A 72,089-nucleotide genomic window follows, 5' to 3' on the forward strand; every position below is an offset into this window, starting at 1 on the left:
GAGGGCGGCGCCCCCTGCTGGCCGCGTGAGGGCGGCGCCCCCTGCTGGCCGCGTGAGGGCGGCGCCCCCTGTTGGCCGCGTGACGGCGGCGCCCCCTGCGGCGCCCCCTGCTGGTCGAACGCCCAAGGCTCCTGCTGAGGCGCCCCCTACTGGCCAAGTGACTGTGGCGCCCGCCGAGGCGGCCCCTACTGGCCAAGTGACTGAGGCACCCAAGGTGCCTGCAGAGGCGCTCCCTCCTGTTCTGCCTGTCCTGCCGGCGCCTGTTCTGCCTGTCTCGCCTGTCCTGCCGGCACCTGTTCTGCCTGTCTCGCCTGTCCTGCCGGCGCCTGTTCTGCCTGTCTCGCCTATTCTGCCGGCACCTGAACTGCCCGAGGTGGCCAGGGTTATGCCCCCTGCTGGCCGCGTGATGGTGGCGCCCGCAGAGGCTCCCCCTGCTGGCTGCACACCCGAGGTGCCCCCAGAGGCGCCCACCGCTGGCCACACGCCCAAGGTGCCTGCCGAGGCGCCCCCTGCTGGCCAAGGGATGGCGGCGCCCGCCGAGGCGCCCCCTGCTGGCCACACGCCCACGGCCCCGCCTGAGGCCGCCTCTCCAGTCCAGCCCGGCTCTCCCGTCACGTCTGCGGCTCTGGCTGCGCTGCCTGTTGCCTCATTGGAGGCCCTGACTCCTTTGCCCTTACCCCGGCAAGGCCGACACCCTCCGGGACCCCGCCTCTCAGTATCTCGTAGGGGCCGGGGACATAGGCGTCGGGCCTGGGTCCCGCCCGCCCTGCCCCCGGGCTCGCCCGTTCGACCCCTGGCAGTGGCTCGGTGGCTGCCTGCGGGTCCTGCGCCTCGGGGTCGGCGGTCGCCGCCAGTTCCCCCCCTGGTTCCTCGGTGCCGGTCCTCGGCCCTGCCTCCGGCTCCGTGTCGGCCGCCTCCGGGCCCCCCTGCTCCGGCTTGGCGTCGGACGGCGCCTTCGCCGGCTCCGGCTGCGCCTCCGCCTGCCGCGGCTTCCCCCTCCTGCCTGCCTGCACCGGTGTTCCCTCCTGCTCCCTCCATGTCCCCTCCGTCACTCCCTCGTCCCGTTCCCTTGGTCCCTGGGTGCTCCCCTTCGGCTCCCTCCTTCCTCTCGCCTGCGGCCCCTCCGGCCGCTGCCCGTCGCCCGCCTGGGTCCCTTGGGCTCCCCTGCTTCCTCCTCCCTTTCCCTCCGTCCCGCCTGTTTCTGCTCCTCGTCCCTCTGTGCCTCCTCCGTTCCCTTCTGGTCCCTTTGTCCGTCCTGTCTTTGCTCCTTGTCCCTCAGTGTCTCCTGTGTTCACTCCTTGCCCTGTTGTTCCTCCGTTGTCTGTTCCTTCTGTGTCTCCTTTCTCGGTCTGTCTGTCTGCCTTCCCGGTTCTTTGTCGTGTCCTGTCTTTCGTTTCGTCCTTGTTCTTGTTCTGTGTTTCGGTCTTGTTCCCTGTTCTTCGTTGATGGTTTTTGGTTTTGTCTTTCAGGTCCTGTTCCCCGGTCTCGTCTCGTCCGTCGCCTCCTCTCGGGCGTGCCCGGAGTGCGCGCCTTTGGGGGGGGGTTCTGTCACACCCTGCTCCGTCCGCTCCTGATGTGTGCCACGCCCCCTCATTATCCACGTGTGCTTTCCCGATCGTGCCCAGCTGTTCCTTGTTAGTTTGGCTTGTCTGCTGTATTTAGTCCGCGTCCGAGTATGTTACCCCAGATCCGTCATTAATGTTTGTTGATGTTTACTGTCGTGTTTCCCCGGTCCTGCTTCCAGCATAAAACCTTGTTTGTCTGCATTCTCGGCTTTGCTCGCTTGCTTCCCGGCTCGCTCGCTCGCTCGATCACAACACTTACATTATGTACGGCTGACGTTACGCGAATGAATACAAGACAGACATTCAGCTCATTAGACGTTTCCTTGTAATTTATGCACTAAAATAAATCAGTAATAATATGAATTAAAAAAAAAAAACTTATGAAAGAAAATAATGGTTGTATTTTTTAATCCAAGGAATCTTTAGCCTGCTAGCGACTGTTAGCACGTTAGAAAATTAATGTGCATCAAATCCTAGCAAATCAGCTAACTGTTAAAACAGCTTAATGAGTAAAGGAAAGATAAATAATGATATATAATTAATGATTTGGGTACTTACATTCGTGACGAAGCACAAAAAACTCACTCCAGTCAACCGCGAAATTAACCGCCTAAAAATGAAAATGGCGCCTGCTTCCACTGTAAAATCTTGCAAATCCGGTTAGGGATGTGCATGCGTAGTAGAAAAACAATCATTTTTAATCAACTTGATTATTTAAAACCAACATAAATTTTTTGTGTTTAAACCAACTTCCACAGAATTATGTTCAACTGTCATAAAGTATTTATGTACAACACACCAACTTATGTTTTTTAATTAATCTCAATTAAATTTATATGGTTAATTTGAACAGACCTCAAATAAATTTTTTTGAATGTAGTTAAGAATTAAGGTTAGGAATGTCATTATACCCTGCTGCAGGGGCGCCGTAAGGGGGAGGAAAGCTAGGACGATTCCAAGGGCCCCTGAGTGACAGGGGCCCTAAAAAATTAGGAAAATAATTGGATTGGTTTGGACTGGGGGGCCTAATATGATATGCTTTCATGGGGCCCAAAATCTCTAACAACGCCCCTGCCCTGCTGGGCCAAAAGTTGCACACCTTAATATTTTGTTTCACCACCTTTAGCTTTGATGATGGTGCACATCAGAGCATGTGAGCGGAGTGGAGCGGAGCGTGAGCGAGGAGCGGAACGGGCGAAATTTGGTCAGAGCACGGAGCGGTTTTTTAATTAAGGCTGGAGCGGTAGCTCTGTCTCGCTCCAATTTCGCTCCGATACCGCTCACACTACGACTCTGAGGCATGCCAAAATCTACCCAGAAGTCATCTGTACAATTATCAAGATTTAGAAATCTAAAAAGACCTTTCTCGGAAACACGAGTGTGCTACGCGAACACGCAGAGGCCATAGCAAAACGTGAGCAAATTTTATATGGTTGTAGCATATCAAGTCTATAAAGTAAATGAAAGTATAAAAGCCTATAATTTGATAATCAAATAAATTAGTTTGTCATTCAAATTAGGTCTAATAGGATTTTTTTAATTCACGTAACGCTGTCAGTGAAATGTTATTTTATAGAGAGAGACGCAGCAGCAGCATCAACAGAAAATAACAGGAATTTAAAACGTGGATGCGCTTAGCCTGTATATTCTTTAGGCTATTAAGCCCACTGATTCCTTTATTTTTAAGCCTATTTTGTGTGGAATGCCATTGCCAAACCTGTCCGTTGTTGCCTATATGTTGTTTAAAAATAAATATTTTCTGTTCTGAGTGCCGTTGCTCACATTTCTTTATGATATAAGGCATCGGTTTAAGGTGACATTTGTTAGGCATGCAGATTATTTGTCCCTCTTTTAATTGGAGCAAGCGTGGAGTGATTTGACTGGAGCGGGAGGAAATTGGAGCGGTGTTGAGCGGAGCGAATTAGAGCGGAGGAGCGGGCGGAGCCAACAGCCTCGTGAGCGAGAAGCGGAAATTCTCACCGCTCCACTCTGCTCACATGCTCTGGTGCACATTCATTATGGGACTGTCCTTGTGCAACATCTTCATCCAGATTTGCATTAATTTCTTTCTGGGATCTTTTATTGATGAGACAGGTCTACAAAATTTTCTTTTATTCAAATGCCAAGGTTTGAATTTAGAGTATTTTGAGGGTGCTGAATTCAAAAATCACATTACTTTTGCTGAATTGGTTCTAGTTTTTGAGATGATGAACATGATGAAAATAATGCATTCCCCCAATGCAAACTTGTGTGTCTTTTGACTCTTTAACAGTGTCTTAGGTAATGAAATGAATGATGAAGCATTGAAGGAGAGTCTGAAAATAAAATTAGATTAAAGTTCACATGTGCACGTTTGCATGTTCATTTATTGCTGTTGTTACTGTGGTGGTGAATATTTACCCAGATCAAATCTGCCAAGTCCTTCCAAAGGAAGGGCATCATGGGAACACCTGTCTGGTATTTAGCCAGAAATTGTTGAAATGCTTGTGATAGGGCCATGAAAAAATGTAATTTGGCCGGAAGAAGGGGATCCATTCGGGCTTCACAAATGCAGTCAAAAGAAAATATCCCTGGGTTTTTCACCTATTTTGACTTCACCAGGTCCACATATTTCACAATAGAGGGCCAGACTTCCAATGCTCAATCGACAGCTGGCAAATTTTCAAGCCACTGATGGCCACAGAAAGGTAGAGGGAATCTTGAGGATGATGTTGCAGCTGTGAAGTCCTCACTTCTGGCTAGTGCAGAGAGGAAAAGAAAAAAAAGTGTTTTGAGCACTTTCTCCACCATTCACACTTCAAAACCAGTCTTGAATGAGTTGTGAAGGGTATGTAGGCCACAGCGTCTTACAATTACTAACTGTGCCCCAGCAAATTGCTCACCACAGTGTGAATGTCATCATTGGATGTATAGCAGTGATGTCGGCTAACCCTTTGCAAAGCCCATAGCACTACTGCTTTCAGTGTGTCGGTTGACGAGAATGTACTGAAGGCATTGCTTGTCGTGGGATCCGGAGACACTACCAAAGCGGATGTAGGCCTATCTGTAGAGGTTGTACTTGCAGGACTGGCAAACAACTGGATGGAGACAGTTGTTGTCCGACTTATAACAAAACGCTTGTGCTTCTCTCCCCTGATATGTGAGTCGATGGCTTTAGAGCCCATTGTTGCCAGTTTGTTGACTTTTTTACAAAGGTTGCATCAAACTTTGTAGACATTAGTCGTCATAGTAGTACTTTTTTTTTGAAGCATTGACATTAATAATTAATAACTAATTAATATGGTATTATTTAATCAAATCATGCATAACTTTTCCTGTCAATGTTAGATATTTTTAATTTCATTTTTGTAAAATGTTAGTGTTACGTGCGTGCAGGAAGGTGAGCGGGGAAACAGGCAAATAGAGCCGGTAATACGGACATACGGGGTTTATTCAATGGACAACAAGCACACCAGGCAAAACGAGCACCAGAAATCACAAAACGTCAATGACAGATCTGGGAAGACTAACTCAGACGCGGACTAAATACACAGGACAAGCCAAGAGAAACAGGAAACAGGTGATGACAATCACATGAGGTAATGAGGTGGGCGTGGCACACACGAGGATCGGACGAGCTGGGCGTAACAGAACCCCCCCCCCCCCCAAAGGCGCGCACACCGGGCTCGCCCCCAGGGGAGGCGATGGACGAGACGAGGGAACAGGACCTGAAAGACAAAACCAAAACATCAGCGGGGCACCGGAAACAGAACAGACACGCAGAACAAACACAAGGGCAGAAGCCAGGACAAGACCCGACACAGAACGGGAAACGCGGACAAACAGATCAGGAAAGGAGACACAGGAGAAGGTGAGAAAGGCGGAACAAAAGGACCAGGAGTGAACGAAGGACCCAGAGGAGGAGAAGGAGCAGAAACAGGAGGGACGAAGGGACGAGGTGCAGACAAGGGAGACCAGACAGGAACGGATGGGGGACGAAGGGGAGCCCGAGGGAGCAGGCAAGAGGGAGGCAGGAGCAGCAGAGGACCACGCAGGGGCCAAGGAGACGGGTCGAGGGAGTGACGGAGGGGACACAGAGGGAGCCAGAGGGACCACCGGCACAGGCCGGCAGGAGGGGGAAGCCGCGGCAGGCGACGGTGCAGCCGGAGCCGGGGAAGGCGCCATCCGACACCCAGCTGAAGCAGGGGGGCCTGGAGGCAGCCGACATGGAGCCAGAGGCGGGACCGAGGACCGGCACTGAGGCACCGGGGGGGGGGACCAGGAGGCGACCACCGACCCAGAGCCGGAGGAACCGCAGGCGACCCCGGAGCCCCAGCCAAGGCGTGCGAGGGCGAGCCAGGGGGCAGGGTGGGCGGGACCACAGTCCTGTGCCGGTGTCCCCTCCCCTTTATGGAGACTGACAGGTGGGGTTTCGGCCAGAAGTGACCGTGCCGGCGCAAAAGACAAGGAGTCATTAGGGAGGTCCCCGAGGGGTCCCATTCGTGCTCCTCCTCTATGGAGGCAGGAGCGGGAGTGAGGCTGTCCGGGACCTCCTCAGGGACTAGGACCAGAGCTGGGGGGACTGGAGTCAGGGCAGGAGTCAGAGCCGCGGGCGTGGCAGCAGGCGGTGCAGCCGGAGTCGCGGGTGTGCCGGGCTGGACAGGCAGATGGGCTGGACAGGCGAGACCTCAGACGGGACCTCTGGCGCAGGCGGGTCCGGCACAGGCGGGTCCAGCGATGCTGCGGGCAGAGCCGCGGCAGCAGGCAGGGCTGCGGGCAGAGCCGCGGCAACAGCTGCAGCAGCAGCAGACGGCGGACGGTCGGGCACTTCACCCAGCGCGTCCAGGTCAGGCGTTTCCCAGCGAGGCTGGGTCCCTTTAAGGGATCGCGGGACCCGCGGGATAGCGTCCAAGACAGACCCGATCCCCACATGTTCCAGGCGGCCACCCTGGAACATTGAGGCTGGTGGCGATGGTAGCTGCACCGCTGTGATGATCCCTGGGGGCTGCTGAATCAGGAGGGGTTCCTCCTGACACTCCGTGGGGAGAGAGGCTGTGGAGAGATAACAAGCCCCCAAGAAGATTGTCGGGGCGGCTTCCTCTCCTTTTCCCCTACGCCTCTTTTTTTTTCACCGGCCGGGACAGGTAGGTGGAGGCAGGGTTGCCTCTGTGCTGGCGAGCGGCTGGAGCCGCTTCCCTGTCACGTCGCCGACGAGCCGCTGAAGATTGAAGCGCACTTCTGCCAGTGCGTGCGCTTCGTTGAGCGGGGTAACCTCTTGAAGGAGAGTCCAGCTCTGGTTGGCCAGATCAGCTAAGCAGGGATCTGTTTGGACCTCCCGCCAGTACACCAGCTCATGCAGCAGGATGAGCCATGGGTCTTCTTCCTGCTGCGGTGTGTCGTTTGAGAGATCTGTCAGTCTGTTACGGGCATGCAGGAAGGCGAGCGGGGAAACAGGCGAATAAAGCCGGTAATACGGACATACGGGGTTTATTCACTGGACAACAGGCACACCAGGCAAAACGAGCACTAGACATCACAAAACGTCAATGACAGATCTGGGAAGACTAACTCAGACGCGGACTAAATACACAGGACAAGCTAAGAGAAACAGGAAACAGGTGATGACAATCGGGAATTCACACAAGGTAATGAGGTGGGCGTGGCACACACGAGGATCGGACAAGCTGGGCGTAACAGTTAGACTGTTTACTTACTAGTTGTAACTAAAATAAAAATATTCTTGCAATTCTGACTGCTTTTCAAACATGTTGCATTAATTATTAAATATCTCAGAAACTAGAGCCAATCTGGCAAAACCGAAATCATATTCTTAATCAGCACCATAAACTTAATATAAAACCGTTCAGACATCGTTGGCACCAAAATCACTGTATACCAGAGTGATAGGCAAGTTGAACCACTCCATAAAGTCTTCTTCAACACATCACAAAGGCTTTCAATGGGGTTAAAGTCAAGACTCTGGTGGCCAATTCTTGTGTGAAAATTATTCTTCATGCCCCCTGAACCACTCTTTCAATTCAAGCCCAGTGAATCTTGGAATTCTCATCCTGGAATATGCCCATTCCATTACGAAAGAAAAAATCCATTATATTATATTCATATAGCAACATTTGCTATAATGTTTCACAACATTACATTGTGTTAACGTGCTTTACATTATTCCCGCCCAAAGCCCCCTTGAGCCAGTCAGAGGTGGCAGTGACAAGGAAAATCTGCCTAGAAGGAAGAAACCTTGGGAGGAACCAGACTCAAAGGGGCGAGCCCATCCTCCAGAGGCTGCTAGAGGAAGTCAAAGACAAATGTGCAAGATGGTACAGTTCCAATTCACACTGTCCCAATTTTATGATTTGAGTCTCAAAGTGGGGGGCAGGCAGATTCTGGTGCTGATTCTGATGGCAGGATGAGCAGTGCACAGTAGTAGGGCATATAGAAGAGATGACACAGGCAGGAGGGCGAGCAGGCTGAAAAGATGCCACAGGTAGTGGAGACATCGCAGGCAGCAGGGTAGGGGTTTGATAATTTGGGGTTTCCAGGCAGCACACCCCAGTAGGAGATTCTGGTCATGTCCATTCGCACAGGGAAAGCCTCCCGTAGTTGGTCCTCCCTTAGTTGTCCCCATGATAGTAATCTGGGTGCTGTGCGGTGATATTGTCTGCCTCATGCCAGATGATGGATATTTTGGAAAAGTCCAATCCCAAATGCAGTCCCAGGAGCCAGCGGAGTTCATGTGTTCATGTTCTGGTGGGTCAAAATTCCCAAGAACTCTCCCAGTTCTTCTGCAAAGCTCAGTGTTTGTCAGGGGTCAGTGAAGCTCCATGCTACATCAGTGAGGTCACCAGCAGTCCAGGGTCGGTGGACTAACATACGGTCAATATTGGGTCCTGCCACTTCAACCATGGGCAACTGGAGGACATTGTGCAGTCGACCGCTGTCATCTAGGCGTAAGGGGCTTCCCATGCTTTGTGGTCAGGCAATTCTGTAACAAGTGTAACCCCAACCAGGGGGAAGAAGGGGGGGCACTAGAAATGCCTTACCAGAGGTCTAAACATTTACCAAACAAACAATGAAATGAAGGAGACTGTATACAAAACATAACTCACTTTAACAAAATAAACCAAAACAGAAGTTGAAGCCCACATTGAACACACATGTACAAATCAAAAACACAATTAAACCAAAATCAAACCCCAAATCAACCAAAAAAGGGAAAGAAACAACACGCCCACCTTCATACACGCAACAATACACAGTTCAAGCAAGGGCAAGAAGACTGGTGACCAGTGTTGGGAAGATTACTTTGGAAATGTGATTCGTTACAATTACAAGTCACGCTATTTAAAATGTAATAGTAGTGTAACTATTTCAATTACTATATGAAAGTAATGTAAAAAAATAGTATGTGGTACCTTGGGAGGAGCCTAAAACTATCTATGATGTCATAAGCGGGAGGGGGGCGTATCCCTTGTGCTGATTGGTCTAGGGTTATGTCCATATATGCTTATGCCACGTGTTGCCGATAGGGGGCTTATAGTTTGGGGAGATAATGGTTGCCGTTAAACTTTAATAGAATAAAAATACATTGCATGTATTTATTAATGTGTTATTTTTAATTACGTTTTAAGGAATAATAAAACATATAGCAGGATGAACGTAAGCTAGCGCATACACGGTGTAGACAACCGCGCCCTGGCACTGTATTTTAAAAGAAAAAGCACATAAGCTCATTATATTTAACTGAAATGTTTAAAGAATTTAAAGAATACTCCGTATTTTAAGCACAAAACGGCACAAGTCCCAAACATTTAAACAAGTAGAGGCATGCCCGAGCGAAACACTGTCAAAAAGAGCAAATGCAAAACAAGCACAAATATTTTAGCCCAAGTTTTTAAAAACGAGAAAAAGCCTTAATTAGTTTAACAGTTTTATTTCAATGTAAAATAGACAAAGTATTTCACCAAACACGAAGAGCTAGCAATAGCCGTTCTAGGTCCCCACGACGCCGCACAAACAGCGGGGTCAAGGCAGCCATTATCCCACAATGGAGTGAACCCAACATGCCGCCAGCCTGTTCAAAAATTGCACATCAAGGCCCAATCCCAAACTATACCCTCGACACTCCGCCTTCATTTCGAGTCACACTCCCGCCGAGTCACCCTCACAACACGCCCTATACACTTAAACTGAAGGAAATTGTCACAAGAAAGATTTGAGACAGACTTGCCCTCGCAGCGCCTTTTTACAGTCTTCTTTACCGGAAAGAGGAAATGCATTACGTAGTGATTTGACGAAATGGATCCATCAAGAAGCTGTATTGTATTTTCTTTAATGACATATCATTTTTTATTTTAAAAAAGCACAGTTTATCTAATGCGAGAAGACGACGGCTACGTCGTCTTATTGCACTGGGCAATTTTAAGTATGTACATGTGTCATATTGACGATTGTACAATTTCTAACATAGCTAACTTAGTTTACACGCATAAAACATTACGCATTACTTCTGTACCAAATACCGGCTCCAGATATGTAGAGGAAAAAACAGGCAAATATGAAACATAAATTGTTATTGCTGGTGTGATGTTGATCGAGTTTGCGTACGAATGTTTCTTCGCGTGGTTGCTAGTTTGAAAAGTACACAAAATCTCTCGTAATCGGATCACGATAAAATCTATCTGTACTGACCAGCTATAAATAACTGCTTTCATAATTTTTTTTCTGCAGCGATGAATTATAACATGTAACATAGACTTTCTATGTGTATTTCACTGTGCTGTTAGAATCCAATTATTAAATTATCGCGCTGTTCTGTTTCCTGTGCGCTAGGAATTATGGGATATGGAAGTGGTAGTGAAATCGCGCGAGCCACCATCGTTGCCGACTCGCTAAAGGAGGGCATAATCGACCACTCCCCCTTAGCCCTTGCTGCTTTGAGACACACTTCAACATGGCGACGGGTCTCGGGAACGCGCAAACGAAGGCGGAGTGGTGAGGCGGAGTGTGTAGGGACCGGTTTGGGATTGGGCCCAAATGACAGACTGAAGTGGCCAGCACTTGGCGCATGCGCACTCACGCAGACACACATTTCAAAATGGCGGCACCAACCTTACCTGTAAATAAATCCCTTAACCATTACGTTTTTTTAAGTAATGAAGCACTTTTCTGCCAATGTGAATAATAAAGTAAATCACCCTAAGCATTTCGACAACAAGTTTTAGGGCTGAACTCATGTGTTTTAACAAAATGTGGCGTCGATGATCTAAGCGCTGTCTGGCCTATTTGCATATGTCACAGCAAGCACGAGACATTGTGTAAAAACTTTTGCTTCAAGATTCGATATGTAAGTTAACAAAGTTTTGCAGATTTCATAAAACAAGACACCGCAAGAGAATTGCGTTTGATCCAGCGATAGGCCCCTCTGCCTAACCCAACATGGGCGCCTCGCAAGCGAGACAGCGGAAGCAGTGCATTATGGGTAACCGATCCCCTGCATCTCGAATCTATCAGGAAAAAATTAGATAAGTTTTTGAACAAACTGCTGGCATTTTTTCTAACGGTGATGACATGGGCACAGCGTGAGCTGACAAGACAGGGTAAGCATTGGACTCGGGGGTAACATTCTCACAACATGATTATGGCAGAGTGTACAGGCCTCGTCCCACTGTCTCGGTCAGTCGGTCGGTGCGTGGGGGGTCGCCCGAACAAACCATATTGTATTTAATTGCTGTAGAAGCTAGTGAACGGCATATATCAACATACATCAAAAGCATTTTAAAAACTTTGGTAGAATTCTTATTTTAAAATAAGTATAAAATGTGTTATAAAGCATTTGACCAATGATAATTAATAAAGAATTGAAGCATATTAACCCACACGCGCGCGGACTATAGCAACAGAAGTGTGTATTTCTTTTAGCCCAGGTCAACAACCAGGTCAAGAATTTAGGATATTGTTTTTTATTATTTAAAAGAAGGTGGACATTATTATTTAATTACATTTAATAGGAACTAGTAAGCTGCATTTAGAATTAATCGCTAGGCAGATGTACATACCATACTGATAGCCTGTCCTACGACCATCAAGGTAAAACCATATGGCACCAAAGAATAAAATACATTACAGGTGTTTATTAACGAATCAGTTTAAATGCGTTTTAAGGGTAATAGCATTTATCAGTGTGCTTGTAACGGTGCATCGATCTTTTCTAGCGAAAGACGAAAGAGGGTCTGGCGGTTTTAAATAGTAAAAAATACTTGTTTGTTAACGTGTCATTTTAAGCAAATGTGCTATTTTATGTCAGTAAAAACACAGCCAACATGTTTAGACATGTCAGGCGATGAATGGCCGCAAGCCCTCTATTATGTCATGAGCGATGTTTTCGGGGGGGCCGCGTGATGAAGCAACATGGCCACCGTAGCCGTACGGTACAGTACATGCCAGGAAAACGGGGGACATTACAGATGTTTATTAATGTACTGGTTTAAGTGCGTTTCAAGGATAATAAAACTTTTAGCAGCGTAATTTTAACCATGCTCTGGGGTTGTCAATCTTTTCTAGCTAGAGATGAAAGAGGGTATTGCATTTTTAAATGGTAAAAACAATAGCTGTGTTTTGTTATTTTAAGCAAATGCGCTATTTTACATCAGTAAAAGCATAGCCAGTATGTTTTTAGGGTGAAATTATACGGTCTAGCATTGTTTGATAACTGGTTAACAGATAGGAAGCAGCGAGTAGCTACACTCACCTAAAGGATTATTAGGAACACCATACTAATACGGTGTTTGACCCCCTTTCGCCTTCAGAACTGCCTTAATTCTACGTGGCATTGATTCAACAAGGTGCTGAAAGCATTCTTTAGAAATGTTGGCCCATATTGATAGGATAGCATCTTGCAGTTGATGGAGATTTGTGGGATGCACATCCAGGGCACGAAGCTCCCGTTCCACCACATCCCAAAGATGCTCTATTGGGTTGAGATCTGGTGACTGTGGGGGCCATTTTAATACAGTGAACTCATTGTCATGTTCAAGAAACCAATTTGAAATGATTCGAGCTTTGTGACATGGTGCATTATCCTGCTGGAAGTAGCCATCAGAGGATGGGTACATGGTGGTCATAAAGGGATGGACATGGTCAGAAACAATGCTCAGGTAGGCTGTGGCATTTAAACGATGCCCAATTGGCACTAAGGGGCATAAAGTGTGCCAAAAAAACATCCCCCACACCATTACACCACCACCAGCCTGCACAGTGGTAACAAGGCATGATGGATCCATGTTCTCATTCTGTTTACGCCAAATTCTGACTCTACCATTTGAATGTCTCAACAGAAATCGAGATCAGACCAGGCAACATTTTTCCAGTCTTCAACTGTCCAATTTTGGTGAGCTCGTGCAAATTGTAGCCTCTTTTTTCTATTTGTAGTGGAGATGAGTGGTACCCGGTGGGGTCTTCTGCTGTTGTAGCCCATCCGCCTCAAGGTTGTGCGTGTTGTGGCTTCACAAATGCTTTGCTGCATACCTCGGTTGTAACGAGTGGTTATTTCAGTCAAAGTTGCTCTTCTATCAGCTTGAATCAGTCGGCCCATTCTCCTCTGACCTCTAGCATCAACAAGGCATTTTCGCCCACAGGACTGCCGCATACTGGATGTTTTTCCCTTTGCACACCATTCTTTGTAAACCTTAGAAATGGTTGTGCGTGAAAATCCCAGTAACTGAGCAGATTGTGAAATACTCAGACCGGCCCGTCTGGCACCAGCAACCATGCCACGCTCAAAATTGCTTAAATCACCTTTCTTTCCCATTCTGACATTCAGTTTGCAGTTCAGGAGATTGTCTTGACCAGGACCACACCCCTAAATGCATTGAAGCAACTGCCATGTGATTGGTTGATTAGATAATTGCATTAATGAGAAATTGAACAGGTGTTCCTAATAATCCTTTAGGTGAGTGTATAAGAGGCACAATGTCACAGTGGGCCTGCGTCCATAGTGGGGTGGTCCTAAAATTATGTTCCTAATTTACATAAATGATATAGACACCAATATATACAGTAAACTGGTGAAATTTGCAGATGACACCAAGGTGGGTGGTGTAGCAGATACTGAACTAGCGGCTCAGCAGCTACAGTGGGATCTTGATTTAATTAGGTGACTGGGCCAATACCTGGCAGATGAAATTTAAAATAGACAAATGTAAGGTACTCCATGTAGGGAGCAGAAATATAAAGTATAGATATTTTATGGGACCTACTGAAATAAAGGTAGCTGATTATGAGAAAGACCTTGGTGTGTATGTTGATGCTTCCATGTCTCATTCTCGCCAGTGCGGGGAAGCAATAAAAAAGGCCAATAGGATGTTGGGGTATATCTCCAGGTGTGTGGAGTTTAAGTCAAGGGAGGTAATGCTAAGATTATACAATTCCTTGGTGAGACCTCACCTAGAATATTGTGTGCAGGTTTGGTCACCATATCTTAAAAAGGACATTGCGGCCTTAGAAAAGGTGCAGCGTAGGGCCACAAGAATGATTCCTGGTCTTAGAGGAATGTCATACGAGGAAAGGTTAGTTGAGCTAAATCTGTTCAGCCTCAAGCATAGGAGACTGAGGGGGGACATGATCCAGGTATATAAGATTCTAACAGGTTTGGATGCTGTTCAACCGAATAGTTACTTCAGCATTAGTTCAAATACATGAATTCGTGGCCATAGGTTGAAATTAGTGGGAGAACATTTCAAACTGGATTTAAGGAAGCACTTCTTTACACAGCGTGTAGTCAGAGAATGGAATAGTCTTCCTGATAACGTAGTGCAAGCTGAATCCTTGGGTTCCTTTAAATCAGAGCTAGATAAGATTTTAACAACTCTGAGCTATTAGTTAAGTTCTCCCCAAGCAAGCCCAATGGACCGAATGGCCTCCTCTCGTTTGTATAGTTCTTATGTTCTTATGTTTCACTTGTTTTGATAGGCCAGACAGCTAATGGTCACAGTGGGGGGAAGGGGGTTCAGCTACTGAAGACATTAACTGTTTTTGTTAATGTTTAAAGGTATAAAAAAACTTTAGCTGTATTTGTTAAATTGGTATAAAAATCAGTATGGTATCAAGCTATCAGTATGGTATGTAACTACAGAAGTAAGGCAAACACCCCACAAGTGCCACAAGCCACGGGTACACACACAAGCGCGCACTCAAGGGTAGGCCAGCGAAACAGTTGTAATTTTCTCTAGCTGACAGTAGGCGCGCCCTAACAAAATGGGTATTACAGGGCCCCTAACAGCCACAACTTCACGCGCCTTATAAAAAAACACCAGACATATATAGTTCACGCTTTTCTTAAAATTGCATAAGGATTGTTTTGTCATAGTGAAATTTTTAATTAGGATGAGTGTGATATAAATCAATTAGGCAACAAGAACGGTAGGAACTAGTGAGCGGTATATATCAACATACATCGAAACATTTTAAAAACTTTGGTAGAATAATGCCTTAGTTATAATTTAAGGGATAAAAACATTAGTTGTGCTTGTCAATGTGCTATTTTAAATAATGCATTATTTTCTAATGGTAAAAACACTGTCATCATGTTTTTGGGTGAAATTATATGGGCTAGTTTTGTTTTACAACACATTACAGGATACTGATTCACACTATAGCCGTTACAAGGCACCCAGGCATGCAGAAGTGTGAAGTTTTAGCACGAGCCAAGGATGGGTTGAGGGGGAAGTATGGGGAACGGTCAAGAATTTAGGATATATTTTTGTTATTTTACCCTTTTTTTGTTAATGTGTTATTTTAAAATAAGTATAAACATGCTATGTGTGACGCCCGGCTCGTCCGATCCTCGTGTGTGCCACGCCGCCCTCGTTACCTCGTGTTAATTCCCGATTGTATTCACCTGTTGCCTGTTCTGTTCAGCGTATCCTGTGTATATTAGTCCACATCTTCCGTTGTTGCCCAGTTCTGTCATTGTAGTGTTGGTGATTGTTCATGGCTGTCTGCCCTTGTGTGCCGAATAAACCCAGATTACCTGTATCACCGGCTCTGCTCGCCTGCTTCCCCGCTCGATCTTAGAGCGCTGACAAGCAAGACAAGAAGCGGCCCAGTCACTTATGTCCTTTTTCAGCCCACGCCAAACAAACTTAGCTGAAAGCAGCTTTTGTGATGCCTTGTGGCCGGGATGGGAAAGGCTATGGACAGCATCGAACACCCGACGCCGCCAGCCATGCAGCACAATGGGCCGTGCAGTTCCTGTTGAGACATCACAAAGTAGTGACGCATCACCGAAGGGCACATTCTGGAGCTGCAGACCAGTGTCAGCAGACCGAAACCCGTGAATCTCACTGTCAGCTGCCTGGTCCACTGCCATTAGTGCAGAATCCACACCGAGGTGGACAGAACCAACCACTGAACGTGAAAGGCAATCAGCCACCACATTGTGTTTGCCAGCAACATGATGGATGTCAGTGGTGAATTCAGAAATGAACGCCAGCTGACGCTGCTGACATGCAGACCAAGGGTCCGAAATTTTGCTCATGGTGGCCACCAATGGCTTGTGATCCACAAAAGCAGTGAATGGGCGCCCTTCTAATAGGAAGCGGAAATGGCGCACAGCTAAGTACAGGCCAAGGAGCTCACGGTCAAAAGCGATGTACTTGCGCTCACTCGGGCGCAACTGGCGACTGAAAAAGGCCAGTGGCTGCCATTCCCCATTAACCAGTTGCTCATGTACTGCACCCACAGCAACATCGGAAACATCCGTAGTGATGGCGATGGGAGCATCTGGCAAGGGATGAGCTAGCAATGTAGCATCTACCAAGGCCCGTTTAGCATTATGGAATGCCTGACATTGCTCCGGAGTCCACTCAACCACCGCCTTAGAAGAAACACCCTTAAGTGCATATATAGGGGGCACATAATGCTGGCAGCCCCAGGGATGAAACAATGGTAAAAGTTAACCATTCCCAGAAACTCTTGCAAGGATTTGACCGTGACTGGCCGTGGGAAATCCTGAACAGCAGCAATTTTCTCCAGGAGAGGCACCGCCCCCTCTGAGGTAATGCGGTGGCCAAGAAAATCAACAGAATGGACACCAAACTGACACTTGGTAACATTCACAATTAACCCATGAGCACTGAGACGTGCAGTGCCCGAAGATGAATCAAATGCTCATCCAAACTGGTGCTTGCAACTAAAATGTCATCTAAATAAACAAACAGAAAAGGCATGTCCCGCACAACACTGCCCATCAAACGCTGGAAAGCTGCATTCTTGAGCCCAAAAGGCATCTGAAGAAACTCGAACAGACCAAAAGGTGTAACAACAGCGGTCTTAGGGACGTCTTGGGGGTGTACTGGAACCTGATGGTATCCCCTAACTAGGTCCACCTTTGAGAGTGCCTGCCAAACGGGCAGAGAAATCTTGGATGTGCGGAACAGGGTACCGGTCAGGGGTAGTCGCATCATTACGGCGTCTATAGTCCCCACAGGGGCACCAGCCACCCCCAGGCTTGGGCACCATATGGAGAGGAGAAGACCAGGGGCTGTCAGAACGCCGAACAATCCCCAAATGCTCCAATGTGGCAAATTCCTCCCTGGCGACAGCCAGTTTCTCAGGGTCTAGGCACCTTGCTTTGGCATGCACTGGCGGGCCTGCTGTGGTTATGTGGTGCTCCACACCGTGTTTCACCGAGGATGCGGAGAAGGTGCGTGTGGTGAGGGTGGGAAACTCTGTCAGGAGGCGCTGGAAAACATCAGCCGAAGCAGAAACACCAGACAGGTTGGAAGGGCCAGCCCCACTAAGTGTGCAAGGGAAAGAGCAAAAAGTCTCTGCGTTTATCAGGCGCTTATTTTTAACATCCACTAGCAAATTGTTGGCACACAAAAAGGCAGCCCCTAATAATAGAGTGGAAACAGACGCCAAGACAAAAATACATCGGAAACGATGTCCATGAAAACAGAGGTCTACTGGCCGATCGGTAAAATTTTCAATCGAAGTGCCGTTAGCAGCCTCTAGGGGAAAACCACGCACTCCTGACTGCTTGTCTAGCTGTAAGGCGGGGAGGACACTCACCAAAGCACCCGTGTCGCACAGAAAACGCCGGCCAGAAACGGAGTCTCCAACGAATAGACCAATTATCAGGCTACGTCACACATACGTCACGCAGGTTCAACTGCGCATGTCGGTTGCAAAAGACGACCGGAACCGCTATAGAACACGAAAGAAAATTAGAAGAAGAAGAAGAGACGACGACCGTGAAAATGTCGTGTTGTGCAGTGGGATGCCAGAATCGGAAATCTGTAAACAGGGATCTTAAGTTTTACCGAATACCATCAACACACACTCCTTTTAATGCCAACCGCAGACGTCTTTGGTTACAAGCCCTCAGAAGAGCTAATTGGAAAGAGGACCAAATAAAAAATGCCCGACTCTGCAGTTCACACTTTATATCAGGTAAGTTAAAGTAAAGAACTTGGCTAATAAGTTATAGCAAACTATGGTACTGTCAATCACTAACGTTAGAATACACGTTTTGTACAGGAGAGGTATCCATAGACTTCAATAGTCCCGACTTCGTCCCTTCTGTCTTTTCCTACTCAAACCAGTATGAAATAAACAAAAGCGATGCAAAACTTGAGAGGTAAATATTGTCTCTTTATTCTTAAGTTGCTAAAAGGGATTAAATTGCAGGCATCAAAATTCAGAGAATTTATGGCAAGTAATGTCACATCGTGTTTGTAAAGATAATTTGTTAGACATTGATCGTTTTTGTTATGTCTGCATTGTCTTGTGAAGACTGTTGAGGCATGCTATGTAATTTGCACTTGACTTGGTTTGGGAACATGATAACCTCTATGATCTACCAAAACTGACTGTTTTGGACTGACTGTGTGCTCTCATCTCTGTGTATAAGATTTAAGAGAAAAAGAAAAAGGGATGAAGTTGCCCACAGACCACCAGATGATGTACAACAGTCCAAAAAAGTTACTGATGAGGTTGCATCGGAGTCCTCAGGAGCTTGCCTGTCCTCAGACGACTGCAGAATGGAGCATGGTGCTGGTCCTTGTACTGGTAAAACTTGTGATATCTTAACTAATGTAGGGCAGCCATTATTAAGATTAATCTGGTCATTGTTAAATACAGCAGAACTGTGTTGTGAATTAAGTTAAACATTATGCTGTTTAGCACATGATGTTTAACAACATCTATCAAATAATAAAGAAAAGCTAAACTAAAACAAGTGAAAGTGCATCTTTTTAATTTAAGTCAATTACAATCTATTCTCTCTATTTCAGAAGCCACAGTCCCAAAGGTTCTCCATGATGATCTGCAAGACAAGTACAGCCAACTTTCTGCAGAGTGTGTCAACCTGCGTCTGGAGAATGACAAACTGAAATCTGAGAATGAGACACTAAAGGAAGCACTCAGAAAAACACATTTTTCCTTTAGCTCTATAAAGAGCAAAGCAGTGCATGTTCTATTTTTCACAGGTCTGACCAGCATAATTTTTGAGTGGTTGCTTCACAAACTTAAGGACAGTGTAGAGGTTGTACGTGGCTCTATGAACCTGGAGGATCATTTATTGGCCATCCTAATGAAACTAAGATTAGGGCTCAGCAACAAGGATATTGCTTTCAGATTTAATGTCACAGAATGTGACATCTCTACAATTTTGAGAAGTTGGCTCCCAGTTATGTCTGCAACTTTAAAGCCTCTAATTAAGTGGCCAAGCAAGCGTGCCGTATTAAAAAATATGCCCAAATGTTTTAAACCTAAATATAAACGTTGCAGGTGTATTATTGACTGTACAGAAATTTTGATCAACAGACCCACAAATTTAACCTCCAGAGCCCAGACATACTCGACTTATAAAAGCCACAACACTGCTAAGTATTTGGTTGGCATGTCACCTGCTGGAGCCATTACTTTTCTGTCGGCAGGTTGGGGTGGGCGTGTTTCGGATAAACAAATTACAGCCGAGTCTGGATTTTATGACCTCCTAGAGCATAATGACGAGATACTAGCAGATCGTGGTTTTACCATAAGAGATGAGCTTGCCGCACGTGGTGCCACCCTAAGGATCCCTCACTTCACCAAAGGTAGAAAGCAGCTTTCTGCTCAAGAAGTGGACGTGTCAAGGCGTTTGTCTAATGTGAGAATACACATTGAAAGAGTAATAGGTAGATGGAAAAAATTCAAAATTCTTACTACTGTTATTCCACTCACACAGGTTGACCTCTTGGATGACATTGTAATTGTGTGTGGAGCGTTAACAAACCTTTGTAAATGTATAGTCCCACGAAGATAACTTGATTAAGATAAATTTTTTTATATAACTTTTTATTGTACTAAACACAATTTATTGCACATTCAAGTGTTTTAATGTAAAATACTAGTACTGTATAAAATCATTTGCTTCAAAGTTCGTTTCATTCTGATTTGTTTATTTTGCACTGCTCACAATACCAATCCACAACCTTTCTTCTTACTTTGGCACATGTGTAATGGAAATGGTTCTTGCACTTTGCACAGTCAATCATCATCCCAAAGTCTGGCCTTTGACAGTGTGGGCAAACTGTAGGTGCATGCATCAGTGGATCCATGTTGCGTGTTAACAGCTCTGGCAAAACATTCTGTTTGAAGAACACTTCAGCTTTAGGCAGGACTGCTTGAAGCATTTCTTCATCTCTGCCAATGCGGTTGATGGTAACATCTTGCTTTGTCCAAACCACGAAATCGCAGTACTGGGTGTTGCACACATACATGTGAAGCTGAACTTGATGGTAGTATTCATGATTCTTCTTTAGTTGTAGTGTTTTGTCTAAACAGAACTGTGTGTCCTCACTACTCCCTGTCAGACCATCACGGTATTTGTAAGGGCACTTAATCTCTACAGTTGCTTTCCCACAGCAGGTACAGTTTGCTATTCCATCCGGCGATGCCCCAAGATGTGGTTTGTCTGGACGCCCAACAAGGCCGCAGAGATCCACAGCAAAGTTTTGATGTTTTGTTTTCATTATTTCTGTGTATTGTCTCCTGGCTGTGTCCTCCATATCGCTTCCCCAAAGAACTGCAGGGACATGGGACAACTCTTGTTTGTTGTAGTGCATTACCTGTTTTACAAGGTTTGTTTTAGCGCTCTCAGTTACTACAGTGCACACACGATGTAGGGTCGTGCTCATTATCCTTCCAGTCCTGTGTAAGTGCCAGGCCTGTGAGTGCGCCTGATTTTTAGTCGTAAGCTCAAGGTTTACACACTGCTCATTAGTTAACAACTTCCCCAGTCTTTCAAAGGTCTCTTCACTCCTTTCTTGTAGTTGATTTTGGCTGAGGCATCTCAGATTGGCATCGTACAGAGCTACCAGTGGCTCTGGCAGGTCTCCAGTCTCCGTGTCAGAGTCTGATGTGGAATCTGTGTCACTGCGTTCAATGCTAGTGAGCACAGCTGCATCAGGTGCCAGTTCCTTCAGTTCTGCAATGTCCTGATCTGTCAGTTCTGAATACACAAAATAAATGTTAGATAATTTAAAGCCCATTGCAATCAAAGCTGGTTAAATAATATCATTAAAGGATTAGCTAATTCTACAACAAAAATGTACAGATAATTTACTCACCCCCTTGTCATCCGAGATGTTCATATCTCTCTTTCTTCAGTTGTAAAGAACTATTCTTATTATTCTCTCAAAAAACAATTTCTTTACGACTGAAGAAAGAAAGACATGAACATCTTGGATGACATAGGGTTGAGTTAATTATCTGTACATTTTTGTTCTGGAAATGAACTAATCCTTTAATAGTTACATAACACTGATTATAACTTTTGTTTTTACATTAAATACACTACTGATCAAAGGTTTAAAAACAACAGTTTTATTGAAATGTAAGTAGTTCAAGTCCAGTGAATGATACAAAAGTAAACAGCAAACTGCCAAAGTTAAAAACATTTTACTTATTAATACAGGCTGTTCAAAGGTGTTCACAGACTGGGACACCTGTAGAAATGTTTCTCTGCATCAACTTGCAAAGCTTACTTTACTTCCATTGCTTCAAAATAATCAAAAAAGGTGTTCCTCAAGGTATTCTGCAGCAATGAAAGTAAACAAAGCCTTAAAAGTTAATACAAAAAAAAAAACATTTCTACAGATATTACAATATGTAAACCGCTTTATTTGTACAATATTGCAACTAAAAAGTCAATAAATGAAAAAAAGGTTGTAAAAATATAATTAATAGCTGCTTGTTATATGTACATGACCTGCACATGATCTGATCTACATTCAGATTGTATCTACCTTTTACATTGTTCTTTCTATGCTTTACTCTGACTGGCTGCAGTTGGGTGTCTGTCCTTTTAGGCTTTCTAAAGCTGATCTCACTCAGTCTGGCTGGTTTCACCTCTCTCTTGGATGGCTGGATCCACATATTTGTCCCTGAAGTACAACACCTCTCCGTCTTCCCTATCCTGACCCATAGCTCAACTTTAAACATAAGTGCAGCTGCATGGCTGCAGCACGACCCTAACCTGCACAAAATGTTATAGTGTATAAAACACATTGGTTTAAATCGTGCTTTAGGATATACATACACATGATTTTAGCAAAATAAGCAGATACATTTTGCTTGAATAAATTGCTGACACTGAATGAAAATTTAAAATAGTACATTTTGGTTACATACCCAGCCATACAGGTGCAGTTCGCAGTGAGAATACAGTTGTTTGTCTTGTTGACGATAACCCAGGTCTTGTACAATTCCGTCTTCTTACCCTGTCTTTGGCTAGGCAGAACCTCCGTCTTCAGCACTACAAAGTTTTCAACTTGGTAATCATGAAACTGTATGTCTTGGACATGACCACACAGAACAAAGTTGTACGCATCAAGAGACTTGTACGCTTTTAACTTCTCCCGGGTATATACACTTGGAGTGTCGATGAGGTAATTATATATCTCTGGCCACTGGATTCTTGGCCATTTCGTTTCATCGTTTACCCACTGGCAAGGTGGTATGGCAAACGGATCTGTCAGACGTATCCCACTCACTAACGTTAATTTCGTTGAATATCGCTGGGTGACAAGCTGTTGTAATATGCGGTAAACATTTTTAAAATAACATTTAATCAAAATAATTTATAATAATTTAGCTTTTAGAATCGAACTGTTTTGTACCGTATCCGTGTAATTTCCTATCCGTAAAAGCGAAGTCTCACGTGTTTTCTGCAACCAAGATGCGCGCGCATCCCGGATGTTTACAAACAGATAATTGGTCTATAGCAGACTGCTTTGCCGTCCAGCACAGCTACAGGGCGCCGGTCCTGACATTTCCTGGCGGCTTAAAGGAGCAGAGCGGGATGCATTTCTTAGCGCACACACCAAAACAGGCATGATAAAAACAGTAACCGGACTTAGAGTCACGCTGAGCTGCAGCAACAACACCAGGGGCAGAAAAAGTTAAATCAGCCGGTCCTCCGCTGTCCAGCACGGCGCAGGACTGCCGACTGGCAATGTAAACTCTGTCTGCTTCTCTCGCCAACTCGCGGAAATCTGTAAGTGAGGAACTTGCTAGGGCTGAGCGAACGGGAGCTGGCATCCGCTGCGTAAATAGCTCGCGAAAAATAAAACAGGGCTGATGTCTGCCTAGCAAAGACAGCATGTGGTCTATAAGCTTGGATGGTTTCTGATCTCCCAAGGAGAGCAAGGCGAGAAGCCGACGTGCCCGCTCCGGCTCCGACAACTCGAAAGTCGCTAGCAGCAACGATTTAAAAGCTTCATACTTGCCGTCCGCTGGGGGATCTTGTAGAAAGCTCACCACCCGGGATGCTGTGGCATTGTCCAGTGCAGCAACAACATACAGTAGTAGTATTTTGTGTCGTCCTGCGTGATGCCTCGGACAGCAAACTGGGCTTCAGCCTGTGCGAACCACACAGCGGAATTTTCACGCCAGAAGCCTGGCAGCTTTAAAGCCACAACGTTAGCTGTCATGCTGAGGGAAATCTCGAACACGTACGAGGAGATGTAGGGGTCACCAATGTGGCGAGAGGAAAAAGACAGGAGGCAGATGCTTAGTCCGTGAAAGGGATAAAGCACTTTTATTAACAAGAAAAGAGAAGAAGACCGAGAGAGCAAGATCCGGTTGCCGCCAAGATAACCAAAAAAAACTATAACAGGAAGTCAAACAAGCCTTCAGAATAAGAGCACATCTGCCCTTTGAATTCTGATTGCTTATGAACCCGCTACAGGACTATGTATAGACCTGTTCTATAGGAAAGGTAATAAAAGTGCTTTATCCCTTTCACGGACTAAGCATCTGCCTCCTGTCTTTTTACTCTCGCCACAGTCCTTTTATTAAACAAACTAAATAGCCTTATGCTATTTATCTTATTTACACAACAGCTTGTCATTTTTGTCTCTACACGGTCGCGCGTTTACAATTCTCTTCTGCTCTCTGTATCGCGCGTGGCAGAGTTCCACCCCAATGCGCGCGCTCACACAGGTGAGCACACTCCCACCAACGGACAGAGGATGCACGTTGGAAAATATGTGGCGTCAACCACCTGAAAAGCAGAGAAAAATATCTTTTTTTTTTTTTTACTGCTGTCATTAAAAGAAACACATGAACACCATGAATCCTGTCGGTGTCCATATCTAACCACAAGTGCACAAAAATGTAGATTCCACCATTCATTATTTATTTTAAAAAACACAAAGCCAAAATGGATAAGACATGTGAAGAAGCACACCCTTGCTGCTTCCATAGGATTAAAATGGTTAAGCAACCGGACAGGGCTCCAGAGTGTGACTATATGCACATCGATGAGGCCAGAATTATTTTTTAAAAATATCCCTCCCCCCAACGTTGTAAACCTAGGGGATACACTGAACGCCATATGGATTACACTTAACTACATAGATCAGCCATTGATATACTTCCTATTTTTCTGCCAAATGCTGTGCCAGCCAGATTCATAATGTTTACTACAATGGTATAGCTCCTTGCCTCTCAAAGTGTGGGGCGGGCACCACTAGTGGGGAAGAGACCAGACAGGTGGGGCGCAACAAGCATGAGGAAAGTTGGCTTTTTATGCCAATATTATGTAATACATCTCTTTAGTGCATATAAAGAATAGCAACCTATACATTTTACATAGACACACCCACAATATGCAAAAAATATGAAAAGAAAAAAAAGTGATGATGTGGTCTCATTTTTTGAGATGGGGGGGGGGGGGGTGGACTAACACATGCATGGATGATGAGTATATCAGTCCTCTATATTTACTAATTCATGCTTTTGGAAGACATGGAGCTGATAGTCTATGTAAAAGTGAGGGGCTGCTGCTGCCTTACCTGTGCAATTTCATTCGGGATAATCTTTTTAAAAGTAATTTACAAAAATATTGGACTTAGAAGTTAAATGTCAAAGTAATGTAAAACTAATAGGATTTACCTCAAAATTACAAAGAAAAATGCTAAATTTTTAGTATGGTCATAAATCTTGAAATTATGAATTACTTTTTAAATTACAATTAAATGTTGTGATCTTACATAAATGTGTACGTAATTTGAGAAAGTGGGAAACATACAGTATAAATTAAATAGTATTTATACTTTTAAAAATGTGAAATACGTGTACTTTTTCATTACTGGCGTTATGCGTAAAATAAAGGTTTATTAATTTAGGGATAATTTCTGTAATTTTACAGAGTTTTGCAGACAGCTTTTAAAAAAGAGAAACTACTGTAAAAATGAAGGTTATTTTCTGTAAAATTACAATTTTTTTTTTACAGTGTACTGGAGAGTAGCTCTACAGGACCGGAGTTGGAGACCCCTGGTCTACATCTTAATATTTTCAGAAGAACAGAAGCAGCTCGCTCCCAAGCCAAAGCCCCATGAGATACCTGGTATAGACTTCTGACATCTAATGACTAGTGCTTCAGACAAGGATGGAAGCCAGGACCCTATGTATTGCGAGCTAAGAAGGCTTTCGAAAGAGAAAAATGACTTTAAAACATTAAATGCTCAGCTAGTAACTGTTTGAGCCCCTAAATGGCCCTGCATACGCCTTGGGCTGCGCATTCCATGTTGTAAAGGTGGAGCTTCTATTTGTTTTATTCCATTACTACTTGAGTGCTAAATTGAAGCTTTTCAAATTTGCTGTAAAACCGCAGCCTCCTTAAGCCCACAAAACACACAGCTTCACAATTCTTTCTTACGTACTAAACTCATGGTATACACCTTGTTTACTCATTGCAGGGGCTTAAAGCCTTATTGATATGTGATGTTTTCGGTCTGATGGGCATTTCTGAATCCTGTGTTGCTCACAGCGCTACCCTAAATGCCAGCTCACTGTGTTCTCTGTTACAAGCATGAACTATTCACTAACTATCACAACAATGCAAAAACCATTGTAAACAAGACCATTTACATTTCCCAATACACCTAAAACACATATTTTTGGAGCATCGGAGGGAAGCAGACCACACAAATGGAACCCACACAAACAGAGGGCGAAAGTCTCCAAAAGGTTTTGCTCAAAGCCCTTTCTGAGGATACAGAGCACATATTAGCAACTTAAAGACAGTTGTCTGCTTCCTAACTCTTCCTTTACACACTGCTGGAATGTTCTCTGACATCATGGGTACTTGAATCAAGACTTGTAAAATATCATCAGCACAGTTAAGAGGTACAGGAATCTCACAAAACACGCCTGATATCAAGCCGACACAATCAGATTACAAAACTAAAGAGAAAAAATTTGCATTACAACTTAGTTTGCAAAGAATATTCAGAATCTAATAAGGTGATTTTTTAACCAAATATCGCTGCCTTACTGCGAAGGACCAGCATCCTTTCCATGGAACCTCATGAGTGTCATGAGGCTGCAGGCACTGTACTGGATAAGCAGTTATGGGAGATGGACGAATGTTACTTTGTTCCTTGAAAAGAATGAGACTAACCATGACCTACTACAAATAAATCCCGTAAGTGCACATTACTCAAGATAATGATTTCAGAAGTTGCCCATGCATTACAGGTCTACCGGAGCCTAACTTATGTGCCCACACTGCAGCTGTTGCCAGCTGACTGATTAATTTCGCACATACACCTGAAAGCAATTAGCCTTAGCTACTGACACACACTGTCACGGAGCTAATTTCTAGAACACACTCCCTCTCAGGATTGTATGTATAAAATAATTTATGATCAATTACCTCTCGCTCTTACCTGGTAATTTATCGAGATTGGCTTCTTGGTATTTGAAATAATTATTTTCTTGTATGATGTATGAGGGTGTGATGTATCTAAATAAATTAAAATCCTTCATGTTGTCTACGTGTTTTTGAAGTCGATGAAAGATTTGCTACTGGGACACTTGAGACAACCAAACAAATAATTATGTAGCCTACCGTTTAATGAAGCTGCCCGTGCTAATATTAATAACCCTCATTGATCACCTTATTATATATACATCAGGCTGAAGCTGAGCATTTTTCTGGTCCTTTTAAGATGATTGAGATTTTTCTGAAGCCATTAGTACCAGTCGGAGATTTGCTTCTCTGATGTGCTTGAAGAAAAACACGGGACATGAAAAGGAAGTAGTGGGTAAAATCGATAATTACCCTCCACATTTTTGCACAGTCAACTGCTTTCCTGATTTTACTAAAAGACTTGCAGTGGTGCTGAAATGTGACTGGGGGCCAGCAGATATAGCTACTGAGAATCCCAATAATACTGGTTTTGAGCAGAGATAGACCCTGCTTCTTCGGATAGTGCTGCATCTGACTGGATTCTCTAGCTTTAGGTAACTTTTTAACATATAGCTGATCACACTTGAGACAGATTTTGGTGTATTTAGCTACACTGTCGAGTTACAGATTAATAAAGATATGGTAATAAAGATATAGATGTCTGTTGATTTCACATATTGTTCTGTCCATCCATCCTCTTAATACTGGACACAGGGCTGTAATTTTCCAGTTCAGAGAGTGTAAGGCTCTGTAGACCCCAGGTCTCTTGCAGACCATTGTTGGACACTTTCATACAGACACTCGAAGGGCAATTGGGAGTCGGCAAGCTGAACAGGAAAAAGGAGATGCACAGGTAGACCACACCGGGAGAGCAGACAAAAGCCACATTGCAGCTCCCAAAAATGAGGCTGTGATATAACACCGATACCCAACATAGCTCTGTTTGGATTCGGCATCATCACTCTTTAAAAAGCAATACCAGAGGAAGAATGGGCCTAAGAAAGTAGCACACTGCCCCCTTATGGCCCAAGATGTGAATCTCCCAATGGGAACAGATCAGAGAGAAGAGTCACCTGTGAGCATGGATGGGAGATTCTGCCAAGACCATCTGATTAATCTGTTAGCAAAAGCTGCTCAGATCTCAGAGCACACCCACTCGCCTACATTGCTATGTCTACGTGTATGTTAGCATATACTCCTCTGTGTGGGTACATGTGTCTGTGTGCCTGCATCTGCAAACACACGCCTGCATGCAGTCGCCAACGACCGAGGCACAGATAATTGTTAGCGCTGCCACGTGGAAACATCTAAAGACAACTGGGATGGGATTGGGGTGGACAGTGGGTCCAGTGCTAAAGCAACGGACTGCTGAAGTGTATTGAATGGGCTGGAGGGTTTGCTTTCAAAGGAGCCTTTCTCAATAAAAGCCGATTTTGGCCACCAGACGGCAGCATAAAACATGTGTGTACTGTAACAGGGCACTGTGTGAGCTCTAACCGGGGGCTCTGTGTGTGTGTGTGTGTGCTGTAACAGGACACTGTGTGTGTGTGTGCTGTAACAGGACACTGTGTGTGTGTATGTGTGTGCGTGTTGTAACAGGGCACTGTGTGTGTGTGTGTGCTCTATGTGGGCACTTTGTGTGTGTGTGTGTGTGCGCTGTAACTGGGCACTGTGTGTGTGCTGTAACAGGGCACTGTATATGTGTTTGTGTGTGTGTGTGTGCTTTAACTGGGCACTGTGTGTATGTGTGTGCGAGCTGTAACTGGGCACAGTGTGTGTGTGTGTGCTAAAGGGGGCTCTCTGTCTGTGTGCTCTAAGTGGGCGCTGTGTGTGTGTGTGTGCAGTAACAGGGCACTGTGTCTGTGTGTGTGCGCTGTAACAGCACACAGTGTGTGAGGCTGTGTGAGCTCTAAATGGGCTCTGTATGTGTGTGTGTGCTGTAACTGGGCACTGTGTGTGTATGTGTGTGCGCTGTGACTGGGCACTGTGTGTGTGTGTGCTAAAGGGGGCTCTGTGTGTGTGCGTGTGTGTGCGTGTGTGCTGTAACAGGGCACTCTGTGTGTATGTGTGTGCGTGAGCTCTAGCCGGGGGTTCTGTGTGTGTGTGTGTGTGCTGTAACAGGGCACTGTGTGAATGTGTGTGAGCTCTAACTGGGGGCTCTGTGTGTGTGTGCTCTAAGTGGGCTCTGTGTGTGTGTTTGTGTGTGTGTGTGTGTGTGCCGTAACAGGGCACTGTGTCTGTGTGTGTGCGCTATAACAGCACACAGTGTGTGTGACTGTGTGAACTCTAAATGGGCGCTGTGTGTGTCCACTGTAACTGGGCACTGTTTATATGTGTGGGCTGTAACAGCACAGAGTGTGTACTTGTGTGTGCTGTAACAGGGCACTGTGTGTGTGTGTGTATGTGTGTGTGTGTGCGCTGTAACTGGGCACTGTGTGTGTGTGTGTGCGCACGCTGTAACAGGGCACTGTGTGTGTGTGTGCTCTATGTGGGCACTGTGTGTGTGTGTGTATGTGTGCGCTGTAACTGGGCAGTGTGTGTGTGAGCGCGCTGCAAGAGGGCACTGTGTATGTGTGTGTATATGTGTGTGCTGTAACTGGGCACTGTGTGTGTATGTGTATGCGCTGTGACTGGGCGCTGTGTGTGTGTGTGTGTGTGTGTGCAGTAACAGGGCACTGTGTCTATGTGTGCGTGCTGTAGCAGTGCACAGCGTGTGTGTGTGTGTGTGTGTGAGAGAGCTCTAACTGGTGGCTCTGTGTGTGTGTGTGCACTGTAACTGGGAACTGTGTATGTTTCCGCTGAAACTGTGTGTGTATGTCTGTGCGCTGTAACAGAGAGGGCACTGTGTGTTTGTATGTGTGAGCTCTAACTGGGGTCTGTGTGTGTGTGTGCGCACGCTGTAACTGAGCACTGTGTGTTTGTGTGTGTGTGCACTGAAACTGGGCACTGTGTGTGTGTGTGCGCTAAAACTGGCCACTTTGTGTGTATGTGTGTGTGCTGTGACTGGGTACTGTGTGTGTGTGTGTGTGTGCGCACGGTAACTGAGCACTGTGTGTGTGTGTGGGTTTGCATAGATCATATTTCATAAAATTGTCCCGAAAGCGTAGTAAAACACACACATGCACATAAATTTACCATGTGAATTATCCTTATAAGCGTGGGAAATAGAAAATTATTTTTCTATTTTCTTGCTGCCATCTCCTGGCCGAATGTAAGTATTGCAATTACTAGAAAAGATTATTTTAATGTTTTAAATGGTAGTACTCAATTTTGGCCACCAGACGGCAGCATAAAACGTGTGTCTGCTGTAACAGGGCACTGTTTCTATGTGTGTGGGCTGTAACAGCGCAGAGTGTGTGTGTGTGCTCTAAGTGGGCACTGTGTGCGTGTGCACTGTAACTGGCCACTTTGTGTGTATGTGTGTGACTGGGCACTGTGTGTGTGTGTGATTGTGTATGTATGTGTGCACTGTAACTGGGCACTGTGTGTGTGTGTGATTGTGTATGTATGTGTGCACTGTAACTGGACACTGTGTGTGTGTGTGTGTGTGTGTGGGTTTGCATAGATCACATTTGATAAAATTGTCCCGAAAGTCTAGTAAAACACACACACACACACACACACAGACGCACATAAATTTACCATGTGAATTATCTTTATAAGCGTGGGAATTTTTTTTTTCTATTTTCTTGTTCGTCTTATAACGGTAAAATGTTGTTGTTTGAATAAGTGCAACGTTGTCTTTATGAAATAAACACTAGTATGTCTAAAAATGGTTCCTATAATGCATCACCACACCGGTGTGATGTTGACGTAATGTGATGTCGTCGTTTTAATGATGGACAAATTGCACACATTCGCAGGTCAAAAACCCGCAGTGTAACTGCATTTGAGTTTGACACAAAGCAACTGAGTGATCCTTGTCAGCTAGGTAAAATATATTATTAGAAATTTCTATTTTGATTTTATGGCTATCTGCTGAATGTGCTGATGCAAGTAAATTACATGATGTAATTTATTAACATTTCATCATATTATATAGCCTATGGTCACACAGCATGGTAGGTTAAAGTTTACGATGCTATTATATTATGCATGTGTTTGCTGGCTAGATTTTAAAAAAAATCTAGTATTGTATACTCCCTGCTCGTCTTCACATGTATAAACTAGTGTTGTAGTCAAGACCGCCTAAACCGAGACCAAGACATTGCAGAGACCGGAAGGTATCAAGACCAAGACACTGCCGAGACTTGAGGATACAAAGACCAAGTCCAAGACCAAGACCAAGACACACTAAGGCGAGACCAAGATCAAGACTGGTCGAGACCAAGACTAAGACCAAGACCGAAAACAGACTAGGGATAGAATCAACATCACATTACTCAGATCAACTGTAGAGAAAAAAGGCATTGCTGTAAAGTGTCATTACTCCTTTAAATCAAATTCATGTTATCTTTTCAATTATATTGTCCATATGTCCATATGTCTCTCATTTAAAATCTTCCAGATTTGTCATAGTTACGAGGCCTGATGAAAAATAATATTCTCAGCAATCCTCTCCTATAACCATTTTATCAGACCTCGTCAAGGGAAAGAGAAGGAATGTACCAGAAAGATGTTCATATTAAGTACCAGGGAGAGAGGCCTCGGGTAAGCTATGAATACGGCTATGTGATGATCCTCTGCTTTGAATTGAAGAGAATGAGCCTCCAGATTGACTTGCACCTCCAAGACCGTGCTTTCTAATTAATGTGAAATACCTAATTTAATTGAATTATAACTATGCTAATAGTGCTGGGAGACAAAAACGATCTCGATTTTTTATTGATAAAAAATAAGGACGATCACGATGATACACACAGACTATAAAACTCGATCAACCAAATTTGCTCCGTTTTATAGAATGCGCTGAGACAGACAACTCGTTGGCCTATCGAGCAGAGGTTTACTGAACGCCAGCACAAGAGCCAATCACCGACGACGTTGTCATTTTGCCCATCCCCCCTTAAAGAAGCAATGGGTGCGTTCGACTGCAGCTGACGCAACATGGAGTGCGATCTGTTGGTGGCTGCAGGGGTGGAGTATAAACTGACTGCAGCCAAGTCGGACAATTTCTACTCCTCGTAGTCTGTGAGACTATGTCTTTATGATAGGTATGTCTGATTGTTATGTCTTTCTGATAGGTATGTCTTTCTGATGGGTATGTCTGTCTGATAGGTATGTCTGATCGATATGTCTGATCAGTATGTCTTTCTGAGGGGCATGTCTCATGGGTATGTCTTTCTGATGGGCATGTCTCATGGGTATGTCTTTCTGATGGGCATGTCTCATCGGTATGTCTTTCTGATAGGTACGTCTTTCTGATAGGTATGTCTTTCTGATCGGTATGTCTGATGGATATGTCTGATCGGTATGTCTTTCTGATGGGCATGTATCATGGGTATGTCTTTCTGATAGGTATGTGTTTCTGATTGGTATGTCTTTCTGATAGGTATGTCTTTCTGATGGGCATGTCTGATTGATATGTCTGATCAGTATGTCTTTCTGATGGGCATGTCTCATTGGTATGTTTTTCTGATGGGTATGTCTGATTGTTATGTCTTTCTGATAGGTATGTCTTTCTAATGGGCATGTCTGTTTGATAGGTATGTCTTTCTGATGGGTATGTCTGATCGGTATGTCTTTCTGATGGGCATGTCTAATGGGTATGTCTTTCTGATGGGCATGTCTTTCTGATGGGCATGTCTCATGGGTATGTCCTTCTGATGTGTATGTTTGATGGGTATGTCTGATGGGTACGTCTTTCTGATCGGTATGTCTGATGGGTATGTCTGATTGATATGTCTTCATTGGTATGTCTTTCTGATGGGTATGTCTTTCTGATACATATGTCTTTCTGATAGGTGTGTCTGTCTGATTGGTATGTCTGATCGGTATGTCTTTCTGATTGGTATGTCTCATGGGTATGTCTTTCTGATAGGTATGTCTTTCTGATGGGCATGTCTCATTGGTATGTCTTTCTGATAGGTATGTCTTTCTGATAGGTATGTCAGATGGATATGTCTTTCTGATCAGTATGTCTGATAGGTATGTCTTTCTGATAGTTATGTCTGAGGGGTATGTCTTTCTGATTGGTATGTCTTTCTGATAGGTATGTCTTTCGGATCGGTATGTCTGATGGGTATGTCTGACGATTAAACAAATAAAGCAGCACAACATTACAGTAACTAACAATAAATAAACCACTAACTTACGTGTACTGTTAGAGCATTTATGTAATTTATTTAAACTTTATTTTACCAGTAAATGAACTGAAACCAGTTCTCACTGCTTTATGTGCTTTTCGGGAGAAATAGCAGATAACGTATTGGAACTTCCTGGGATACAAACGTTATGCATGTGACTAAAATCTTCAGCCAATAAGGGCAAAGTTGTGTCGTCACGGAGGCGGTTCCAGTTTTTTCTGCACGGTCTGTCTCAAGTCGTCTTGCTCTCGCGAGGATTTTGTACTATGTGACATGGTGACGCGTGGTGACGTTTTGGAACATTTCTTTGCCGACTTTGCTATCATGCGATGTGTATGAAGTGTGTGGACTGTGAAGCACTGTGTCCATTGAGAAAATGTATACAATGTAACGTTTTTAAAGTAGATGCATCTGACTGGTTGCATTTGAATTGAGGCGCGTAATGAATAATGATAATGTTCTGTGAGGATGTGCTGTTTTCTCTTTTTTTCCCAATCCCATCGAGACCGCTATGTCCGAGACCAAGACAAGACCGAGACCAAATAGGGTCGAGACCAAGACAAGACCGAGACCAAATAGAGTCGAGACCAAGACAAGACCGAGACCACAAAAAATTGGTCTCAAGATCGGTCTCGAGACCAAGACCGGTCTCGAGAACTACAGCACTAGTATAAACATAGAAAAACATGATTTACTACTGTAATAATGTTGTATTTTTTTGGTGGTGGAGGGGTTGGGGGGGTGCCCTTTTTTCAGTTTCAGCACATGCCCCCCAAAAGGTCTGTGCACGGCCCTGCTGTTACACAAATTGGCCGAGATGGAATTTTATATTTTACAAAGGAAACTGATAGATTGTACAAGTGTACTATTCTTATCAAACGTATAGATGACAATAGTGTAGAGCAAAAATAACAGTGTGGTGAAACTGTTTCAGTGAGTAAAGATTCACTTTGGAATCACTTTTCTCAGAAACATGAGTGTGCTACGCAAACAGGTGGAAGTCAGAGCAAAACGTGAGCAAGTTTTATATGGTTGCAGCATAGCAAGTCTATATATAAAAGTATAAAAGCCTATAAAGTAAATATTGGTAATCAAATAAATTAGTTTTGTCATTCAAAGTAGGTCTAATAGGATTTTTTAATTTCACATAATGCTGTCAGTGAAATTTTATTTTATAGAGAGAGAGATGCAGCAGCAGCATCAACAGATAAAAATTGAGGAATTTAAGACGTGGATGCTTAGCCTGTATATTCTTTAGGCTATTAAGCCCACTGATTCCTTTATTTTTAAGCTTATTTTTGCATGGAATGTCATTGCCAAACCTGTCCGTTGTTGCCTATATGTTGTTTAAAAATAAATATTTTCTGTTCTGAGTGACAATGTTGCCGTTGCTCATATTTCTTTATGATATAAGGCTTCGGTTTAAGGTGACATTTGTTAAGCATGCAGATTATTTGTCCCTCTTTTAAATTGGAGTGAGCGTGGAGCTATTTGACTGGAGCGGGAGGAAATTCCAGTGGAGCGAGGAGTGGTGTTGAGCGGAGCGGCTTAGTGCGAATTAGAGCAGAGGAGCGGGTGGAGCCAACAGCTTCGTGAGCGAGGAGCGGAAATTCTCACCGCTCCACTCCGCTCACATGCGCTGGTGTGTTTGTGTGCTGTAACAGGGCACTGTGTGAATGTGTGTGAGCTCTAACCAGGGGCTTTGTCTGTGTGTGTGCGTGCATGCGTGCTGTAACTGAGCACTGTGTGTGTGTGTGTGTGAGCTCGAACCGGGGACTCTGTGTGTGTGTGTGCGCGCGCATGCTGTAACTGAGCACTGTGTGTGTGTATGTGTGTGCATGAGCTCTAGCCGGGGGCACACACACATTGTGCACTGTTACAGTGCGCACACACACATACACAGTGCCCAGTCACAGCACACACACATACACATAAAGTCGCCAGCTTCAGCGCACACACATACACAGTGCCCAGTTACAGTGCACACACACACACACACACACACACACACACAGCGCCCATTTAGAGCTCACACAGCCACACACACTGTGTGCTGTTATAGTGCACAGACCGAGTGCCCACTTAGAGCACACACACACACAGTGCCCACTTAGAGCACATACATACACACACCCACACAGAGCCCCCGGTTAGAGCTCACACACATTCACAGTGCCCTGTTACAGCACACACGCACACACACAGTACTCAATTACAGTGCGCGCGCACACACACATACACACACACAGCCCCCAGTTAGAGCTCACACACACACACAGTGCCCGGTTACAGCACACACACACGCACACACACACACAGCACCCACTTAGAGCACACACACATACACACAGTGCCCTTTTACAGGACACATAGATACACACACAAACGCACACACAGTGCCCAGTTACAGCGCACACACACAGCGCCCATTTAGAGCACACACACACACACATACAGCACCCACTTCAAGCACACACACACAGCACCCACTTAGAGCACACACACACACAGAGCCCCCAGTTAGAGCATGAATTCCTTTAAGTACGTCTGTGCTGTCTGACTACTGCCCATCACTTCAGGCAAAAACTCGGGTGTGGGAGTAGTTTGGTGAGGCCATGGAAAATGACTTTCGGACGGCTTTGAGGCGATTCTGATCCACCATCCGGCGGCTCCAGGCAGGAAAGCAGTGCAACATCAACACTGTTTATGGTGGGGATGGGGTGCTGCGGACCTGAACTCGGGACGTTTTGGGTCGGTGGAGGGAGTACTTCGAAGACCTCCTCAATCCCACCAACACGCCTTCCAATGTGGAAGCAGAATATGGGGACTTTGGTGTGGACTCCCCTATCTCTGGGGCGGAGGTCGCTGAGGAGGTTAAAAAGCTCCTCAGTGGCTGGGCCCTGGGGGTGGATGAGATCCGCCCGGAGTTCCTTAAGGCTCTGGATGCTGTGGGGCTGTCCTGGTTGACACGCATCTGCAGCATCGCGTGGACATTGGGGGCAGTGCCTCTGGACTGGCAGAGCGGGGTGGTAGTCCCCCTCTTTAAGAAGGGGGATCGGAGGGTGTGCTCCAACTATAGGGGGATCACACTCCTCAGCCTCCCTGGTAAGGTCTATTCGGGGGTTCTGGAGAGGAGGGTCTGCCGGATTGTCGAACCTCGGATTCAGGAGGAGCAGTGTGGTTTTCGCCCTGGCCGTGGAACAGTGGACCAGCTCTATAATCTCCGCAGGGATTTGGAGGGTTCCTGGGAGTTTGCCCAACCAGTCTACATGTGTTTTGTGGATTTGGAGAAGGCATTCGACCGTGTCCCTCAGGGAGTCCTGTGGGGGGTACTCCGGGAGTCCACAGTAAAGTAATACTCCGGACAAAAGCGCAGCGGGGCGATGGGCGCTGGCGGCAGTTGGATGGACCACGAGTCACCAGCAGAGTCGGCGTTGCTGGTCATACTGATGACAACCTGGGGCTGTGGTTCGTAGAGCCAGGCAGGAAGGAGAGGATCATCCCCGCATGGACAAGGGGGAGCCCGCATCAGGACCTGGTGTGGTCCCCTCCATTTTGGCGTGTTCCATCTCTTCAACCTCAGGTCACGAACCAACACCCAGTTCCCTTGGTCAAGCTGTGTCATAGCTCATAGTGGTTCTCCCTCTAGAGCCCTCCAATTGGCTCGAACCTGGTCCCAGGCTGCACCTATCGCTTGCCGCAAACCTGTAAGATAAGTCAGCAAATCCCCATCCACATTTTCCAGTGTGACATATCGCGAGGGAGACAAAACACGCATTGGCCTCCCAGTCAACACTTCAAATGGAGCCAACCCTGTTTGGCGGTGTGTCCTGTCTCGCATGAATAATAAAGCCAGGGGGCAGGGCATCAACCCAGGGCAGGGCAGGCTCTCCACCATCCCCCCACTCGAGGGATGATAGGCGCAATAATGTTTCAAATCAATTTGCATCCAACGGGACAATTTTGCCAGGGTCTCTGCGACAAACGCAGGACCATTGTCTGTGGTGATTTTAGATGGAATGCCATATCGAGGAATCACCTCCTTCAGCAGACATTTAGCCACGCTCAGAGCATCAGGGTGACGGCAAAGGAATGCCCATCTGGAAAACAGATCTACAATCACCAAACAATATTCGTATCCCCTGCAGGGCGTTAGCCCAATGAAATCCATCTGCAGGTGATCGAACGGACTTTGGGGACTCGGGGTCACTGCCGGGTCGGTTGGAATGCCCTTCCCCAGATTGAATTTCATGCACACCATACACTTCCCGCAGAATCGGGCAGTAGCTGCAGGAAACCCAGGTCACAGCTGCCACCATCCTGTCACGAGACACATGATCCAGGCCATGAATGGCTTTGGCCATCCCTGGATACGCAGATCTAGGAAGATAAGGTCGGTTAGTCCCAGAATGTTGCCACACGCCTTCCCCATCACACCGTGCACCGCTCCGTTTCCATCCACGGAGCTCACCCTCTGTAGCACCTGTTTGAATCAAAACAAGGTCATTATCAACGCATAGTTCATCAACATCCATTGCTAGCAAAACCTTATTCCCAAACCTAAACCCCAAAGCTAAACTTTTAGAAGACTGGTCTGCGAGATCATTCCCCTGACTGATTTCATCAGTCCGCTTTGTGTGGGCCTGACACTTCACTATTGCCATCTGTTCGGGTAGCATGACAGCGTCCAACAATTGTTCCACTAACTGATAATGCTGAATGGGTTTTCGAGTACTGGTGCGAAAACCTCTCTGCTTCCACAATGCACCATGGTCATGACACACCCCGAAGACGTATCTTGAGTCTGTGTAGATAGTGACTTTCTGTCCTTCAGCCAGTTTGCAGGCCTGTTGCAGTGCAAACAGCTCTGCCGCCTGTGCGGACCAATGTCTAGGCAGCTGCCCTCTGTCCACAAGTGATCCATCTTGCACCACAGCATAGGAGGTTGCTGGCGATCCATCCTCCAGCCGCAAAGAACTCCCATCAACAAACAGGATGTTGCCTCCTTCCAATGGGATGTCAGTCAGACCCGGCCTAGGTCTGCACCCACAGTCGATGACCTGCAAACAATCCCCCGTCCACCCCTGTGGGAAGGAGGGTCACTGGATGCAAAGCAGAGCACCTTTCCACAGTCACATTTTGCCAGGGTTAGCAAAACGCCGGCGTCAAATGAGATGTCCTGGCCTGTGTCAGGATCGCGTGCACTGCATGGGGAACTTGAAGTGTCAGTGGATGCAGCTGCACTAGATCTGCACTCACCATCACTGCCTCAGCTGCTGGAAGACAAGGGGGTAATGCTCGAGCCACCGAGTCCAAACGCTTTGAGTAGTATACAACCGGGTTGCACCTCCCCCCGTGATACTGAGTCAGAACTGAAGTCATAAACCCTTTTTTTTTCGTCCACATATTGCACAAATGGTTTTCTATAGTCAGGTACCCCCGAAGCTGGGGCTGACATTAATACCTGTTTTAAATCAATCAGGGCATCTTCAGCTTCGGGCGTCCACGTCAGTCTGTCTGTCAGTGCTAGCCCAATTGTCAAACCAAGGGCTGTGATCTCTGTGCATAGTCCTGAATCCAAGGCCTGCAATAGCCAATCATGCCTGGGACTGAAAGCAATTGCTGTTTAGTCTCTGGTTTGGGCATCTCCTGTATGGATGCCACTCAGTCTGGTCCTAATGACCTTCCCTCGCTTGTTAACACGTGTCCAAGGTATTTAAGCCTTTGTGACACCAGCTGCAGCATTTCTTTGGAGGCTTTGTGCCCAATTTTTATTGCCAGGAAGTCTAACATAGCTATGGTGTTTACAGGACTCATGAGTGTGAGAGCAAAGCAACAAATCATCCACATACTGTACCAGTGTGCTACCCCCAGGTGCAGTAAACCTCTCCAAATTTTTTTTGTTTTGCCAGCTCCTGTCCATACACGCTAGGTGACTGTGTAGCCCTGGGGCATCACTGTCCAAGTCCACCTCTTCCCCTGAAAGGTGAAGGCAAACCAGTACTGGGAATCTGGATCTACTGGGATAGAAAAGAAAGCATTAGCCAAGTCAATGACAGAGAACCATTTAGCCTCCGCTGGTATGGAAGCCAGAATCGTAATTGGATTAGGTACAATAGGAGCTCTGGCGTGTATGGCTGCATTTACACCCCTCAAATCCTGTACAAACCTCCAAGTACCATTTGCCTTTTTCACAGGTAAGATAGGAGAATTAACTGGAGAATAGGCTATTTCCTTAACCCCCTGGGGTCGGCGGTCCCGCCGGCGGGATCTGACAGAAATTTTGCAAAACCGTCTAAATAACTCCGCGAGTTTTTGTCATATACACATTTTAAAAATACTCTCAGAAACCTTGGACGGTCTACTTTTCAAATATATATATAGGTAGAAACTAAATATATTTTTACAGCTTCGTGATACGAATTGAAAGAACAAGAGTGACTGACTTAAGCGTCTGCGTCTTGAAGCGGCTCTGATCGCCCACCCACTTGCAAATCGCGCTATTCGCATGATAATAACATGATAATCCGACAGTTAGTATTGGGTAAAGAAATATGTGACCGAAATAAACAACAGCACATGTCTGGGTAGTGTTTACACTGATCGGCTACAATATAGCACACGGATACGTCTCTGCCACTGAAGCTTTGCGCCAGTGTTGCCACTTTCAGCAGCGAAGCTCATACCTGCGTTCATGGCTCAGTGGGCTAACCGCTGATTTACACTGGATGCGTATCCGCTGCGGTGCGAATGCGCTGCGTTCCCATTCCGTCCGAGGCCGTCCGCCAATTCATACTGGATGCGTTTGTGGTCCGTATCTGATCCGGCGCGCCGCTGGTTTGCGAGATCACATGACCACGGGAGAATAACATTTAACATAACATGTTTCTATGGATAAAATAATGTGTCACTCCCATATAGGTTACTGAACATTTTATTAGGAGTTTACAAGTACTTCACAGTACAGGTTACTTTCATTAAAAATCAAGTATATACATAGTTAATTGGAAGATTCAACTTATCGTCAAATCCCAAAACTTCTGAAGTTTCACTCCACGCCTACTCCTTTCTACTATTATCCTTGTAAAAAGGATGTCTGGGGTCGTACACAATTCCGTGTTTCTTCACCTCCAAAATGAATTTTTCCTCGTCCATGATGTGACGGAGAATTGGCGCATGCGCTCTGTGTTGCGTTCTTGATCCATATCCGTCAAAAATAGACTTGATGCGCATCTCGACGGACTGCCGGACGCGTGACGGAACAGAGACGCAACGCAGCGGATCTGGTGTAAACTGATGCATTGACTTTATTGGCGGCGATTACCTGCGGCTGCCGTGTCGGAAACGCACCGCAGCGGATACGCATCAGGGGTAAGCCTGTGTGCCTGCAATCATGTGGTCGCCGATTCAAACGCAGCGTATTTAGAACGTGAATAGCGATCTTCCGCTGAGAGCGGTCCTAAACGCTCGCGATACAAGTAAAACAAAGAAAGGTGACATGATTTACTTTTTTGCCTATTTAACCTAATTTTAAAAACTTGAATACTTCTGACAATGGAAGTTTTGAAAAGAAGACAGATAACGGATTTAGTCAGTGTTTTTTTCATGATTCTACATAATGATTTCAGCGAGATATAAACTGAAATACACGAGAAAGATACGCGGTCGACGATGCCCTCGTCCCCAGAGCGTTAATAATAGTCACTGCATCATATTTATCGCTTTCTATATTTATATAGTAACAGTTTTTCATTTTTCATTCCATCTACCAATAAACTGTGAAAGGGATTTTATTGTTGCTACTTTTCTTGCGTTTCAAACTGCCTTTCCAAAGTGATGGGTGTGGGGTGCAGTGACATTCCAGACTGATGGGCCATTGACAGCATGCAAACTACTACAGGTGTGAGGACACCTACCTCATCAATATTCATTGTGAAGGCCACTGACTTTGAGAACAAGAGTGTCACTCTAAAGTACTAACACTTTAGTAATCAAACTACATAAAATTTCAGAATGTCACTTTCACCTATGTGTAGCCAACCCCTGTGTCTATAAGCTTCAGAGCTCAAAAGTCTTACCTAGAAATGTCTATAATGTGATTTTTTACAATTTCTCAGCATGTCTGAAAATAGGTTTTTGAAAAGTATATGTTTAAAGTTGATTTTAACAAAAAATAGAATAATAACATTCTAAGAGGTCTCAGATTATTGGTGCTGAGTTTGTGCTGAATAAAAGCAAATGTATCACTTTGGGATAAATGTTTTTTAGATAGGTGAAATATTTTAAAATGTCAAGGCATGTCAGACTACCCCGAAAGTGGAATAGAGGCATCAGACCCCAGGGGGTTAATAGCCCCCCTTTTCACCAGATCTGCATGTACTTCTCTCACTCCCTCCTCTGCTTCTCTAGATAAAGGATACTGGGCCTTGTGAGGCCGAGAGTCAGATTTGTGGTGGACCACCAAAGGCTCAGCTGACACCACTCGACCAAAATTTTTCCCTTTTGCCCACAAGCAATCTGGTACTTCCCCTAACCAGTCTGGCAGAGGATCAATACCTTTCTCCTTATCTTCTATTGCATCCCCCTTTCTCTGTACCTCTACACACTGGCCTATTTTGTACCTTTGCACCTGTCCATCTCTACTCATCCACCTTCCTTCCTCTACATGCACCCACACAGTCCTTCTCTTACACTCTGTGACCCAGGGTCCTAAATCCTTCCATTCTAGTGACCCCTTTTTCTCATATGATACATGGGGGACCGAACCTCCCATGTACCACTGTTCCTGGCCGGCCGACAAGCGGACAGATGCCGCAGACCTGTCTTCTGCCACATAGAGGTAATCAAGCACAACAGTCTCAAAATCCTCCTTGTCCAGAAAACTGAGCAGTTCAATGCAATCTGCCAGGCTGCTCTTGTCCTTCAGGGATACAGTCTCTCAGGATTGTGTCATCCACTAGCCACCAAGTGGCAAAGTTATCCTTCTCCGATAAGCAAAACAGTCCCAAAGCCTCTGAGGTCACTGTGAAACCGTCTTCCCCCATTTCCACCTTCATCCTCAGCGTGGAGAAAGTCTTCCTGTTTCACAGAATGCTGTGACATCACACTGCCCCCCCCTTCTTAACCGTGGTCAGCGCTTCCCCGTGCTTGGATCCCCTCAGTCACGGCGGACTTTCACATAACACACTCAAACACTACCAAACACATAAGCTTCAGCATCAAGCAAAGCAGCAGCAAGAATGAATAAACAGAGAAGCCTTTATCTCACCAAAACAGGTCTGGCCAAATCAGTCTCAGGAACGTTCAGGTCTGGGACAGTGTGGTCTCCATTGTTCCTCGACGAGGGACTGGGCTAATCCTTAATCTCATCTGGATCTGGTCCCATCAGGCTCTACGCCTTACCTACTTCTATCGCAGGATCCCATCGTCTGGAACAAACAAAGATCTCAGCTGCCCCACGTTGGGCACCAAACTGTGGTAGAAAAATTATAAATCAAGCACTTAGAATAAAAGTCTGGACCTCTTAGTTTGGTGAGTAAAGAAAATTTCTTTTATTCCAGCAAGTTCAGCAAAGTGCTCCCATCACACTCTGGCCCTTGGTACCAAGTCACCCCCGGCACACAGAGCAACCAGTAGATAAACCATAACTCCCAGGACTTCTAAGTCCTGATTGGTCATGAAACATCCACAAACTAAGCTGAAACGTATAACAAACACAATTCTCCTGCTCCATTGGTTCACCTTGGTAGCAAGGTAAAGTCCACCCATTCTACACAACTTACTGGAGACAGCCTTGGCTTCTAGACTACTTGAGATATGTACAGTCGAACCCGGTTATGTCGCCGGCCTAGGGGGTTACCAAAAAGCGTCGAGATAACCGATGATCGAGATAACCGAAAACCAATATGGCGGCAATATACTGTATTAACATATGCTAGCTGGGGTCTCATCGGGCGTGGTGGGGTGGGTCTCTCCCGGTCTGCGCCTGGGGGGGGGGGGGGGCGTTCCCTGCTGCTGGGCTGCCTGTGGCGCCCCTGAAAACCTCGGTTGGCCATCCCTGCCGGCTGTGCGGGGTCAGGGATGGGGACTAATCGGGGCCAGTCGGGGATCTGGCCCCGGTGCCGGGGGGGGGCCCACTCCTGGCACGCCCTTATTGCTCCCCTGGGCCCAACACCACATTTCACACAACACTAGGGCCTTGAGGGGCGGTGGGGAGGTGCGCCGAGACACTGCCCCTCAATTTTTACTTGCATGTTAGACACCACATGACACTAGGGCTGAGGAGGTGGGTTGAGGCAGGTGGGGCTCTGCCGTCTGCCAGCGGTGGGGCGACCGTGCCTCAACTGCTCGCCCACTTTTTGCACCTTAGTCATATACGCAGTCCATATTACATTAGGGCCTTGGGGGTGCGGGGAGGGGGATGGGGGACTCTGCCATCTGCCAGTGGTGGGGCCCTCATACCCAAACTGCACCCACTAATTTTAATGCATTGTAGACATAAACACACAACTCTCTCACACATGTACATGCACACTTCACACCAACATGGGTCAGGAAGGGGATGGGGGCTGAGGGGCCCCCCCTAACTCTCTGTCTCTGGCCCTGTGCGGGTGGGGTGGCCCGCCGGGAGGAAGACCCATCATGGGGGGGTTCGGGTGGCCCTGGCGGGTATGGGCGGCCTCCTCTCTTGGGCCGCGGGCCGGGTGGTGCTTGGCTCTGCTGCGCCATGGTGGGGCCCTGGCGGGCGGTCCGGGGAATCTTGGGACACTCTGGGCCCTGCTAGGCGGATTGGGGGGTTCGGTCTGGGCTGGGCGGGGTGTCTGCCGCTCCCCGGTCGCCGCGGGTCCGCTCCCGGGTGGGGGGGGGGCTCTTTGTATGGGCCCCCCTTGGATCATCCTGCAGTGTTGGGGGGGAGGCGTGCCGGGTCGCTGCGGTGGGCGGCGGCCCGTCCTGCCGGGGGACGGGCTGGGGGGGCTGGGGCTCCCCCGGTGTGTGGGGGGCCGTCCGCCGGGGGGTGGGGGGGGTGGTCCCGGTTGGTGGGGCCCTTCGGCCCTGGACCCGCCTGCCCCGGTGGGGGGGTTGCGGGTGGGGCTGGGGGGCTCGCCGCCCGTCCTCCCTCTGCGGGCCTCCCTGTGCGGGGGTTGGCGCCCCTTTAGTCCCTCGCGGGCTCCCTCTCGGGTTGGGCGGGTGGTTGTCTCTGGGATGCGTGGCTGTGGGCCCTTGTGCCGGGGGGGGCGGTAGGGTGGCCTCGGTTGCCTGGTTCTCCTGCCTTCGCCTTGGGCCTGGGGGGGGGGGGGGGGTGCTGCCGCCTCCCCTGACGGCATTAAATGCCAGCACATCCAATGACAAATCAGGTCACACCTACACTTGCACATGCATACAAGACTGGTTGAGCGATCAATATCATTATTATTATTACTTTTTAGGGTATGTTATAGATTTAGGAATTGAAATATACATATATAACGGTACGACTACGTGTGTGTATGCTACATATATATAATACCGATTTGTAGTAATTATTATTAGTATCACTGATGTTGTTATAATTCTTGTTGTTTGGTGAGTGTTATGTTTCTTATGGTTGTTTGTATTCTGTATTCCCCTATACTTCATTTTTTTTCCATCCCGCCTACATTATTAGTGTTATTATTTCTGTATACCTTTTTTTTTTTTTTCTCTCTCCCCCTCTCCCCATGGTGATTGATGTCTGTTATTGTTACGCTTGTTGTTTCTGTACCCCCCCTGTTTTTCTCCTTTTCCACGGTACTGGTGAGTTCGGAGTGGCCACAATCTTTGCTCTTGAATGTAATGTAAAATAAAGTTGTCCTCCGAAGAGGGGGGGTGGTGGTGGGCAATAAAAAAAAAAAAACATATGCTTGAAATTTATTTATGTGCATTAATAAATGAGAATGTGCATGCATGGGTTTTTGGTGTTTTTTTTACACAACAGCGTTGCCGCGATTTGTTTGATGACGATATCGGCATGCTATAAAAATGTACATACATGTTGGCTAATGTGCACCAACTAATGTGCACCAACTAAAAGCAGAGATTTACCAGTATACAATAAAAACCACCATCGATTCTCGATACAAACCTTTAATTATATTATCCAACAATGCAAACACAAAGATCGCTCACAAAATCACAAAAAAAAAACCTGCGGGGTGTAATTCGTTGTTACAAAAAGCAAGCCAGTATCAAAATTAAATTCACAAGTCATTTCGCTCTTCTGCATGGCACTGTGCCTGAAACTCATCATTGGAAATATCCTGAATGATGCAGTACATCCAGCAGTTCGTGATAGTTTCCTTCTTCACGTTATTCCAGGCTGATCTCAGGAAGTTCATTGCATCTATACACGTATTGACTACTGTCACAGTTAGGCAAGAAAGAGGACAGAGATCCAGAAGTGCAGGGACAATCGGGGTTTAATGAAGGGAGTCGACAAATAACGGTGAAGGGGCGTGGCTCCGCTGACCGGTGCCAAGCCGGCTCTTCAGCCCGGATGGTCAGGGCAAGAACGAGTGGAGCTGGGGAAATCGCCCACTCAAGGAGCCGATAAGGAGGTACCGAGATGGCGCGCATGCAATTGTGGTCTTGATCCGTAATCTGGGGTCGATGCCAGGGGGTCCATCCGACGAAGAGACACAAGTACGAGGAACACAGGGAGTGAAGAACAGGACGTGCTGGACTCGGCGGGACAGGTAGGTCAAGGACGGGAGCTGGTCTGAGGAGGGATGGCGATAAGTTGAGGATCACACAAGAGGCTAACAGGTAAGGCGGGGAGAAGCGGGTAGACAGAGGACAAGAATAACGCTCGGTATGGCTTGGAAATATCAGCTGAATACTTTGCAAGGAGTTTTGGGGTTTGCACTGCCTTTATAGGTGGCTAATCGTCTGTTGATGCATCACACCTGTCCGGTCCCGCCCCTGTGGGCGTGACAGTACCCCTCCCCCCGACGGTCGCCTCCAGGAGGCTGACGGCGCTTGCGGGGGTGACCCCGCGGACCAGGGGCAGGCTTGGTCGGATGCGCCTGGTGGAATGCTGCTGTCAGATTCGGGTCGGTCACTGCAGAGGCTGGAACCCAGCTTCGTTCATCCGGGCCATCCCCCTCCCAGTCGACGAGGTATTGCAGCCTCCCTTGACGTCTCCGAGAGTCCAGAAGGGAATGGATCTGAGAAGAGGGACCTTCCTCGGTGACAGGGGGAAGCGTCTCGTCGGTTGTCTCGGAAGCGGGGCATAAGGTGCTGTACTTGACCGGTTTGAGGAGAGATACATGGAAGGTAGGACAGATTCTGTATATACAGGGTAGTTGTAACCTCACCATCACTGGTCCCACTCTTTGCAGGATCCGAAAGGGTCCGATGTAGCGTGCTGTGAATTTGCGACAACCGGGGATTCTGAGGTTTTTTGTGGACAGCCACACCTGTCTGAGGAGGGAAGGTGATAAGGTGAGGATCACACAAGAGGCTAACAGGGGGAGAAGCGGGTAGACAGAGGACAAGAATAATGCTCGGTATGGCTTGGAAACATCAGCTCAATACTTCGCAAGGAGTTTTGGGGTTTGCTCTGCTTTTATAGGTGGCTAATCGTCTGTTGATGCATCACACCTGTCCGGTCCTGCCCCTGTGAGCATGACAACTACTTTATCATTGACTCGAAACTCATTCAGGGGGTTATCTATTCTAGATATCATAATATTCTCATCTCTGATCATTGCCCTATTTCTATGGGTCTGAAAATTTCGCTAACAAAAGCACAGTGTTGCTGGCGTTTTAATCCTCAATTACTAATGGATAAACAATTCCAATCTTACATAACCGAATGTTTAGACCAGTTTGTGAAGACCAATGACAAGGCGGATGTTTCAGACTCGTGTCTTTGGGAAACCTGCAAAGTAGTACTAAGGGGCCATATTATTGCATATGAATCCTCGGTGAGGAGGGAGAAGCGCAGGTGTTTGTCTGAGATAGAATCTATATTGCCGTCTTTAGAACAATTATTTCGTGCATCTAAATCTCAGACTGACGTTAACGCTATTCTTAAGTTGAAATATGAATATAACTCCATTTTGAATGATCAGGTTTCTAACTTGTTAATTAAACTTAAACAGAAACAGTTCGAACTGGGAGATAAGGCAGATAAGCTTCTGGCCAGGCAATTAAGAGATGTGCAGGCTAGTAGGGCGATACATCAAATTAAATCTCAGAATGGAACCCTGTTAACTCACCCTAAAGAAATTACTAATCGTTTTGCTGAATTTTATGAACATCTTTATTCTTCCAATTGTTTAGAGCTGAATGAGACAGGGTGCCAATTTCTTGATGCGGTAGACTTTCCTAAACTTAATGAAAATGCTAGAGAGGAATTAGAGGAACCGATCTCTCTTTGTGAAATTTTTGAGGCGATAAATTCCTTCTCAAATGGGAAAGCCACAGGCCCTGATGGGTTCAGTGTGGAGTTTTATAAGGCTAATGCAAATGTAATTGTCCCCTTGATGCTTAGAATGATAAATCATTTGATTGAGAAGGAAAAATTTCCAGATTCTTTGTATGAGCCACATACTGTGTGTGTGTGTGTGTATATATATATATATATATATATATATATATATATATATATATATATATATATATATAAACATCATTACTTAAAGGTAAATGGTAATTTCGCCAACCTACCAGTGGAGCCAAGCAGTGAGATCAAAGTGTTCCTGAATGGGCTGTATGTCCAAATAGACAGCACCTTTGGTGTGAGGCTCTTGTTCGATGGTGAACACTTTCTGTTCCTGCAACGCTACAGGGGCGAGGTGTGTGGACTGTGCGGCACATACTCCGAGAACCAATTTGAAGACTTTGTAAAGCTGGACGGCGAGCTCGTGAGCAGGCCGGATGAATTTGCGAACAGCTGGAGGACAGAAGATGCCGACTGGGAGTATGTATCCGGGTGTGATGTTGGGTGGTACAGAAGAAAGAGCTTATTCAGCTTGCAGTTTAAGAAACTGCAGTCTTCATAATTGTACACAAGGGTTTAGATTGATTAAACTCTGTAAAGGGTAACTGAACCTCACTGTATTGTGTTATGTTGCCCTATTACCCTCCCTGCAGGTGTCTGGCCAATCCTCCTCCACTGCCGAAGTGTGACACTCAGCTGGAGATCGCTGGCGACCAGCAGTGCAGCATCCTCTTTGAGGAACCCTTTAAGGCCTGCCACTGGTTCGTCAACCCCAAGCTATACATGACCAGCTGCCTCCTCGATTATTGTGCCACGCTAGACGATGGCCCTCAGCTCTGCACCTCCCTGGAGTCATACGCAGCAGCCTGCCAAATGGTGCAGGTGGAGCTGGGGGATTGTAAGGAGGCCACCATCTGTGGTGGGTAACTGAGCCATGGGGGGGGTCAAAGGTCAATCACCATCCTTAATCATTAGCAATGAAATTCTTCAACAATCCTTATGTTCCAAATCAAAATTTGGGATATTTTACTCATTCTTAAGTACTCTTAGTTTGTACCGATCCTTTGTAGTGTCCTTTTAATAGTAGTTAATAGAGATAGTAAGTAAGATCACATTTATTGCGCTATTACATCACATTCTTTCTGCAACCCTTACAGCTAATTTCACACAAAGACCTACCGATGCAGCCAAAACAAGTCCTTCCCAGTTAGGTAGGTTCCACAGTGGTACAACATCTACTTTTTCAACTCATAGATGACACCTTAAATTCAGCTACCTTGAAAATTGTCTTTCTCTTTAAGATTGCGCCCTGAACTGTAACTTTGAAGAGGGTACCTGTGGGTGGAAACAGCTTATAACCAACAGCTTTGACTGGTCAATATGGAAAGGATCGACAGATTCCAACCACACTGGGCCATCCCATGACCACACCACGGGGGGGTGAGTAAACAGATCACCAATGCGGTGACATCACAGCACATAACTACAGAATAGTTACATCACAAGCAAATTTATTGACAACAAAAATAGTGAGAGTGGCTTTTGAGTTTTTTTGTGAATGCCTGAATTTGGTAATTAATAATTACATTAATTACACTGCAGCAGGCTAATACAGACAACACAATAATATTGTTCACTTTTCTATGACTGAATATGCTTTCATTTTGAAATACCCATAATACAAAGTTACTGAATAATCTAAAAACAAAATTTGGACCTTCCTGTGGACCATAAAACATTTACATTAATATTATCAAAAATAGTGCTGGGGGGGTATGTAGTTCAGTGAGCTAAGCCTCTGTGGCTGTGATCAGATGGGTATTGGTTCGAGCCCAAAAGCCCCAGCTCTACAGGCACCAAAGATGACTGCCTTTCACTGTGACCTTCAAACTTGCCCTCAGCTATGGAGAGCAGGATAGGGTAGGCAAACAGACAATTTCCCCACAGTGATCAATAAAGTATCATTCTATTGAACCAAAGGAATAATGAAAATGTCAAAGCTATTTTTAGTACTAGAATAACGCATGCATTATACAATGCAACATCCTAGGTAGAGTCCTCAAGCATATTAGTGTATTACACAACTAAATGCATTGCACAACTGATACAGGCAATAATCTTACAAAAGCACCATGGAGTGTGGCCTGCTGGCTCCTGCCCAGCTTCAGTCTTACCTGATCTACGGAGCCCTGCAGCTTCTGACCCCCCATCCCACAACTGGCCTAGATGTTCCAAGTCTGCTGGTCCAGTGGCAGAAATGTGGCTAACCTACAGCATGCCCTGTAGGTTCCGGGCATTTGCTTTTTATTTTAGCAGCATTGTGTAATATGGGCAGGATAATGTAGCGTCTCTCCTGCTTTCAGTAGCCATGCTGCAGAGTGGGTGGAGGGGGCACTACCTAAGGATTTTCATCTCTTAGTGCTGGAGATACATTTTACTTTGCAAAGGTGAACTAATGAGAAGCTGATTAGAGCTGTGAAACTCTTTTTTGTTCACCCATGACACATAAATGTTTTGTGCAATGGGTTGTGTGGGATTCAATAGAATTATAAAGAACATACAATGAATAGAGGAAAAGGAGAATATAGCTTAAAGCAGGGCATGATGAAAGGGCGGGGGTTCATTCTAAAAAATGCAGTTAACTGAAACGAGAACTGACTGGCGCTGGCAGGGCAAGGTTACCTAATCGGGACCGATAGAGGGAGCAGACAGAAAAACGTCAGTGGCCCTTACGTATCTGTAGCCTTCCACAAGGACAAGTACTAACCGACTAACTAGAGCAAGTGTCAAACATGTGGTTGTCACGTAGACGGAAGGTACCGAGAGAGGGGGGGAGATGCCCAAAGGGCTTTAAAAGAGAAACAGCTGATACATATGGCAGAGCTCCCTCCTGTACATGCTGAATGTATGTCAGATGGTCGCTCCCTGATTATAATCAGTCAAGAGAATAAACCGGTGATTTGCAACTTCTCCCCGTGTCAGCTGTGAATCTCTTCTCACCCACGGACCCGGTGGAGACGGCGTACTCCAACAATTTGGGGGCTCGTCCGGGATCACCAGGAGATTCGCAAGATTCGGCTAAGTGTTGACGCAGCCTACTTGGACACAGAGAACTGCAGGGCCCAACCAGAAGAGGTAAGCAGAGCCTGTTATATCAAAATCTGCACATTGGATATGTCAAATTGAGCAGTTTGAAGTGTCCAGTGGCCCATCGGTAAATTAAGACGGAGGAGAGGTTGCACGCACTGTGTTTATATATTGGGTATGTCTATGTATTGTGTATGCATTGTGTCTAGGGATTGTGTGCAGGCATCGTGTGTGAGGAAGTAGAACTTTAAGGAGCGGAGGGTACGGGACCCCCGCAGTGAAGTAGGATCTTAAGGAGCGGAGGGTACAGGACCCCGCATTGTCCTTGGGGTGGCAACCCCACTACTTGCTGACGAGCAGTAGAAAAGCTGGGCTAGAGGCCCGGGGAATTCAGGACCCCCGAATCACTAATTTGGCAAGAGGGAAAAAGGTCCCCCTCTCTAAAACGGGTTGGAGTCCCTGGAGTAAAGTCCCAAAAGTACCGGGTTGGAGTCCCTGGGTTAGAAACCCAAAAGTACCGGGTTGGAGTCCCGAGACAAGGAGTCTCAAAGCTATTTGTGTGTAGTTGTACTGATTTGTGTGTGAGCAGCGGTGTGGGTTCTTCCTGTCCTGGGTGCTTATCACTCGCTCTCTGTTGGTTGAACTTGCCCGTGGCTCTGCTGTCACTGCTTGCGATCTTACAGTTTGTCAGAACCGAAGGGGAGTTCTCAGCAATTGGACGCCCAAAAGCTCCGTGTTCGGCCAATGGAAAGACTTTGCTTTTATTATCTATAGCTACCTTTGCTGCAATTTTAGTTACTTGCGGGTGTTGCTGTATTCCCTGTCTGCGCGCGCTGTCAGTTCGTCTCATCACCACCGTAACAGAGAAGCGGGACACTACCTATGCGCAGATGATGCCTCTCCTGCCCATCAGGAAGGAGGGTGAAGACAGCCCTCCTCCAGATATTGTACTTCCATGCTGCTAAGGTGATCTCCTTGCAGAAAGGGGGAAACAGAAAAATTCCACGAATCATTGCCTATAATCAGGGTGATCTCCTAGCGGAGATCAAAAGGGGGAAATTGAGGGGTTAATTCTAAAATAATACAGCTAATAGAAACAGGAACTAGCAGTGTGCCAGCAGGACAGGGTGACCTGACCTAGACGGCTTGAAGATAGAGACAGATGACGTAAGCGATACTTATTTAACTCTAGCCTAAGAAAAGGAGGGGTGTAAAAGTGCTGATGCAATAAGATGCTGGGAGGGGGGACATGTACTAACTGACTAACTGGAGCAAATGTAAAAACATGTTGATGTCACGTAGCTGGGAAAATACCAAAAGAGGGGGGGACACCCCAGAGGGGCTATAAAAAGACAGAACCGATAACTATTGTTTGAGCTTCTTGCTGTACATTCTGAATGTATGTCGGATAGTCGCTCCCTGATTGCAATCAGTCAGAGAATAAACCGGTGACTTGCAACTACTCCTCATCTCAGCTGTGAATCTCTTCTCATTCACAGACCCGGTGGAGACTGCTTACTCCAACAGTACCTCAGTTTAAATGGCCTTTATCTTCGTTCACTTACAATTAGCCCGAACTACCTTAAATCCGACAAATAATCTGACTAATCATGAAATCCAATTCTAGCCCGGTTAATTGCCATTGTTAGCAATATCACTTGATAACACATTACGCTCGGTGCTTCACGTATAAAACTCCGTAGCAACACGTCCACAGATAAGTTGGACGGTATAGTGTGTGCGACCGATTTAATGAGCCACAAATGAGAAGTAGTGCTTAAACAGGATAAAACTACAACTTTCCCTTCTGTTGATAAAGGGCGCAGCCATCTTGGATTCTGAACTCGGGATCCTCTGCGTTATCCGAAAAATTTCTCGGATCTCCGAGAAACGGGAACGCGTATGTCATCACTTCCGGCTTCAAAACTCGGTATCCAACTCAGAGTCGGGTGTAGTGCGTTCACACTGACAACTAAGCTAAAATTCAGTGCACTGAAAGTACCCGGATGGTGCACTTAAAATGGCCAGAAAACGCAGTGCAGAATGCTGGACGCTACTCGCACTAAACGGGCGCCATTTTGACTACGTCCAAGCGGAGGCAACTGCTTCATATAAATGTAAATAACGTTAATAAAATTATTTTACTGATGTATACTGCGGTGTGTAGCCTTTCACTCTCTGACGATAGTTACTGTATAGATAACATGTAGGTTACGTACCATCTCATGTTCAGCCAACAGGAGGAGGATCCTGCGTCGACGATGAATGCGACAGTTTCCAGGTGGGGTGTAGTAGGGGGTAAACAAAAGCAAATAAAACCACAAGGAAATTCATTGTAAACAAAAGATATTTTGGCGCACTGGAGAATCACAATCAAATGCTAGTCCATCACTTCCGGTAAGTGCAAAACGTTAGTGTTCCATTTAGGATAGCACTTACCCATGGTAGTGTGCACTACAGAAGGAAGTGCGCGATTTCGGACACACCCGTGGTTTCACAAATATACATAAATAGTTTAGTAGTTTAGTCATAGAAACCAAATTTGGCTCTCCGTTACAATGAACCCAATCAATCTAGTTCATCTAACCCAAATTCAATCTAACCATTTCCCAATAACTGTTAGATGATATCAACAATACAATTTTTCTGTTTTGGCAAATGACCATAATTGCTACAGTTATACAGTTATCTACTTCTGCTGGACCTTTTGATTTTAGAACTTTGGTTTTAGATTCTTTACCTGTATGAAGCAGAACTGAAGCAATAATAATGTTTATTAAAAATTCTTCAATAGTGGTTGTTCCATATAAGCACACTCTTCAGGGCCTTTGTTTGGGGGCGGGGGGACGACAGATATGTTTTCCTGGCCCATTGACTGGAGAATGCCCCACTTGACAAAGCCACGGGGTCGGATGGGGGCTCAAGATGTTATTTCATCAGTGACCCCAAAATTACTTGCTACGCCCCTGTTTAAGCATTTCTGATCTACCCAGGGATCAATTTTGCATCATGTGCCACACCAGAATGACTGTCAAGTTATTTTTTACAAGCTGCCAAATTTTACCAACATATCTACACTAAATAGTGTACGAAATGTCAAGAAATACAAGATGCAATTTTGTATATGACATTCTAAAGTATTATAATGGATCATTCCTTTATTTTAAATATGCACATTGATTACATATCCATAGGAAAATATGACCTGTACTCCAAAAGAACTGAATGGCGATTTGATTCCTGCATAAAACTCACGACTTCTTCATAGTACAATTTATACTCTCCTCAAATCAAGGAAATTCCTGTCATGAATGGCTGTCTCATGTCATTTTTTTTTCTTTTTAAAAGCATTACATCAAGCTTACACCTATAGCTAATACACTGTTATACATTTGAATGAAACCTAGACAGAAGGTTGGGGAGTTATTACATAAGCATACAAATTCCATTATTATTATTTTGGGTTAGATGAACTAGGTAGGTGGGTAGGTAGGTAGCTACTGCCATCTTCTGGGAGAAAAGGGTAAATAGAAGTAAGGATCGAAAAACAGCTACAGACGCGAGTGTCACAAAAGCAACAGAAATAGTATTTAAGTGTCACGATGTGTAATAGTAATTGTTCCTTTGTACTTTTCAGTTAGCAATTCGTTATTTTTTTTTCATCTACGACCTGACACCTTTGTTCACTTTGTTCACATTGATCCTTATCGAACACAATCCTTCTTTTTCTTTGAAAGCAGGGAAATACCGTTGGATCACAATGATCACAAAATCTCTGTTGAACTTGAAAATTTGTTGCTTGTTATTTTTTTCACCTCGGTAGGCTTCCCGTGGTTGATTTCTCTGACTGGGGACGGCAGCAAATTTTTGTATCAGGCTTAGCAAACTATTTTTTTATTTTACTAAGTGGCTACATCAGGCGCGGATCCAGAGGGGGGCGCACCCGCCGCACGACCCCCCTATTTTTCCATGAACAACAATTTTTGTTGCCTAGAGATTCGCGCCTACGTCACTCGCTCTAGTGGCTGCACCCCCCCTTTCCAAAAATCCTAGATCTGCCCCTGTACATTTCTGACACCTAAGCTTGCTCGATACTTCAGCGATTAATGGTAACACTTTTGGGGACACAAAAGTTATGAACAGAATCGGTGACAAAGGGCAGCCCTGGCGGAGACCAACACTCACTGGAAACGAGTCCGACTTACTGCCGACAATGCGGACCAAGCTCTGGCACCGGTTTTACAGGGACTGAACAGCCCTTATAAGGCAGCCCGGTACGCCATACTCCCGGAGCACTCCCCACAGGACTCCCCGAGGGACGCGGTCGAATGCCTTCTGCAAGTCCACAAAACACATGTAGACTGGTTGGGCAAACTCCCACGCACCCTCCAGGACCCTGCTGAGAGTATAGAGCTGGTCCACTGTTCCACGGCCAGGGCGAAAACCACACTGCTCCTCCTGAATCCGAGGTTCGACTATCCGACGGACCCTCCTCTCCAGCACCCCTGAATAGACCTTAACAGGGAGGCTGAGGAGTGTGATCCCCCTATAGTTGGAACACACTCTCCGGTCCCCCTTCTTGAAGAGGGGGACCACCACCCCGGTCTGCCAATCCAGAGGCACCACCCCCGATGTCCACGCGATGCCGCAGATGCGTGTCAACCAAGACAGCCCTGCAACACCCAGAGCCTTGAGGAACTCCGGGCGGATCTCATCCACCCCCAGGCTTTTTAACCACCTCAGCGACCTCTGCCCCAGAGATAGGTGAGTCCACCCCCAAGTCCCCAGACTCTGCTTCCTCATTGGAAGGCGTGTCGGTGGGATTGAGGAGGTCTTCGAAGTATTCCTTCCACCGACCCACAACATCCCGAGCTGAGGTCAGCAGCGCACCATCCCCACCATAAACAGTGTTGATGCTGCACTGCTTTCCTGCCCTGAGACGCCGGATGGTGGACCAGAATCTCCTCGAAGCCGTCCGGAAGTCGTTCTCCATGGCCTCGCCAAACTCCTCCCATACCCGAGTTTTTGCCTCAGCGACCGCCGAAGCAGCGTTCCGCTTGGCCCGCCGGTACTCATCAGCTGCCTCCGGAGTCCCACAGGCTAAAAAAGCCCGATAGGACTCCTTCTTCAGCTTGACGGCATCCCTCACCGCCGGTGTCCACCAGCGGGTTCGGGGATCATAACAAGGCATGATGGATCCATGTTCTCATTCTGTTTACGCCAAATTCTGACTCTACCATTTGAATGTCTTAACAGAAATCGAGACTCATCAGACCAGGCAACATTTTTCCAGTCTTCAACTGTCCAATTTTGGTGAGCTCGTGCAAATTGTAGCCTCTTTTTCCTATTTGTAGTGGAGATGAGTGGTACCCGGTGGGGTCTTCTGCTGTTGTAGCCCATCCGCCTCAAGGTTGTGCGTGTTGTGGCTTCACAAATGCTTTGCTGCATACCTCGGTTGTAACGAGTGGTTATTTCAGTCAAAGTTGCTCTTCTATCAGCTTGAATCAGTCGGCCCATTCTCCTCTGACCTCTAGCATCAACAAGGCATTTTCACCCACAGGACTGCCGCATACTGGATGTTTTTCCCTTTGCACACCATTCTTTGTAAATCCTAGAAATGATTGTGCGTGAAAATCCCAGTAACTGAGCAGATTGTGAAATACTCAGATCGGCCCGTCTGGCACCAACAACCATGCCACGCTCAAAATTGCTTAAATCACCTTTCTTTCCCATTCTGACATTCAGTTTGGAGTTCAGGAGATTGTCTTGACCAGGACCACACCCCTAAATGCATTGAAGCAACTGCCATGTGATTGGTTGATTAGATAATTGCATTAATGAGAAATTGAACAGGTGTTCCTAATAATCCTTTAGGTGAGTGTATAGTCGCTACTTAAGATGAAGGATATTTCACGATTCATTAATGATGAACAAACATGACATCAGTATTTCACTTGTTCCTTCAATAGTTCCTTTTTAGCTCCTTACAGTATTTTTTTTACAGTATAGTAATATAGTAACTGCTTAGGATAAATGATGTGTCACAATTCATTAACGGTGAACAAACATGAGATCAGTAATTTACATGTGTTATTCATTATTTGTTCCTACAGTACTTCCTTTAGTAGTTCTTTCTGTACTTAAAGGTTTACAGAATTATATAGTATCAACACTTGCTTGAAATAAAGATGTGACAATTCATTAACGATGACCAAAAATGGCATCGATTTGTAACTAACACTTAGTCTATGATTAATTAATAGCATAATACTACATTACTTTACAGTGGTACCTTGTGTCACGCCCCGATCGTGCCGATCCTCCTGTGCCACGCCCCCCTCGTTAACCTCATGTGGATTCCCAGTGTTTTATGGCTGTTTCTGATTGCTGTCATTAGTCCAGTGTATTTAGTCCACGTTTCCGTTCGTTTCCCCAGTCTGGTCATTAACGTCACGTGTCTTGATGTGTTACCCCGGAAAATAAATCCCTTTTGTGCATATTCACGGCTTCCTTCGCCTGCTTCCGCGTTTACCGCATGACACTTTGGAACATGAACTTAATTTCAGAAGTTCCAGAAGACTGGTCGAGCTGTGATTTGGATGTCGTCAAATTTCCCCTTAAGAAATAATGTAAATGAATTGAATCCCTTCCAGACCCCCAAATGATTAAACTACCTAACTAATGATAAAACACATTAACAATCAATATAAATCTAACACACACATGAAAAGCACACATACAAAAGCAATAAACATGAAATAAATGACAACCCAATACTCCAAAGCAAGAGCTGACACAAGTTACTCTCACTACTTTCCTCTTTGGTTTGCTACTATCGCTGCTCACATTCTTAGGAGCCATGATTACTGTATCACTAAATGTACTGTAGATAAAGCACAAAATAGTCACACTGAACAGAGGAACGCAGCTTTCGCACGTCAAACTGACAGCGATTCATAGGCCTCAGCATCCCAAGAGGTCCGCTTGCCTTTGTGTCCATCGGAGACGCGTCTTGATCTGTACAAGTTTTAGCGGGTATTTTTTGTTCTGTTCCGAGTTTCGACGGACAACAGTTTCAAGGGTCTAGTGTATTTGCATCCCCTCAAGTAAAATGTTACCAGAATAATCAATCTATGCCAACACAAAACCATATACTTAGTCATGGTCGCCTCCTAGGAGAGGATAATGAAACTGTCCCAGTTCCTACCACAGAAGTTCACCATGCTTGATCAATACATGCAGACATGCATACACACATATATACATCTATCTTAATTTAGATTAATACGATTAGCTAAGTAATACAAAATATATAGCCTCATCTACATTGTCTGGAAAAAAAAGGTACAGTCCCCAAGGTACAAACAGCATTAATGTGCCCCCAATGGTACAAAAGTCCATTTATGTACCTTAAAAGGTACATTTCCCTACAGCTAGGGTACAATTGGCAGACCCTTGAGGGTACACCCCTAGTGACAACTAATTGTACCCTCAAAGTTACATATCAGTACTTTTTTCTGATTGGATATCTGTAAATAACTTTTACAGATTCACATACTCATGCACACATACCTGAATACTGTTTCATTTGGAATAGAAATTTATAAACCAAAATACATCTAACAAGGATTTTAAAAATGAGAAATATATTAAGTATCACTAAAACAAATACAGTGGTACCTCAGAACTCAAACTTAATCTGTTCAGAACTCCGGATCGAATTCTAAAAAATTAGAGTTCTGACCGAATTTTCCTCATAAGAAACAATGGAAAACCAATTAATTGGTTCCCGACCCCACAAAAATGACACCTAAATATGTTTTTTTTTTTTAGCATTTAAACACAAAATGAACTGGATACAATAAGAAGACCATATACTGTACTAAACACATCCAATCACATTTATCAAGACAGTAATTTGTAAAGTAAGAAAATAAATGTATCCATACAATGTGTCCTGCCCCGATTGTCTGCTCCTTCCGTGTGCCACGCCCCCTCGTTAACCCCGTGTGATCAGCTGTTTCTGGTTGTTGTCATTAGCCCTCTCTATTTAGTCCGCGATTCAGTTTGTTTCCCCAGTCCGGTCATTGTATTGTCCCTCTGCATTTTGCCTACCTTACCTGTAATTAAACCCTGTATACCCTGATACCCTGATACCCTGACGTGTGTCCCTGCTCCGCACGACAATATTATTATAATTAAATGTATTAATGGTTTATTATTAATATTAAAATAATTAATAAGAAATCTTTATTTTAAAATGTATTTTATTATATAATTACTGTTACTGTCTATCATTGTCTAAATTTATTTTTACTGTCTAAATATAGGTATTCAGCTAGTGTGTTACGCTGGGTGATCGAGCGAGCCGGGAAGCAAGCGAGGCAAGTCGAAAATGAAAGCAAAAGGGTTTATTTCGGACAGGACGGGACGGGACGGGACCAAGACACCATTAAACATTAATGACGGATCTGGGGAAGACTGACTCAGACATGGACTAAATACAGAAGACAAGTCGAAATAACAAGGAACAGCTGGGCACGATTGGGAAAGCACACGTGGATAATGAGGGGGCGTGGCACACATCGGGATCGAACGGAGCGGATCGTAACAGAACCCCCCCCCAAAGGCGCGCACACCGGGCGCGCCTGAGAGGAGGCGACGGACGAGACCGGGGAACAGGATCTGGAAGACAAAAGCAAAACATTAACGAGACACCGGAAACAGGACAGAGACACAGAACAGGAACAAGGACCAGAAAAACGACAAAACCTGACAGAGGACAGGGAACGCGGACAGGCAGACAAAGAAAGGAGACAGAGAGGGGACAGAAAATGGAGGAACAAAAGGGCCGGGAGTGAACACGGGAGGCACAGAGGGACGAGCAGCAAAAACCGGAGGGACAAAGGGACCAGGAGGGGACGGAGAAGACACAGAGGGACGAGGAACCGAGACAGGAGGAACAAAGGGACAAGGAGACGGAACAAAGGGAGGAGGAAGAACAGGGCGAGCTCGAGGGAACCCAGGCGGGCGAGGGAAGGCAGCCGCAGGGGCCACAGGCGGAAGGGAGGCCGGAGCAGGAGGGGACCACACAGGGGACAAGGAGACAGACGTAGGGACCAACAAAGGAAACAAGGAAGGAGCAGGAGGGAACACTGGTGCAGGCAGGCAGGAGGGGGAAGCCGCAGCAGGCGGAGGCGCAGCCGGAGCCAGGGAAGCCGCCAACCGACGACCAGCCGAAGCGGGGGGGCCCGGAGGCGGCAGCCGGGCCGGAGCCGCTGGACCCGCAGGCAGCCACCGAGCCACGGCCAGGGGGCGCACGGGCGAGCCAGGGGTTAGGGCAGGTGGGACCAGGACCCGACGCCTGTGTCCCCGTCCCTTACGGGAAACGGACAGGCGGGGTCCTGGGGTCTGTCGGCCTCGCTGAGGTAAGGGAGACAAGAGGGAGGTCTGTGCCGGGCGGACAGAAGTCAAGGCCTCTAAAGAGGCAACAGGCAGGGCAGCCGGAGCCGCGGGCGTGGTCGCAGGCGGGGCAGCCAGAGCCGCGGGCGTGGCCGCAGGCGGGGCAGCCAGAGCCGCGGGCGTGGCCGCAGGCGGGGCAGCCAGAGCCGCGGGCGTGGCCGCAGGCGGGGCAGCCAGAGCCGCGGGCGTGGCCGCAGGCGGGGCAGCCAGAGCCGCGGTCTCAGGCGGGGCCGCGGGCAGAGCGGCGGCCTCAGGCGGGGCCGCGGGCAGAGCGGCGGCCTCAGGCGGGGCCGCGGGCAGAGCGGCGGCCTCAGGCGGGGCCGCGGGCATGGCCGTAGCAGCGGGTGGAGCCGCGGGTGCGGCCAGCTGGACAGACGAGCAGGGCGGGGCCGGCTGGACAGGCGAGACGGGCAGGACAGGAGAGTGGTCAGCCAGGGGCGCTGCGGGCGTGCAGGGCTGGCCGGACAGGACAGGCGAGACGGGCAGGACCGGCGAGCAGGGCTGGCCGGACAGGACAGGCAGGTCAGGCGAGACGGGCTTGGGTGTGTGGCCAGCAGGAGGTGCCGCAGGCAGAGCAGGCACCTCGGCGGGCGTGGGTGCAGGCGGAGGCAGCACCGGAACCGCAGACGCAGCCACAGGCACCACCATCACGTGGCCAACAGGGGGGGCCGCCGCCATCACGCGGCCAGCAGGGGCCGCCGCCATCACGCGGCCAGCAGGGGCCGCCGCCATCACGCGGCCAGCAGGGAGCGCCTCCGTGGGCACCTCGGGCAAGCAGCCAGCTGTAGGCAGTGCTGCAGGCAGAGCGGCGACGGCAGTCGCGGGCGTGGCTGCAGTGCCGACAGGCGAGCCGGGCTGGACCGGTGAGACAGGCAGGGCCGGCGAGCGGTCCGCAGGGGCCGCCGTAAGCAGCGCGGCAGCATCAGCAGGGGAAGCTGCGGGCGTGGCTGCTGGTGAGCAGGACCGGACGGGCAGGTCAGGCGAGCAGGGCAGGACGGGCAGGTCAGGCGAGCAGGGCAGGACGGGCAGGTCAGGCGAGCAGGGCAGGACGGGCAGGTCAGGCGAGCAGGGCAGGACGGGCAGACCGGCGGCTTCAGGCAGGGCCGCGGGCAGAGCGGCGACCTCAGACAGGGCCGCAGGCTGGACAGGAACAGCGGCCTCAGGCGGGGCCGCGGGCAGGACAGGAAAGGCGGCCTCGGGCAGGGCCGCGGGCAGAGTGGGCGTGTGGCCATCAGAAGCCGAGGGCGCCGTGGGCGTGCGGCCAGCAGCCGCAGGGGGCGCTGCGGACGCAGCGGCGTCCTCGAGCGTGCGGCCAGCAGCTGCAGGGGGCGCTTCAGCAGACACCTGGGGCGTGAGTCCAGCAGGGGGTGCCTCGGCGTGCGCCTCCGTCACGCAGCCAGCAGGGGGCACCTCCGCAGGCACCTCAGGCGTGCAGCCAGCCGGGGGCGCCTTGGCGGGCACCGCCCTCACATGGCCAGCAGGGGGCACCTCGGCAGGCGCCTCGGGCGTGCGACCAGTGGGGGGTAGTGCAGCTGGAGCAGGCAACACAGGAATCTCGGGGGGAGCTGCAGGCGCCTCAGGAACCTCGGGGGGAGCTGCAGGCGCCTCAGGAACCTCGGGGGGCCTAGCCCGCGTCCGAAATCGCAGAACTAGCGGGACAGCGTCCCTAATGGACCTTGCCCCTTTAAGGGCCAGGCGCGTCCCGAAGAAGGGGCCGGCGGCTGGCTCAGGCAGAGAAGCGGCGGGCAGACGGACTTCGGACGTAACCGTGGCCACCTCAGGAGGGTCAGGCGCCGGCAGGACCGGCGAGACAGGCAGGACAGGAGCCGGCGATACAGGCAGTTCAGGAGCTGGCAGGACAGGCGAAACAGGCAGTTCAGAAACGGGCAGGACAGGCAGGACAGGCGGGTCAGGCAGGACAGGCAGGACAGGCGAGACAGGCAGTGCCGCTGGCCAAGCGGCAGCAGCTGCATCAGCAGCAGCAGGCGGTGCCGCGGGCATCGCGGCGGCAGCAGCAGCAGGCGGTGCCGCGGGCAGAGCGGCGGCAGCAGCAGCAGGCGGTGCCGCGGGCAGAGCGGCGGCAGCAGCAGCAGGCGGTGCCGCGGGCAGAGCGGCGGCAGCAGCAGCTGGTGCTGCAGGCGGTGCCGCGGGCAGGGCGGCGGTAGCAGCAGACGGTGCTGCAGGCGGTGCCGCGGGCAGGGCGGCGGTAGCAGCAGACAAGCGGGTCGCTTCAGCTGCAGCAGGCGTAGCGGTGACTGCGGGCACTGTCACCTCATAGCCAGCAGGGGTTGCTGGTGAGGCGGACAGGGCAGACGAGACCGGTGAGGCCGGCGTGGTGGCGGCAGCGGGCAACGCCGACTCGTGGCCAGCAGGGGGCACCTCAGCAGGTACCTCAGGCGTGCGGCCAGCAGGGGCCACCTCGGCGGGCGCCACCGTCACATGGCCAGCAGGGGACCCCGCAGTAGGCACCTCGGGCAGAGCAGCGGCCTCAGCGGCTGGTGCTGCAGGCGGTGCCGCGGGCAGAGCGGCGGCAGCAGCAGCAGGCGGTCCCGCGGGCAGAGCGGCGGCAGGAGCAGCAGGCGCTGCCGCGGGCAGAGCGGCGGCAGGAGCAGCAGGCGCTGCCGCGGGCAGAGCGGCGGCAGGAGCAGCAGGCGCTGCCGCGGGCAGAGCGGCGGCAGGAGCAGCAGGCGCTGCCGGCAGGTCCATAACAGGCGCCAGGGTTGGCGCCGGGAGTGCAGGCGCTGCCCCTTTTAGGGCCTTGGGGATCCGGGGAATGGCGTCCCAAACGGCCCTGGCCCCCCTATTAAACAGGCGTGCTGCCCGAAAGTCATAAGCCGCCAAGGGTGGCGGCATCTCATCGGCGGGGCTGGCGAGGGGTACCGGCAAACTGGAAGCGGTGATGACGCTTGGGGTGACGGCAGCGGAGAGAGAGCAAGCCCTCAGAAAGATCGCCGGTTCTTCTGCCTGCTTTCTCCCCTTGCGCCTCCTCCGGCTTGGCTTGGTAGGTCGAGTCGAAGCTGTCGCGGAGAGGGTGAGCGGCTGGAGCCGCCTCTCCGTTATCCGCTCGTACACCTGCCGGAGCTTGTCGCGTACGTCTGCGAAAACGTGCGCTTCCGTGAGCGGGGTGACCTCCTCCAGGAGGGTCCCGCTCCGGCTGGCTAAGTCCCGTGCCACAGGATCCTCCTGGATCTCTGGTTGGGACAGCCAGTAAATTACCTCCTGGAGCAGATCGAGGCGTTGGTCCTCGATCCGCGGAGGCACGTTGACGAGATCCGTCATTCTGTTACGCTGGGTGATCGAGCGAGCCGGGAAGCAAGCGAGGCAAGTCGAAAATGAAAGCAAAAGGGTTTATTTCGGACAGGACGGGACGGGACGGGACCAAGACACCATTAAACATTAATGACGGATCTGGGGAAGACTGACTCAGACATGGACTAAATACAGAAGACAAGTCGAAATAACAAGGAACAGCTGGGCACGATTGGGAAAGCACACGTGGATAATGAGGGGGCGTGGCACACATCGGGATCGAACGGAGCGGATCGTAACATAGTGTAAACATGCACGATGCTATCACAGCAAATGTGAGACAGACTGAAGCGTTACCCTTTGTTTCCGCTGAGAGACGTGCCACGTGACTCATTTCCTCGCGTTACATTCCTCCTTTTGTGGGGTGGGGGGCTCACCAGCCCAAGGTAAAACCAAAGCAGGCTCCAAAAGGACAGGCAAATCACATAAGTCAGAGCTAAGCGGACGACAGGGTACCGGACCTGTAATTTGTATGCTGGTCACTCAGTACATTTACATGCATGCTATGAAAATCTAATTATTGTGTTAGTGTGACTAAAAACTGTACTTTTAAAGTACATATAAACATGTTAGTCTTACTGAAATCACACTAAATCAAATTTCTCTAAGTTAGACTTATGCCTTGTCCACACGTACATGGGTATATTTTAAAACGTACCTTTTTCTATACGTCTTGGGCTTTTGTCCACATGTAAATGGCGTCTCAGGACACTGAAAACGGAGCTTTAGCAAAACTCCATCCAGGGTGAAGATTTTAAGAAACCCCGTTTTCAGCGTCAACATGTAGACAGGGAAAAATTGAGTTTTTGGCTCAAAACGTCAGATTTTGCGCCGTTGTCCACTTTCTTTAACGTCAGAGTGTGCGCTGTTTGCTGTATGTGGCTGTGTGGCTGCCCGATCTGCGGTCCTGGCCCGATCTGCGAAAGCATGCGCAGCAAGTGTATGCTACAATTTCTGCTCAGAAAATGTTCAAATGGCCGCATACATATTGAATATCACTAATAACAATTGTTGGAATATACAAAAATAAATGAATCAGATAAATATTCACCTAAAATAAGTTCAACTGCAATATTCCCAATAAACAGACTGATCCTTTTGTGGACTGTGTCTTCAATATTTAAATACTGTCCATCGTGTTTTGTATGCCGTGTATATTTAACTAACAATACATTTCCCATATATTTTGTCTTACACCGAGTGTCCATGCTCAAAAGACTTACTCTGTCAGGACTGCTTCTTAGAATCTTGGTTCCTCTCACATTTTCTTTGCTGCATTTAAGCTGCGGGGAACTGTGGCCCTCCCTAAATGTGCTTATTATGTTTTGAGAAGTTATCAAGATCTTCATAGTTTAAGCAAAACAAAATTATCACTGTGTCAACTTGAAATGGTGCATTATATATAGCTCAGATGTACAGTATATAAGGAACAAAACAATGACAGAAGAAATACTGGAAATGCAAATCTAAGCAATACAAGAACATAAAATATTAGGTCAGTGTGCAGATAGCATTAGCAGTGGTAAGTTCAAGATCAATTTATCTTCCGGTTGCGTGCAACTAATTTATTGTGGAAAGTAAAGAATAAGTGAAGAGCAAAACACTGAGGGTAGTCAGTACTTGCTGTTTACAAATTATTTATTGCAAATAGTGTAAAGTAAAAATTCTCTTTTGAGAAAAGAAAAAAACACTTAGAAAAGTGAAAAGCAATAACAAAAATGTACAGTTCTACAGCAGACCATCCTTTTTCATTTAACAGGTTATTCTCAGGTCAAAGTCTTCAATCTCACTAGAACAGACAAAACAAAAAGTACACAGTTAACAATGTTACATGCACCATTTAACCTTGCTGGTCTATTCCTGCAACTCTTACCTTCTGCTGTGCTGAAGACCAGCAAGGAACAAGTTCTCTGCTTCCTGTGTGGACACACCTGTCAGCTGAGCTATAGCACAGATGGACTAAACAAAACAAACAAAAATACATTACGAAACACTGTTGCTTCGGGCGTACGGTCAGCAGGGGGCGCCTCGGCGGGCGCTGCCAGCACGCGACCAGCAGGAGGCGCAACCGCGGCCACCTCAGGCAGTTCAGGCGCCGGCAGGACCGGCGAGACAGGCAGTTCAGGAGCCGGCAGGACAGGCGAGAAGGGCAGGTCAAGAGCCGGCAGGACAGGCGAGAAGGGCAGGTCAAGAGCCGGCAGGACAGGCGAGACAGGCAGATCAAGAGCCGGCAGGACAGGCGAGACAGGCAGTTCAGGTGCCGGCAGGACGGGCGCCGCCTTCACGTGGCCAGCAAGGGGCACCTCGGAGGGCGCCACCACCATGCGGCCAGCAGGGGGCGCCACGGCGGGTGCCGCCATCACACGGCCAGCAGGGGGCGCCTCGGCGGGTGCCGCCATCACGCGGCCAGCAGGGGGCACCGCGGCGGGTGCCGCCATCACGCGGCCAGCAAGGGGCGCATCCGCGGCCACCTCCGGCAGTTCCGCAGACAGAGCGGTGGCAGCTGCAGGGACTGCAGGCAAAGTAGGCAGGACAGGCGGGTCAAGCAGGACAGGTGGGTCAGGCAGGACAGGCGGGTCAGGCTGTGCCGCTGGCATCGCGGCAGCTGCCGCAGACGGTGCTGCAGGCAGATCGGCGGCCGCTGCAGCAGACGGTGCTGCAGGCAGATTGGCGGCAGCAGCAGGCAGCGCAGCCGCGGGCAGATCGGCGGCAGCTGCAGGCAGCGCAGCCGCGGGCAGATCGGCGGCAGCTGCAGGCAGCGCAGCCGCGGGCAGATCGGCGGAGGCAGCAGGCGGCGTGGCCTGCAGGTCTGGATCGGACAGGTCCGGAGTAGGCGTTGCCGCGGGCATTAGGGAGCAGGCACCCAGGAAGAGCGTTGTCTCTCCCTCATGCTGCGCTCTGCGCGGCTTTCGCCGCTTCCTTCCGGAACAGCGGGGGTGAGCGGCCAAAGCTGCTTCAAGCTCAGTCTTGCGCTGTTTGGTGGAGGTTGGAGCCCTTGCCGTCTTGCTAGCGACGGGGAAGGAGGCAGGCGGTGAGTCGGGGGGCGGCTCCCAGGAGGTGTATCCCAGGGGGGACAGCCAGGCGGCCGCTCTCTCCCTCAGCTGCTGTAGGTGTCTTCCCACCTTCGCCTGCAGCTGCTCCTCACCGATCACATCCCTCTGTCTCATGAGCCTCCAACATTTCTCCACTAACGGGTGGACCACTGGATCCCCCTGAAGTTCCAGCATGTTGGTCCAGTGGATCACCTCTTCGTCGGTCGAGAGGTCCCTCCCGACAGCGCTGAGCTTGGTTGTGAGACTTGTCATTCTGTCACGATCGTCGGTGGGCGAGCAGGGAAGCAGGCGAAAGCAGCCAGGAAGTCAGGTAAAGGGGTTTATTAATGGAGGGACGGACAGGCACGGACATCTAACGTGACACCACAATGACAAGTCTGGGGAAGACTGACTCAGACGAGGACTAAATACAAAAGACAAGCTAGACTTAATAGGACACAGGCGATCACAATCAGGGCTGAACACGAGGTGACGAGGTGGGCGTGGCACACATTAGGATCGAACGGAGCAGGGTGTGACAGAGTCGATTTAGAAGCTTTAAATGAACTTTTTTTGACATGGATACCATAGGGATAGAATATCCTACATCTGTATTTATAGTAAATTGATATGCATCCTTTATCCATGTTAAGCTCAGATACTTTAATAGAAAAAAAAAACTTTAACACACATAACATAGTAAAACAGAATGTGGGCTTGCTTTAAATAATTATTCACTGAATTATTGACTGATTTGGTTGTACTGAGATGCAGAGACTTATGCAGGGCTAGACTAAGTCGCCCGTTGGCGAGCGCCTGGTGGCCGGGCCTTGGCCCGTGAGGCCCCGCCCGGGCACAGCCCGAAAGAGGCGCGCGGGACTGTCCCCAGGTGGGCCCACCACCCGCAAGGGGAATGTCAGGGGTTCGGTGCATTGTGGATCGGGTGGCAGCCAAGGGAGGCCCTGGCGGTCCGATCCCGGCTGACAAAACTGGCTTTCGGGCCATGGAATGTCACCTCTCTGGTGGGGAAGGAGTCTGAGCTTGTGTGTGAGGTTGAGAGATATCGACTAGATATAGTCGGGCTCACCTCAACACATAGCTTGGGTTCTGGAACCAATCTCCTGGAGAGGGGCTGGACGCTCTTTTACTCTGGAGTTGCGGCGGGTGAGCGACGCCGGGCTGGGGTGGGGCTATTGGTGGCCCCACAGCTCGGTGCATTAACAACGGAGTTTACCCTGGTGAACGAGAGGGCTGTTTCCCTGCGCTTTCGGGTCGGGGATAGGTCTCTGACTGTCATCTACGCTTATGTGCCGAATGTCAGTTCGGAGTACCCGGCCTTCTTGGATTCCCTTAGCGGTATGCTATTTGGCGTGCCGCGGGGGGATTCCATCGTTTTGCTGGGGGACTTCAACGCTCACGCGGGCAATGACAGTGTGACCTGGAAGGGGGTGATTGGGAGGAACGGCCTCCCTGATCTGAATCCGAGTGGTGTTCTGTTATTGGACTTCTGTGCAATGCATGGTTTGTCAATAACGAACACCATGTTCGAGCATAAGGGTGTCCATAAGTGGACATGGTACGAACATGCCCGGGGCTACAGGTCGATGATCGATTTTATAATCGTATCATCTGATCTGCGGCCTTCCGTCTTGGACATTCGGGTAAAGAGAGGGGCAGAGCTGTCAACTGATCACCACCTGGTGATGAGTTGGCTCAGGTGGCGGGGGAGGAAGCCAGTCAGACCTGGTAGGCCCAAGCACATAGTGAGGGTCTGCTGGGAACGTCTGGCAGAGGCTCCTGTTCGCTGGAGCTTTAATTCGTGCCCCCGGCAGAATTCCGACTGCATGCCGGGGGAGGTCGGGGACATTGAGTCTGAATGGACACTGTTCCGGACCTCCATTGTGGAAGCGGCCGTACAGAGCTGTGGCTGCAGGGTGGTCGGTGCCTGTCGTGGCGGTAACCCCCGTACCCGATGGTGGACACCAGAGGTGAGGGGGGCCATGAAGCTGAAGAAGGAGGCTTACCGGGAATTATTAGCCCGGGGGTCTCCGGAGGCAGCTGACGGGCACCGGCGGGCCAGGCGGAACGCAGCTCGGGCGGTCACAGAAGCAAAAACCCAGGTGTGGGAGGAGTTCGGTGAGGCTATGGAAAGTGACTTTCGGTCGGCCTCAAAAAGGTTCTGGCAAACCATCCGGAGTATCAGGAGGGGGAAGCAGCTTCTGGTTCCTACTATTTATAGTGGGGGGGGGGGGGGGGCTGTTGACCTCACCTGGGGACATCATCCGGAGGTGGAAGGAATACTTTGAGGACCTCCTCAACCCTGCCTCAGATACATCTACGCACACTGCCTTTGAGACATCTGAGGGCACAGAGCCCAGGGGTGCTGGGGGTGGCTTGCACATCACTGGGGCTGAGGTGGCCAGGGTGGTTAAAGAGCTCCGTGGTGGCCGGGCCCCGGGGGTGGACGAGATCCACCCGGACTACCTGAAGGCTCTGGATGTTGTGGGGCTGTCATGGCTGACACACCTTCTCAACAGTACATGGAGGTCAGGGACGGTGCCGCTGGATTGGCAGACCGGGGTGGTGGTCCCCTTATTTAAGAAAGGGGACCGGAGGGTGTGTTCCAACTACAGGGGGATCACACTTCTCAGCCTCCCTGGGAAAGTCTATTCCGGGGTACTGGAGAGGAGGGTGAGATCGATAGTTTCTCAGATTCAGGAGGAACAATGCGGTTTTCGTCCTGGCCGTGGAACACTGGACCAGCTTTATACCCTTGCAAGGGTACTGGAGGGGGCCAGGGAGTTTGCCCATCCAGTCTACATGTGTTTTGTGGATTTGGAAAAGGCTTACGACCGGGTTCCCCGAGGTGCTCTGTGGGGGGTGCTTCGGGAGTATGGGGTCCGGGGTCTGCTATTGTGGGCGATTCGGTCCCTGTACGAACGGAGCAGAAGCTTGGTCTGCATTGCTGGTAATAAGTCGGACGTGTTCCCGGTGTGGGTTGGGCTCCGCCAGGGCTGCCCTTTGTCATCGGTCCTGTTTATAATATTTATGGACAGGATTTCTAGGCGCAGCCAGGGTGTTGAGGGTGTCCAGTTTGGTGGCCTCAGGATTGCCTCGCTGCTTTTTGCAGACGATGTCGTCCTGTTGGCTTCATCTGCTGGGGATCTCCAGCATGCACTGGGGCAGTTCGCAGCCGAGTGCGAAGCGGCAGGGATGAGGATTAGCACCTCCTAGTCTGAGACCATGGTTCTCAGCCGGAAACAGGTGGTTTGCCCTCTTCGGGTCGGGGAAGACGTACTGCCTCAAGTGGAGGAGTTTAAGTATCTCGGGGTCTTGTTCACGAGTGAGGGTAGGCGAGATCGGGAGCTGGATAGACGAATTGGAGCGGCGTCTACAGTTTTACAGGTGCTTAACCGGTCCGTCGTGGCTAAGAAAGAACTGAGCCAAAAAGCAAAGCTCTCGATCTATTGGTCCATCTTTGTCCCTACCCTCACCTATGGTCATGAGCTATGGGTAATGACCGAAAGAATGAGATCTCGAATACAGGCGGCCGAAATGAGGTTTCTCTGCAGGGTGTCTGGGCTTTCCCTTAGGGATAGGGTGAGAAGTTCGGATATCCGGGAGGGCCTCAGTGTAGAACCGCTGCTTCTTCACGTCGAAAGGAGCCAGTTGAGGTGGTTTGGACATCTGGTGCGGATGCCTCCTGGGCGGCTACCCGGAGAGGTTTTCCGTGCATGTCCTATAGGGAGGAGGCCCTGGGGCAGGCCCAGGACTCGCTGGAGGGATTATATCTCTCGGCTGGCCTGGGAACGCTTCGGTGTCCCCCCCGAGGAGCTGGTAGAGGTAGCTGGGGAGAGGGAGGTCTGGGTGCCTCTCCTGAAGCTGCTGCCCCCGCGACCCGAATCCCGGACAAGAACATAAGAACTATTAAAACGAGAGGAGGCCATTCAGCCCATCGAGCTCGATTGGGGAGAACTTAACTAATAGCTCAGAGTTGTTAAAATCTTATCTAGCTCTGATTTAAAGGAACCCAAGGATTCAGCTTGCACTACGTTATCAGGAAGACTATTCCATACTCTGACTACACGCTGTGTAAAGAAGTGCTTCCTTAAATCCAGTTTGAAATGTTCTCCTGCTAATTTCCACCTATGGCCACGAGTTCTTGTATTTGAACTAATGCTGAAGTAACTATTCGGTTGAACAGCATCCAAACCTGTTAGAATCTTATAGACCTGGATCATGTCCCCCCTCAGTCTCCTTTGCTTGAGGCTGAACAGATTTAGCTCAAATAACCTTTCAAGCGGTAGATGATGAAGTGAGGAGGCATTGTTCTAGTTACTAAAGGATCATATGTATTCCCTTGATCCTGTTAAAACCAAGCAGAAGTTGACTGAATCTCAGGACTGGGTTGAGAGGTTAAGGCGGGAACTGAGAAATGCCAGGGGCCGTGAGAGGAGACAAAAGAAGACCGAGATGCATATTGGAGGCTTTGAAAGAGAAGAACATGCTGAATGAGGAACTTCAGCAAAAGCTGGATTTTTACTCTGGTTGGTTGATTCAGGTTCTGCTTTCCTTGTCTAGCATTCACGGCTATGTGGTAGCATGTCTTTGCCTTGACAGAATGTTATCTCAATATTTTTCTAAATACTTATCTGAGACATGCATTTTCAACTGACACTGGAATATAATGCACATGAACATGTAGTCTCTAATTTAATCAACAATCTCTGTAATATCTTGTCTAATAAGTATAAGTATACACCTGCTTGAATTACTTTGCAAAAATAGCACTGTTGTCCTTAATTGTTCAGATCTTCCAGTTGAACTCCTCAAAAAGGATTATGCCTTCACTCCAAAGCAAAGGGAATTTGCTTTGACATTACATCTGCATGGACCTAAGGCCTACAGTTACTTAAGAGAAACCATGAAGATCCCACTCCCTCACCCTCTTCTCAAGTAAATGTGTTTTCCACATCTACACAATTGTTGGAAATGGATGAAAGATATGTTGATTTGTTGTTGTTTACTAGGTGGTTGCAGACTGTCGATGCCAAGCCTGGCCTCAACACTTCTCTTTTAGACTTACTACAAACACGGAAGCATGAAGATCCTGATAGGTTTGGCGAAGTGTGTCTCGTGTTGGATGGTATGTCAATCAGAAGACAGGTGCAATACGATGCTCACACATGTACAATGCGAGGTTTTGTGGATCTTGGCATGGGTATTGACGAAATCAGTATGGCAAGTGAAGCCCTCGTATTTATGGTAGTCGGACTAAAAGGTCATTGGAAGTTGCCTGTCGCCTTCTACTTCATAAACACTGTTTCACCGGACACTCAGAGGATTTTACTCCTGCATGCCCTGGAGGCTCTAGAATAGAATAGAATAAACCTTTATTATCCCACGAATGAGAAATTTAGGTGTTACAGAGCTCTTATGCAAAAGTAATGTAGAACAACAAGAGCAGGTAGGTCAGTTATCTATACACACAACCAAAGTTTTAGAAATAAATAAAGATGTAATAAATAAAGATGTACAGAGATATGTACAAAATGTACAGAGATATTGAGTGTGGGGGTGGGGTGGGGTGTGAATGATCCTGGTGAATACACAATGTACACTCAAGCTGCAAATCAGTAACAGCAGTTAAAGACATATGATATGTCCGTTAGACAGTATATGAGTAGAAAATAC

The 72,089-nt window shown here is 47.7% G+C and overlaps 2 long non-coding RNA genes across 2 annotated transcripts; one reads left to right on the forward strand and one right to left on the reverse strand.

Annotated features, from left to right (window-relative positions):
• The first annotated feature begins 12,964 nt into the window (after positions 1-12,964).
• On the forward strand, positions 12,965-19,977 carry LOC140592660 (uncharacterized). Its single transcript, XR_011993038.1, has 3 exons — positions 12,965-18,195; positions 18,469-18,626; positions 18,851-19,977. It is a non-coding gene; the product is annotated as an uncharacterized lncRNA (long non-coding RNA).
• A 5-nt stretch (positions 19,978-19,982) lies between these two features.
• LOC140592659 (uncharacterized) lies at positions 19,983-23,810 on the reverse strand. The gene is made up of 2 exons (XR_011993037.1): positions 22,233-23,810; positions 19,983-21,051 (listed from the first exon to the last, which is right to left on the reverse strand). It is a non-coding gene; the product is annotated as an uncharacterized lncRNA (long non-coding RNA).
• Positions 23,811-72,089: the final 48,279 nt, after the last annotated feature.

This window comes from Paramormyrops kingsleyae, chromosome 9 (genome assembly GCF_048594095.1).
Source record: "Paramormyrops kingsleyae isolate MSU_618 chromosome 9, PKINGS_0.4, whole genome shotgun sequence".
Classification (NCBI taxonomy): domain Eukaryota; kingdom Metazoa; phylum Chordata; class Actinopteri; order Osteoglossiformes; family Mormyridae; genus Paramormyrops; species Paramormyrops kingsleyae.